Below are 52,095 nucleotides of genomic sequence, written 5' to 3' on the forward strand. Positions count from 1 at the left end.
AGCTACTGGAGGATGATTTATTGGCTGCATGTGCCACATTTTGTGTGGCGACTGAAGCTGAAGGAAATGGATTGCTCGTCTGAATCGATTCAGTTTCATGTCAGGAGTTTGACTGATGCTCTAATCAGTGTTTTTATTGCTGGCCTTCTCATGGTTCCCCTTCTACACGGAACTCAAAAGCCTCAACTTTTACTATATTGCTTCAGTCTGGCGAGCAGTACGGTTGATAAAGTACATAACCAAAGTCATCAAAATTTCTCCCCCCCATCATATCACTGCCTTTCTCTCCATAAAAATACATTGATTCAATTTCAATAAAACGACTTTCCTTGAAGCCAGAATATTATTAACACTGGACTCAGTGGGAAGTCGCCAGTTCGTATCAGGTCAAAAATAACTCCCACACCCGGGGAAATAAAAATGCTAGTTTCTTGATTTTAACTGTATACGGAGCCACATGATATGGAAGCCCAATTCTGCCAGAAAAAACAGACGGACAGTTGCGAAAGACAAAAATAAAAATACTCACGTTATGTCATAATTATGGGAAATTCATTTATAATTGTGACTTGGAGGACTTGGAGGAAGCGTGTGGTTACGTTTTGGCCAACCGGTTTTGTTTTAAAGTTAGATTAAACATGACTTGTCTTGTGCTTCAACTCACTGTTTACTTCAACATTTAGTGCTTTGAGTGCCTAAACATGACCATAAAAAGACATTAATCATACTTTAGTTACAACACACAGATATTGCATCGCAAGAGCCACAAGGGGAGAGAAACAAATTAAATATATTTTCACTAAAAGTTCTGCAGACATGTTCAGTATGAACGTTTGGCAACATGCAAGATATGTTAATAAAAACGTTTCCTCATTATGTTATGTTGATAAAACTGTAATGCGGACGGCATTTCATTTTTTTTTTTCTAATAATTAAATTATTATTAAGTCAAAACTCGTATAATTTGTTACTTAAAAAGTCATAGTTTTGACTTAGTATACATAAATGTGATCTATGTCTTTAATGCTTTTAATTAGTGAATCAAAATTTTCACCTATTATGACATAATTTTGACTCACTATTTTTTATTAATTTTACTGCGTACAATGTGCAGGACTTTAGTAGCATCATTACGATAAAAAGCGTTATGTTGTTTTAGTTGCTAGGAGCAGACATTTTACAGCAAACGTTTTGCAGATACGTTCTGTATTATGTTGATAACAAACTTTCAGGTAGTATTTATTTTTCTCAAAAAAGTAGTTTTTTAATGCAACCCAGCATTAATTTGACTTATATTGATGTAATTCATTCCTAACACTTCATCTTTTTCCTTTTTCCTGGTGGGTTTCCATAACATTACAGTATGAAGAATAACACTAATGTCCATAGATGGCAGCCGGACTACAGTTACAGTGTTGGAGCAGCACAATAGGTTTAGTCAGCCATGACCTTTGAGTAACCTCTCTGTAGGAGGGGAAAAGGAGGAGGATATATGGGCACAAGAGGGGAAAGAAAGAAGAAAAACAGATGGATTGAGAGAGCTTGGTTGGATACAGGAGAGAGAGAGAGAGAGAGAAAAGAGAGGTGTGAGAGAGTAAAGGAGCGCTTGGCACACAGACAGACAGAGAGAGAGAGAGAGAGAGAGAGAGTTTTCCCTCCTCTCCTCTCCCTCCAGCTTTAAAACAGTGAACTAGCCCTTTGAAGAGGAAGAGAAGGGGGGGCAGTCCTTCATCCCATCCAGCCTGGACTGTGAGCAGCATTCAGTGTGCCGAAGCTCACCCAGATAGCAGACACACAACCCAGAGAGCCAGCTGAGGAGCTGACAGAGCTCAGGCATGAACGACATCAAGCTGGCCCTGCTGGGAAGCCAGGGGGCTGGGAAGTCAGGTGAGAAAAATACCTGTTTTTATCATCTCTGCACTGTTTATACAGGGCATTTAAAAGCTTTATTTGTTGCTTTCTTTTCCTCAAATGATGATGATCTTTGGTGCATAATAAAACAGTGGTGTAATGTAAAGTACATGTACTCAAGTACTGTACTTAAGTACAATTTTGAGGTACTTGTATGTCACTTGAGTCAAGTATTTCCAGTTTTTGCTACTTTATACTTTTCTCTACTACATTTCAGAGGCAAATATTGTACTTTTTACTCCACTTTATTTGACAACGTTAGTTACTTTGCAGATTCAGATTATTAATACAACATATAAATCAACTGGTATATTATGATGTATTATTATACAGGTTGAACTACCCAGCAGTATATAAAATAGCTAAAATTAGCCCTGTCTGCAACATTAGTATTAGTTTTATTAATCCAGTGTTATAGATATTCTGATATGGGCTATTCTGCATAATGTGTACTTTTGCTTACTTTAAGTGCATTTTGATGCTAATACTTATGTACTTTTACTTAAGTAAGATTGCAGGACTTGAATCTTCCAGATTTTCAGGTTCTTCTAAAGTTATTTGGAAAGATCAACATCAAATGTAGTAAAATAAGGCTTCTTTTATAGTCTGCTTACTATACTTAAATACTACCTGTTTAGGTATTTTTACTCAAACAAAGGTAGATAAATCTGTAACTGTTGTATAGTGTCTCAATATACTGTATGAAGAAGCTTCCAAGCCTGAAACTGTGATTTATTCAGTGGTGGAAGAAGTACTCAGATCTTTTACTTAGCTTAAAGTAGAAATACTCTACGCTGTGATAGTCCTGCATTCAAAATTAGTTTGAGGCCGAAGTAAAAGTATAAAAGTAGGCCTATTAGCATCATAATAAAGTACTAATTATGGAAAATCACTCATCTCAGAATAATATTATATGATTGAATATGAGGCCGACTTGTAGCTACATAACTTTAATGTGTTTTTTTTTAACTTTATATAGCCTACTGCTAGCTTGTGAGTTTCACATTATCCATCATCATTTATTTGTTGATTATATATTTTTTATTATTAATCTCAATCTAAATAAATGTAGAGGATTAAAACCTGCAATATTTCCCTCTAAAATGTAGGCTAGAGTAGATATAAAGGAGCCTAAAATGGAAGTTAAGTAAGTGCAAGTACCTCAATACTGTACCAGTACTTGAGTAAATGTACTTACACCTACTACAAAGTCGTGATTTGTGGATTGATGTTTGGACTTAAGATGAGGCAGCGCTGTTTGGAACAAACGCTAACTAGCTAAAGCTGCCTTCACATGATATGAAATATGCTCTTCACTCACCACGAGGTAGCAAAGCGCAGCGCAACAAAGAATCATTTGTCATCAAAAAGAGAGCAAGAAAACTACTTCACTGTTTCTAGACAACAGCAACAGATGCAGCTGTTATCTCATTGATTGCGCTTTGAAAGGTCAGCGGCAACCGAGGTCACAGCTGAAATAATTTTAACTTTGAGCGTGGCTCTTGGCGGCAATTTTGAGCGGTGCGCCACGCCAAGGATAGCACTTTGCCTATAGTCGGGCGGCACCGCTCTCCACATAGGAAAACAATGGCTCAGCCAGAGCAGAGCGATTTCACCGCTGGTCATGTTTGCTCAACTGTAATTGTCTGGTCTAACTGCCAACTATTCAATCTCAAATCTGAAAACAGTAGTTTGACAAGAAGTGAAACAAGGTCCACTTACTACCATTTCTCCAGAGCGTTCAACCACCTCTTTGTGGTCTCTCTAAAATAAAGACTTCTGTTTGACATCTCGGTAGGCTAATTCAGTCGGCCGGATGCTAAGCTAGGCAAACTTTAACTGGTGCTGCTTCTTTTCAGGTTGTACCACACCAAAGCCTGAATTTACCACTGGGCTTTGGTTTCATGTTACATAACCAAAAAAAACAGTTTATTGGCTCCATTCGTTGAGATTTAAGTGAAATAATTGTATTATTTACGCCTCCAGAGAATCCCTGTTTTTTTTTTTAAAGGCCTCTGTTAGATTAAAACTCATCTGTCACAGAGCTGATTTCAAGGTTGGAAAAGAGAAAAAACGTTGAGGTTTGATCCATCAGAGTCAGTGCGCTCTACCTTTAGGGGAGCTAAAGTTCCCCACCGACGCCACTGGTTTTGTTTATGTTGTAATTACCTGAAGCCTTTTACTCTGGCTTTGCTGTACTGCTCTGACTGTTGGTGCCACTTACTCTTTGTTGACATAAGTAACATGTGAGAAAGAATCTGTATTTTGAACTCCATCAGCTTATTTTCCAAACCTTTCAACAGTTTATGTGTGACCTTAAATCTGCACGTCAAACTACAGTGAAGAAAATGCAGTTGAGGCAGAGGAGAGGAGTTATTGCTATTGGAGTTCTTGTTGCATATATATATATCAGTATTCAGCCTCTGTGGCGCTCTGCGTTGTGTTCAAGCTTCATAAAACAATGGGACGTCTCCATTCTCGCTGCCTGGCAGTGATGCAGAGCTGTTACTGTGGAGATGCTGTAGCCTCTGGAGACTGTATGTGTGCATGTGTGTGTCCATTTTAGTACCGCTTGTTGCTTCCAGTACACGTTTATCATTGTCTTGTTGTTTTGCTCTCTGAATATATCAGTGTTGATGTGAAGAAGGCCCCGAATGAATTGTGCCTTAAAGCCCTATGTGTTGAATTTCCTTTGCATTTTACAGGCTGCATGCATGAGTAACTTTTTGGGCCATATCCATATTTATGTCCCCGTAGCCTTAGCATAACCCCGTCAGAGGCCCATGACTGACCGCCATCCGCACTAGAAACTTCAGCCCTTCATTGAAACTGATTGTCTGTGGGACTAGTCAGTTTTATATGTAGCTCGCAGTCTGGAGGTGAAGCAGAGGGGGAAATATAACCATTCAGCTTGCCAAATATGCAAACTGGGCTTCCAGCAAAGCCATACAACCTCTTTCATGAGAGGCTATACAGTTTCACCGCTCCACTGTTGGCACTGCGCCGCGCCTGCGGGAGTGAATGAGGGTTCAATTAACCCTCCCTGCCGCCACCTGTGAGGGATGAGAGTGTAATGATGCCATGATTCATTTTTTGTTGTTTTTCATTTTGTCTCTTTCCTCCAGCTGTCCTTGTGCGGTTCCTGACCAGGCGCTTCATCGGAGAATATGCCTCCAACGCCAGTAAGTGTTTCCAGGTGATGAAGATGAGGTTGTGGTTTGATGGAGGTTTTGGTTTTGGAGAACAGAGTTTATTTCCAGACAACATGGATGTTGTTATTTAGTGGTGCATACATTTCACCTGAGCATTCATGAGATTAACAATCCAGGATACCTTCTGTATGCAGCATAATTCAAAATGATTACAGCTTTAAAAAGATTAAAATGGTAAATTCCAAACACCAAACTATTCTCGTGCACATCTACTGTATCTCTATTTCATGGTTTCTCACATTTTATCTAATTAAAGCCGTATTTATATATTTTGCCACTTGGGGCAGTGGAAGAGGCTGTAAATATAACATTAACATATTATCACCCAGAGGTGTGGACTCGATACAGCTTTAATACAGCATGATGTTCATTTAGTAAATTATGGTCCCGTTTAGAGTCAAATAGACCATAAAGCAGGGGATGCTTTAGGGGCGTGGCTACCTTGTGATTGACAGGTTGCTACTACGGTGTTGTCCGGTCTGGGAGTTGTCCGTGTTTTGGTCTTACAACTTTAACCCTTTCACGGTGTTTTTTCACTTCATGAAAGTTAATTATAACATTTTTGTCGCCTAAAAATGTCTTATTCAGCGTTGTTGTACTTAGCTCCAGCCTCTCGTGTCACTTCTGGTTGCATAAAACCAAGATGGCGACGGCCAAAATGCAGAACTCAAGGCTTCACAACCGCAGTCCACAAACCAATGAGTGACGTCACGGTGACTATGTTCACTTCTGATATACAATATATGCTTTAAATCCCAAAAAATAAACCAAGTCAAAAAGACAAGACAAACAAACGAAACATAACGGGTAAGGAAAAGCAATTAGTTCACATAAAACAAAGAATTTCGATTTTTATATCTTGAGTCAATATTTTAACCAATGAATTATGCTGTTATTTATTTTTGACTGTTTCTAATCCTTGTTACAGATTCCCTTTACCATAAGAGGCTGTCAATTGATGGCAGGCAGCTGAATCTGGAAGTTTTTGACCCTTGCTCTCAGGTACAACACATCACTAATATCGTTAACTGGATCCAAACCTTTGGATACTCAACTATGTGGATATTTTTTCAGCCCATTCACATGAAAAGGCGTATGAATTACACGATAATGCTCAAGGCATTTAGCCTGCAATAAGCGTGCAATAAGAACTTCTTTCTTGCTCTTGGCGTGTCATTTTGTACGCCATGTAGTCTGTACTGACTGCAATGTAAACGCATCTCTGTAAATATACGCTCAGAGTTAGCATAAAAAGTGTGAGGTGAGGTGGATGGGTCCAACAAACACAGGACTTTCAACCAGGAGACCGGTGTTCAAGACTGGTGTTTTGGTTTGTAAGTTAAGTTAGTGATGTTTGTCACATGTTTTCCGTATTTATGTTATGTTGTTTACATACGTATTTTATTTAGTTCACGTACTGACTTTAAGCCCAACCATGACGTTTTTCCTAAACCTAAGTGAGTGGTTATGTTGCCTAAACCCAACTGGGGACGTTACTGTAGTTTTGTTGTGTGGTGTACAAATGACACGTGAAAATGTGTCCTTATGATATTGATTGTTCTTGTAATATCGTGCTATTTATATACCTTCCCATGAGGTTTTTTTTTTTTTTAACTTTTTAAATAGAAAAATAGCAGAGCTGCAGTTGGACTCTAAACTTGTTTTGCGTTCTTTGGTTTCCTCCCTCATTTCAAGCCGTCCATTTGGAAGTCAGATTTCATTTTCCAGCATTTAGTTTGAGTCATGATCAGTCATCACTTACAGGTGTGGCAATATAACTGTTCCTAAAAATGTTGATAAATCATCAGTGTTGGAAGGAAAACCTGCTGTCTCCGTAATGTCAGGGGCCAAGAGAAGCTCTCCTATTTTTAGCATTATTTTTAAATGTATCCTCAGTGTTTGAGAGAGTTTTTAAAGCCCAAGTATGGTAAAAAAAAAAATCTGAGTCCTTCAGCTGAGGTGAAAAACATAATATTTTCCATTTTGGAGCTACAAGCGTTTCCCACAACAACAGTAAAAACTGTCCGGTTTCCAGTCTGCCCGTGACCTTGAATGAATCATGGTCAGGTATTTACCTTTGGGCCGGCACGTGAGCGATCCGTACAGCCCTTAAATCCAAAAGGTTTACGAGAGTATCCCGAGGCGATGTGTGCCAGTGGCTGTCTCTTTGAAGAAAAGAACCATATAACCTGCTTATGTCTCTTTCAGGAAGACCAAAAGAGCCAAGAGGCCTTTTTACTGCGGAGTTAGTATTTTATTGTAAAACCTCTTGGTTCAGCAGAACAAGAGACGTTCATTGTCTTAGTTGGTTAAACTCACTGTAAGGCCGCCCTTTCATAAGAAACACTGAGTGGATGTCCTGCCCTCCTGACCTGCACTGCATAAAGAAACTATGAGTCAATAAAGAGAAAGGGATAAGTGAGTTTTTACAGTGCTCAGACATGTCCGCCCCCGGGCCTCTTGTCCTTCCTACACTGTTTATTTCTCCTCAAGGTCGCTGAAACTTGTACAGAGTCTTATTCTCAGGGTGACAAGAACAGCAGTAAAAATAGCTCTGGAAGAAGTGGGACAACAGTCATGTATATGTTTATAGGCTATAAGGTGTAATGAGTAATTCCACACTGAATAGCTTTCTAATGTGTCCTTTATGAAAACTAAAGACACCTCTATGAGCAAAAATAACTAGGAGCTGTATAGGTCAGGCATGCAGGGCAGCAAGTTATAGAAGCAACACCACAAGTGTCCCTATATAAGAAAATGATGTACGAGACGGAGGTCAAGTCTGTTATTTTATACACCCGGACACCTTGCTGTGTATATTTACCACTGAAAAAAATATAGGTAGTGTTAAAATTGTGACGTAGGACTAGGCGATAATCTCACGATATAGGTAATTTCATATCCAGATAATAATATATATCACAATATAGCATGTTTTTTTCTGGTAATTCAATAAATAAATAGTCTGAAATAACCACATGGTAAAGCCTTTTTTTGTAAACTCCTGTGTGAATTAAATACATGTCAAATGAAAAGTATTTTCTCATTTTAAGAACTTGAGTGTAAAATGAACATTGAACGGTTTTACGTCAAATTATAAAGAAAAAATAAAGAAATATAGGCCTAGCCTATATCCCAATAGAAACAATATATATAGAAATATACAAAAGACATATTTATATCGTTTTGAAGATATATATCGTCATATTGCCCAGCCCTACTTCATAGTCAGTTTAATTCATGGTTAAGTCCGGTTTAGCCGTTTGAATTATCGGGTAACGTGGCCACAAGAAGAAGAAGCACTGTTGCTATGGTTACCTGCAGTTTAAAGTCACTGTGACATGGAAGTTAGAGGGTCTTTAGCTTCTGTAATGCATATAATGCCTCAAGAGTTTATCAAATTGAGTTTAATTTAATCAAATCAGTGGCTAGAAGATTTAATTCAACTAAAAAAAACGGAAAAAACAAGCCCTACAGGAAGATAAACATACTACCTGAATTTAATCTCAGCGTGGTACCAAAATAAAAGCGTGTGTGTTGTTGTTGGCAGAGCTCAGAGGCCAGGTGTATACTGGAGGAGCCGGTGGACTGGGCCGACGGCTTTGTGGTGGTGTACAACATCAGCGACCGCACTTCCTTCATCGACGCCAAGAACATCCTGCGGCAGATTCGGGAGGCGCGCATGGAGAACTGCAAAGGGTCAGAACTACAATGAGGTTATTTTATGATGAAGCGGACAGAGGCTGAGGCTGGCTCTGAGTGGCTCAGAAAGATGAGTCTTGTTGATCAGAGCTGTTCGCCTGTTATGTCAAACTATTTCCAGAAACGTTGAGGCGCTCCAATGCGGTTTGAGGCTTAATAGTTTTTGCAAATTTGTTTGTGACTTGGGGTCTTGCTACATTAAGATTTGGGTTAAAAAGTGTAAACAACATCAGGAATGTGTTTAAAATTCAACTGAGAATATTGACGGACGGTTATCTGACATTATCAGTTAAAACAAAACCTCATGTTAATTGAAAACAGTCTTGTTTTTAGCTTGGTATAAATGCCATTTTGAGTTTATCCAAAGGTTTATCCTTTTTATAGCATCAAATAATTAATCAAAACTAAATTTCTGAGAAAAATGAACAGTTGAACATACGTCAGCGTGATAAGAACTATCTGAAATGACAGAAACCATCTTTGGGAAAAATTTATTTAACTTTTTAGTTTGGCCAACCCGCTAACATGGAGGAGTTTTCGGACCTATACTGCAGCCAGCCACCAGGGGGTGATCCAGATGTTTTGGCTTCACTTTGGTGAAGCTGTCAGGTGGTCCATCTTTATATACAGTCTAGGATTTTAATGTGGTTACTTTAAGTGTTAATTGTCTACTATTCTCATCAATAAGTAATCATTCAGTTGCAGTTAAACTGAATGATTAACTGCAGATGTTCATCCATAGTTCAGAATTGCATCCATTGTCTTTTAAATCTTTGGATCTCGACTACAAAATAAAATAAAGTTTTGTGAGTTTGAACAATGCTTCTCCAGACAAAACGTTGCAATGATGGGTTGAAGAGGTTTAAAATTACAGTAATTTTCCAGGAAACTGATGCTTTTATTTGGCTCCACATCTGTCCACATTGAGTGACTGTGTGTGTTTCAGGGAGGTGGAGGTTCCCGTCTGTCTGGTGGGGAACAAGCAGGACCTGTGTCACGCCCGGCAGGTGCGTGAAGATGAGGGCCGCTGCCTGGCTCAGGAGAACCGCTGTCACTTCCAGGAGGTCTCGGCCGCCGAGAGCTACCAAGACATCGCCAACCTCTTCACCCAGCTCATCCGGCAGGTGATGGAGCACCTCAAGTACAGAGCTGACCGGCGGCGCTACAGCGGCTCCAAGTCCATGGCCAAGCTCATCAACAATGTGTTTGGCAAGAGGAGGAAGTCAGTGTGAAGGTCACAGTGGAGCCAGCTGGAGGGACTGGGACGGTGTGTGTGTGGACCCATGTTAAAGGGAACTGGTCAAGAAGTTATACATGCTGGAAACTGTTTTAATACAGCGGTTCAAACATTAACCTCATGTTCACAATGTGAGCAACATGTTGGTGAGAAGGCGTCAAAATGTAGAGACAAATATTATTCTTTTCCACATCCTTGTCAAGTTTTGTACCTTTTGTTGCTTTGGTTTTTCCTCCTATGTGTTTCTCTGCTTTGAACGAACAAAACTATTAGAAAGTCTAATTATGTTGTGATTAAAACAAAGCAGGATATTGTTGATGAGGTGGTTCCCAACCTGGGGGTCGGGACCCTATAAGAAGGGGTCACAACAGGACAGGAAAGCATACAAAAAAAACCACATTTTTACTACACAAAATTAGTTTTTATTAAAACTTTTCTCAAAAATATCACTCGTCACAACGTACATAATCACATATCAGCACTAGAACAATTTCAGTTTCTATGGTGGTGTATTAGGGCCATTGTAGGTAAAAAAAAAATATATTTTTTAGATTTGTTGCCGGGTGAGGGTGGTAATATTCTGAGAAAAAGACTTGTAAATTTACAGGAAAAAAACTCACAAATTTGCGAGATCATAAAGTCATAAATTTACAATGAAAAAACTTGAATATTCTCTGAAAATAAAGTGACACATTTATGAGAAAAAAAATCACAAATTTGTGAAATTATAAAAACTTAAATTATGAGAAAAAAAATCTGAAAAATATTGGAGTTGCAAAACCGTGGAAATGAAAAATATAAATTTTTTTGTTAAGTAACTACAATGGTCCTAAAACACCGTCATAAGTTTCAGTATCAATAACACATATACCTTTTTTGATACATAATTTTAGGTAATAATTACAAGATTTTATACTTATTCTGGCTCATAAGAGCTCTGCTCAGGTTGAAGTTGGATGGAGTGACGCTGGTAATTATGGGAAGTCATTATGTACCAATAAGAGAAGGAGAAAAGGGTAAATTGTCCCACCTATGTGCAACAAAGCTGTGAGGGGAGGCACAGGTGTACCTATGGCCTTTCATAAAACAAGTCAAATTTCTCAAATACAAGCAAAGCTATACATTAGTGTGTCCTAAAACATCAAAATGCTGTCTAAATATCTTCTCAAAGAGCACATAATCAATAAGAGTGCAACTAATCATGCAGTGCCAACGTTCATTATATACTTTCGATGCAAGACACTGTTTGTTCCAACAGATGCTCAGAAAACAGCAAACCTTATACTGTTTACATCAACAGCTACTTTTCCAAGCAGCATTATTTCTGGCTCGTTTATCGCTGCAGTTTTTCCACATGAAACCTCAGACTCCTATCAGACCGGGAAGCTTTGATTGGCTGTAATCAGCTTTCTCCTCCGTCTCTCTCACTCATCAAACTGTTCATCATTAAACGTAATCACAACACGGAGGAATGGAAGTCTGATGAGCTGCTGATTTGCTAGTGACGGTGAAATGTTTTTCTCCCCTGAAACTCCCTCATCAATGTGCTCACATTGTGAACTCACTGGTTACTAACCGTCTCTGCTGTTGGATGTTACGTTAAGCATCTCTGTCATTAGTTTAAGCAAAAGTACCATTACTGTTAAAACTGCCTTTCTGCATCGTAATGTGGGGATAACACTTCTTCAGTCCAGTGTTGTTGTGCAGCAGGTTTTATAATGTTTTAGGAGGGAAAAACAGCTTGATGCATTTTACATGTTATTATTTGTTCATATTAATGCTACTCTTTGGAAGCCATACTTTACAGTTTTTTGTTTACAGTTGATTATTATACTGTTGGTTGTAATATGTCATACTCTCTCTACTTATATTGACATATGGTATATCATTTAAATCCATCGCCTATACAATAATGTGTGTAACCATTTAATCTGATATATTGTGCATATTAATTTCTAAATTTAATCATAATTGTATTTATTTGGTCTGAAAAATATCTTGAAGATGAACTCACAACTTTCAAAGTTTAAACACTAACATGCCAACTATGAGGTCGTGAACTCATTCAATGCTGTGCTGTTGTTCTTCCTAAATCCAGTTATGTCACCACGATGCTGTAAAGAAAAAAATGTACCACCCATCATGAAAAATAAGTTCACGTGTGCAGCGTTTTTGTAGATGAAAGTTCCTTTTGTAAATACTGTAAAAACATCTGCTGCTCCGGAGGAAATTAAAGTTCAACATTGCTTAATAAGACGCCTGTTTTAGTTCTTCTGCTGTTTGACTTTGAGCTCAACTTTAATTAAATGACCGAGAGAGGAGGCGTTTCTCTGAAGCCTTCAGGAAGGAGGAATTTCCTGTGTGTAGCTGCTAAAAATATCTGGTTTGGAGGCATATGTACTGAATTCTGGCCTCCAAAACAAAGAAATGTTCCTGAAGTGCTCACTAGATGGCAGCACAAAACATCCTAATAATGTGCTTTCTTTCCCCCCTATATGTTTAATGATTTCCTGCTCATTTGATCTGACCTTTTACGCACTGAATCAATTCAGATTATAGAGAGGAATGACAGTGAGCAATAAAATGGAAAAAAAAGAGAAATTAACTTTTTTAACAGACATCATTTACATCACGTTAGTGACCTATATTGTGACCTCTATGGAGGCATTTCTATTTGATTTGTTCCACCACTCATGTATACAGGTTTTTCTTTTAATCACCCACTGTAAGAACCAGAGGTGGGACCAAGTCATTGTTTTGCAAGTCACAAGTAAGTCTCAAGTCCTGAGTCAAGCCCCAAGTCCTAAACTTTGAGTTACGAGTCCTAAACAACTCAGTAATGCCATTTCAACAACAGATAATACAATATTCAATTCACAAAAATCATAAATGCTTTTAAATTTTTTTTATTTATCTGTTAAAACAAGTGTGATTGAACTTCATCATAAAAAAACTGTTGACTTGCTGGGAATGAATAACATTAACATTAGTTGATTTAGGAAATAAATTGATTGGTGGCACACTTTTAAATAATGTACTTCAATATAATAACATACTTTATTAACCTCTGGGTTTGGGGGAAAATATCAAGTGTTTTCAAGTCAAAAGGCTCAAGTCCAAGTGAAGTCACGAGTCATTGGTGTTAAAGTCCAAGTCAAGTTGCATATCTCTTTTGAAGTCGAGTCTAACACCTCTGTTAAGTACTGTATGTGGGGGAAACAATGCTATTTATCTTATTCTATTTAACCTTTATTTAACCAGGGAAGTCCCATTGACGTTGGAAACCTTTTTGCTAAGGGAGACCTGAAGACAGCAGCATAAAAAGTCACAGACAAAATAATAAAACAATTATACAAGAGATAAAACAATATTAAAAACTGATAACACTAAAATAAGGCTAAAAGTAGCCTATGCTAAGAACAGACAGGTAAATTATACTATCCAGTATCTGTATCGGTATGTTATCTCTTAATTTATATAAATGCAACCTTAAAAAAAAAATCTTCTGATTCTCTCTCCCATTTCTGTTTGACGTCTATGGTTGAGACATTGTTTTGGAGTTTAGTATATCCTCTTGTATATCTTTGATATTAGATGTTTGTTGTCTTTAATCTTATATGCATCAATGAATGTAAGTAACTACTTCTGAGGTTGTGAATGAACCTTCAAGCTCCACTTTGGACACATTTCAAACAGGCTGCTTGTGCAAAAAATCAGCAGCATGTTAACCCAACACAGTTCACACAGATGACAACATGAAATCAATGATGAAATTGTCTCTTCTGATTGCTCTCTTTCAGACATCAAGTGGGGAATATTTAGCGAAGGGCAGACAGGAAGCTCTGCAGCCTCCTCGTGTTCATCATCATCATCATCATCATCATCATCATCATCGCATCACAGGCGGCAAATGAAAGCTGAATCTCAGCAGGAGTTTTTTTGGTGGCTGTTTGGAATCAGTGAATGAAGCAAACACTTTCATCTGTCACAGTTCACACATTTAAACATCCTTTTTTCTGTGCAGCTTATAATATTTTACACGCACTTTAGTTGTAAAGCTTTTAAACGAATGATCACTGACATTTTCAGAGAGATGCATCTCTACTCTCTATAAAGTTCATGAAAGACTTCTCATTTTCAATCCTTTGCCACACAGAGGAAGTCATACATTTTACATTTCTAGCGTCAGCAACGGCGGTTTGCAGGAGCAGCCGTAACCACCGTGGCTGAAGAAGAGAAAAAGAAAAGAGCTCCACCTACAGAGAGTGAACAGGAAGTCTGAGGGAAAAAGACATCACAGTGCCACCTGCTGAGTTTGACTGACAGGTAATTTCTGGAGAGAGCGCGCAGAAACACCGCTGGCATTAACACTAAGATGTCAGGAAAATACACATTATATAAAACAAGGAAAGTGCAAATCTGTAAAATGCTCCAAATCTGTTTCCATCTCTTCATCTTCCTCCCCCTCCTCTTCTTCTCTGCCTGTCTTGTTTTTGTCAGATGAGGATGAGGAGTGCAGACGGATGGAGACAGAACCTCCAAGCGTGGCCTCGTAGCTTCAGGTCAGTGATCTTATTTGGCCCCTGCGTGGAGGAAGAATTGCTTTTGGCTGGACCGAGGAAAACCATCTGAACCAAGGGGATTGGATGCTGCTGGGACACCGCGAGAGCCAATCAGAAAGGCCATCGATCAGTTCCCCTTAATCTCACAGCTGGTGAGCACATCCCCACTCCAATCTAAAACTCTGCAGCTTAGTCAGACTGACGGGGGATTGGACAGCTTCCAAAAGACCTGAACCTCCAAATGAAATGGATCCACGTCAGAGCAGGAGCAGGAACCGTTCGTCTACAACATCACATTCCCTTTTTATGGTTGCAAAAATAAATAGTAGTTTAAAGTTGCTTAGTCTAGTGCTGCCTGGAAATCTAATTTCGCTCCTTCCTTTCCATGTCAGTGTGGTTTCCAATTCAAATCAACTAAAAAAGCTGGATACAGATGAAATTATCCTACTGAAACATATGTTTTCCCCTTATAATCTCAAGGAAAAACTGAATTTGAACACTAGCCTGTATATGATTTGCTCAAGGGGACATTTTTATTTGCCCTGTACTGTGTGTCATGCTGCATGAGTGCACACAGTGATTGCTTGCCGGATGTATATGCCGCATCTGAGGAGTTTGTATCTAAAATGAGACATCCCCTCCCTGAAAAATGTGATGCATCCTCTGCTGCAAGAGCAAATTCATGCTTTATTTTTGTGGAGTTTGATGAGTTACATCTGGATCATCTGGTTTTATTAAACACTGATTGAATGTAAAGCAGCTTTTTTGAACCACATGTAATCCTTTTCATATGATGTATGAATTGCTCGTAGTCTCTATACTCTGTGTCCTGCAGTCTCCTGTTACGCTAAATGCGATGTCCTGCTGTCTGTGCACTGAATACTGCTTTGTAAGATGTTGGTATCTTCTTGCAGTGACGCTGCCAAAGCGCTGCAAATGATGTGAATCTGATAAAGAGATGAGATGCCCTCTAAAGCTCTTGTTGTCGGTTGCTGAATCAGAGCATCCCCTTGATGTCACAGCAGGAAAAGCACCGGTGTAAATAATGAAATCAATGATGGTTGAATTCCATTTAGCTGCTTCAGTTTCAGGGTCCTGGCTCACTGTCACATGACTTACAGGGACACTTTTATTAATGTTATTAGTCACACCTGTACTTTTTCCTACTATGGCAAGTGAAAATGTCTGCAGTGAAACAGGCCTACAGGGAGCCAAAGTGAAACCAGAAGTTCCAGGTTCTGTTCCAGGAGAAAGAAAACCTGAAATTCAAAATCTCATTGATGTTTGTAACAATGGCAGTATCTAAAAATCTAATCTCTATAAACATCATCATCAAAACAAACATCATCTGTAGGCAACAGGACAAGATTTTGGTATCTGAAGCGTTCTGGTTTCCGTTTGTAGTCCGAGAGGTATTGACCAATCACATTCGAGCAGGCTTTGTTTGCCTGCAGGTAAACAGCAGGTAAGTCTGTGTGAGCCCTCGCTCCAGCCCTCGGTCTGGGTCTCATTCACATGAACGGAGGAAGGGAAATAACTCTGGATTCAGCTATTAGTGCATTTTACAACTTTTCTGACCTAATGATTTAAATAAGGGCTATTCGAGTGTTCGTACGGGGAAGTTGATTCACCTTAAAAAAAGAGTTACAGACGTCTCGTTCCCAATAAAAGTCTATGGGAAAATGTCTTTTTGGGCCTAACGGCATCATGTGACGGACACGGACGTTGTAGTACCATCATTTGGCCATTACAAAAACTGGCATCAACGACCGACACTAGTACACATCGTCTCTCAACTCCAGCTCCAGTCTCGCATCTTAAGTTGCTAATCGGACTGTAAACAATGACAATCAAAACTGGCGGGAAAACACACAAAGGCAGGAAGTGAAGTGATTCTGAAACGATCACTAAAAACACAAATAAATGACATGAAACAAACAAAACATGTTTTTGTCCATCCACCTGTCCAATACCACCACAAAGAAACCCCACTGAGTATTACATGCCTTGCTCATAGGCACCACAGCAACATGTAAACAATTTGCTTTCTTCAGATTTTCCCAGCCAGCCGAGGATCAGAACAACTAATCTGCTCCCCAGTGGTCGAACCCCTGGGGAGGTTCGGGTTTCAGCTCTATCACAATCAGACAAACCTCAGCGGTGAAGCTCTTTCCTAATGAAGCTAATATGAAAATGTTCAAATGTTTAATTCCTCTGTGTTTTGCTCTTATTAACATTCTTCCTGATGATGTTAATCTCCATTTAGAGGGATCCGTTTGCTCCAGAATGAAAAAATAAATTCACAAACTCCAGTATTTGTGATGTTTTACAGTAATTTGTTTTGGTCTTCGATTAGATCCTTATCTATTTTTTGCAGTGCTTGCTTCCTGTCAGTTAACGGACAGGGCTTTACACTTCATTATTGACCTTTCTGAACACAGGGTCCACCTACTCGCTTGTTCTCATCAGTAGATAGAGTTTTGCTCAGTTGTCATGGAACAAAACTCCTACAGCCACAGCTCTGTGAGGGCTTTGGTGGTTTGGCCGATCGGATCACAATCTGTTCTCAATGCTTTTGGTGCATTTACACCTGTATTTTTGTCAAGCACTGTCCGATAGCAATCCGATGACCCAAAATGCATTTCAATGCCAGGTGTAAAGTTTTTTTTTACAGTGTTAGCATGATGGGGATTTCAATAGTTTTGCAGGTATTTGGTCATAAATCAAAGTGTTGGATAAACAGAAATCTTTACCTGATGATGGTACTAGAGGAAAAGATAAGGGATCACCTAAGGCAGTAGAATTCATCCTAATGTACAAAATTTCCTGGTAATTCATCCAATAGTTGTTGGGATATAGTTGAAATATTCTAATCTGGACCGACAGACGTTAGACCACCCATAGAGCCATGCTGCTAGCTGTATAGGGTGGCAAAAAAATTAGAAAAATATGAAGAAAATCCAGAAAATAATCACTAGACATTTTTTACAAACTTTATTCTCACATCCATGTCTTCTTATTTACATTTCATTAGCCAGGATTAAACTATATCTGTGTCTAAACATTGCATTTTGGAAAATGCTGGAGATGTAAAGTGAATATAGATGGAAGAAAATGGTCTAAATAACACTGGTTTTCTTTATCCAGTCTGACAAGAAACAGGAGGCTGTGGTTTCATATACTACCACAAACTGCGGTGGTTTCCTTGTATCCCCTCCTCTAAATTCAGCTGTTACTGTATGAAATGTGCCGCGTGGCCTCTCATGGCATTATATCTGACAAACAGCCCTTCCACACAAAACACCGCCTAAATTTGTCTCTGCCCTTTTCACACAGAGGACATGACGGCGAGGCGAGCCGCAGCAGATGGCACAAAAAAAAAAAAAAAAAAGCTTCCTATTTTCACAGACTGCTAATTAGAGCCCCAACCACAGCTCACCTTTAATGTCAGCCACAGACTGCTTTTAGCGCAATTAGCCTAATGGGGTCCGGGCCTGTGAATAGCCTGTAATGTTTAGTCCGGGGCCTGGCATTGCATTGGAGTTTAAGCATGTCAAAATAAAGGACAAGAGGGGTCTAATGCAGCGCGGATCCATTTATCACCGCGGCCGACTGAGGACGAGACTTCAACCATGATTACCCAGAGAAACTATTTAATTAGATGCATTAATAATTGAACTAATTAGCTCCCATGTGTCTCGCAAATGAAGAGGGAACCCGGAGCTTCACTTGCACCTCATCAACTGATTAATTAGTCGGTTGATCGTTAGCTGTCTTGACGGCCTATATGCGATCAGATGAGAGGGCGGATAATGAGGGAATTGTCGGTCGATGGTGCTGGTTAATTAGTGTGACCTGATCCAGGGGCCATGTTAGAACAGTTGTTTATGCCACAGCTTCTAATGAGGAGGATTTAGGCCCGGATGATCTATTTGGAAAGCAGGCTGCAGTGTTGTTTATGGACTGGCCTTGAAAACCCCACCAATGAAAATCACTATAATGTTCCAATAATCTATCCAGAGGGACTAATGATGTGTCCGTGTTGCTCAAGATTAACTTTAAATAATGACCTTAGCATACTTTGTGGTATTTTGATTCCTAAATCGTCAATATAGTGACTTACAGCAGGCCTGGGGGTTCCAAGGCTGTTTAGATTTCATGCTATTCCTAAAATATTCTAATAAATCTACAAGGACTTGGTAGTCTGTGGTAGGTCTATTAATAAGTATATAACTTTATAGCTGGTTTCATCTGCAATATTTCTGTTATATTCAGGACTTATAGCATCATAGTTCTACCAGTGCTGCAGGATGACGTATTTTTGTAGGCCAAGCAGGAAGTTAGCATCGCCCTGGTACCCTCGACAAAAAGCCAATGGGATTGTTCCATTGGGTTTTGGTTATTGCAGAAAATAAACTCTGTGGTGAACAAACGTTTATGATACTTACATGTTTTGTTCAGCAAGATAGCTAGAAGTAAAAAGCTAACGTTAATAAACAAACTACACCACGGTTGCATGACAACATCATAACCACTTAGCTAAAGGCGGACTAGTGTTCGGTGTGATGACGTTTTCATTTAGCCACTTGTTAGCAACCAAATTTTTTAAGACACGTAAAAGCTTCAAAATTCACGAGTGGATTATTTAATGATTTTATATCATAGAACAAAACGTTAAAATCTCTTCACCTTGCGTTAACCACAGACCTTATTTCAGGCATCTAACTAAGAAACCAATTCAAAACACCCATTGACTTTGAGACGAGGGAACCAAAAGTGCAAAAATGCCGTCTCATTTACAGGTTTTAGGACTCATTCCTGCAGCACTCTATATACAGTATAACCTTCATTGAACTAGGAAGTTGCATTGAGATTAAATCCTCTTGTACAAGTGAGAACTAGCCAAGACAGGCTCAAATAGCAAGACAATAACATTGAATCACGACAGCAACAATAGGTATGACAAAATACATACAGTACAGTGCATTAACAGGGCAGCATGCTGGACACGTGTTTGTTATTTAATTGAAGCAACTGCAGCTAGCAGTGACCACTTCCTTTATAAAGTCCATAGAGAGCACGCGGAGGCCGCAGTAATCTCCACACGGTGTATGTTTTATTTGAAGTTAACCAACAAGCAGTTCAGGCTGATTCTGGTAAGGTTGAGAAAAAAAAATACATACAAATATGGAAGAAAACAAAACAAAACAAACTTTTTAAAAAGAACAAAAGAAAATCCCTCAGTAGTCAACAAACAAAGACGTTGGCGATTGGTCAGCTACTGTAGGAACAAGCTTCCAGCAGGTCTGCACCTAAACTGAACTCTGAATGAATGAACTCCCCTGAGGAGCTTCTACTAGTGTTGTTACGTGTGTGCCGAGGCTTCGCAGCGTGTGTCGAGTAATCTAGGAAGTTTTCTGTGAAGCGCGTATCAAGGCTTGTATCATCTTAGACCAATGACGTCATTGAAGACGCCCAAAGCCGAAATTCCGTTGAGAACTTCCTGAATAAAAACAAATAATGTCTCCCATCTATCATTTTCCTTTAGTTACACAAGCACATTCACTGCCCTGTGCCCGGTTAAACCACATATCTGGAATATATGTACCTGTTCTACACTCTCTGACCAGTAGGTGGTTTCGTGTGTACATGAAGCCCAGATGAAGCATTGTGAAATGAACCCTTTTGCGAACCAATTTGCTGGAGAGCTTCAGTGCTTCATGAAGCTTCATCTCGCCATCACTATCAGTGTTGACAGATCTCGAACTTAAAAAACAAGCGACCCTACCTACCTACCACAATGTGAGGCAGAGAGGCAGCCACTTGATCACTTCATATGAATTTATTTAGGATTGCATGCATTGCTCTGACTGCTTGTTTTCCTCCGGTCTGTGAAATCTTGCAGATGCTGTTAGGAGCACCAGAGGACACCGGAGGACACCGAGGAACATGATTTTTTTCATGTACTACTGTCACGATATAGCGACCGTTTTTTAAAAATAACTTTTTTAAATCATATTTGCTCCAATTTCGCCTACTTCAGCTTTAAGTCCGTAACATAAATCATTTTGGTTAGACATTAATTGTTGATTTTTTTACCACAGAAGTGTGATAAAGGTTTCTCCAAATCCGAAATTTGATCTAAACTTTACACTATACAATAAATTCCTTCATATCAACACAGGGGTTTTTCATTGGCCCATATTATTACGCACATTTAGAGTGTATGGTTACACTCATTTAAAGCTGTAATTAGTTTTGTCACAAAGAAAAAAAAGGACACAAGTGCACAAATAAGGGATGAACACACACGTCACACACACACACACACACACACACACACACATACAATATGCTGCTGCATCTGGCCGCTGAAGAGCTGCTGCTTTGACTACAGGGCGCCCTGGAGATAATTGGTGTCCTTGGAGTTGAATAAGCTCATTCTAAAACACCTCAGGCCCGGAGCTGTCCTGGTGTGTGACTGCCTATTGAATAATTGATTCAGAGAGGGAGGAGGGCGGTTACTATCAGATCTGAGCATAATGACTTTATATAATTAGCACGCAGCGTTGAAAAAAAAAAAAAAGAAAACCCATTTGACTGTGGGAGTTTTTTTTGTAGAGAGAGAGAGGAGGAGGAGGAGGGAGCTGAGAGAGAGAGAGAGAGAGAGAGAGAGAGAGAGGAGGTTCAGTCTGAGCAGAGCAGCTCATCTGAGAGGAACAGCAGCAGTCTGCACAGACAGACATGCTTCAACACACTGACATCAGCTACAGACACACAACCTCTTGATTTGAGGACATTAGTCCTGCTGCAAGGTGATACCCGGAGACGCTGCTTTCATCCATCCGAGGAGCGTTTCTTTTTTATTATTTCTCTTTTTTTTTTTTTTTACGAGAAAGCGACTCCATGGCTGTTCCTGTCGTCTCTCTCTCTCTCTCTGGGTTTAATGAGGAGAGGAGCTGAAGTTTGAGCGTGTCACAGATCCTCTCTGTGTTTATTTGAGGGTGTTATTTTAAAGGGTCTCCTGTTGTTGGATTGTTGTTTTTCCAGAGAGGATGGTGCTGGACAAGGAGGAGAGTAAGTACAAGAGGACTGTTTCTGTTTGTGAAAGGTGTATTTCCTTTTTCTCTTGTATGCATGTAGGAAAAGGGCTGTGAAGGATTGTGTGCGACTGTGCATGAAAATAAAAGATTGCAGAAAACCGATTTTCATGTCAAACTTAGTCTGTGAAATACTTTTATTAAGATAAATCATGAAGCTGACTCCAGGAACTTGAAGTTTATGTACCCAATAATAACAACATTATATTCCTGTAGGGGATTACATTTGGCATGCATGGTGACCTAACTGGTTATCTTTTATTGCATATCATTATAATTTACTGACATTAACGATTAATCGATTAGTTGTCAACTATTTTGATAATCGATTAACTGGTAAGGATTGTGTGCATGAAAATAAAAGATTGCAGAAAACAGATTTTCATGTCAAACTTAGTCTGTGAAATACATTTATTAAGATGAATCATGAAGCTGACTCCTCCTTAACAGAAGACTATTTACAGGAACTTGAAGTTTAGACATTATAATGACAACATTATATTCTTATAGGGGATTACATTTGGCATACATGGTGCCCTAACTGGTTATCTTTTATTACATATCATTATAATTTACTGACATTAATCGATTAGTTGTCAACTATTAAATTAATCGCCAACTATTTTGATAATCGATTAACTGGTTTGAGTAATTTTTTAAGGAAAAAAAAGTAAAAATTCCCTGATTCCAGCTTCTTAAATGTGAATATTTTCTGGTTTCTTCACTCCCCTATGACAGTAAACTTAATATCTTTGAGTTGTGGACAAAACAAGACATTTGAGGACAACATCTCGGGCTTTGGGAAACACTGATCGCCAATTTTCACCATTTTATAGACCAAACAACTAATCAATTAATCAGGAAAATAATCAACAGATTAATCGACAATGAAAATAATTGTTAGTTGCAGGCCTAACTGGCATTCACTGTAGTGTCCTGTGATATCTCTATAAAACCGTCTGTATTATTGAAACCTTTGATTATTTCAATATTTGTATAACTACAGTTTGTTAATCAAGATCACCTTTCTAATGCAACCTCGTCTGTCTACCATGTTGTCTCCTGCCAGGTGTGTCCCTCGTGTCCCTCCAGTCCAGAGAGAAACCGAGGGGCTGTGCCGGCTGCAACGGGAAGATCCGGGACCGTTTCATGCTGCAGGCGTTGGACAGGTACTGGCACGAAGACTGTCTCAAGTGTGCCTGCTGTGACTGCCGCCTGGGCAGGGTGGGCTCCACCCTCTACACCCGGGCTAACCTCATCCTCTGTCGCAGGGACTACCTGAGGTGAGTCTGCTTCTTCTACAGGTGTATATCTGGACTGGGTATCTGGTATCTGACCGGGTGAATTATGCAGCTTCAGAACAAATCATCACAGCAAACACTACTGCTGCTGTTGCTGTCAAAGATGTCAAGTGCAGCGTTTGCAGTTTGTTAATAAAGTAGGAAAAGGGTGGAGGAAACTGTCAGGATAAAACTATAAACTGGGAACAGAGGTATTAACTTGAATCTGAGAGCCTCCCATTAAAAACCCAGCCCAAACTGAATAAGGAAAGTTACATGACCACAGATATAAACACGAGTGAGCAGTAAAATAAAGCATGTAGCTATCATTATAACACAAAGCAACGAAGCAGCAGTTCTCAGTTATCTTTCCAAAATGCATATGGCACTGTGACTGTGTAAACTATCTTGTCTCGACTGATTAAAACGTTGCCGAACCTTTAGGCTAATTTGGTAAAGCTTTCAGTCAAAACCTCACAGCAGGTGTGTCATGTTTCTTAGAAATACTGACAAGTCCAAGCATGTTTTTACTCAGGCTTGGATGAGCTACTTGAGGCTGTTTGTATAGTCATCATACTGGGACTCCTCACTGTATGTTAGAGTCTTCAGTGGACACATATGTTTCTGTCTTCTACCTGAAAAGGGTTTATCTCGTGTAAAGATGTGGGGTTGGCTGCAGGATTCATGTATTAAAAAGCTAAAATATTACATCCTTCTGCTCTGCTTTATCTAGTCACTGAACCTTTTTAATGAACTTTCCTGCCAATTTGACTTATTTTTTAGACAATTAACAGTGACAAAAGAAAGAAATTAAATGATTTTTATCTATTTATTTAACGTTTATATAACCAGGAAGTCCCTTGAGATTAAAATCTCTTTTTCGAGGGAGACCTGCCCAAGATAACAATTTGAATTGAGGATGAAGCTTGCACAGAGTAACTGAAAACGCACACATGAAGATTTAATAACGCAACAACACCATGCTCTTAAGGATGTTAAGGAAAGGTTCAACGTTTCATTCACTTTCTTGCCGAGGGTTAGATTATAAAAGATTGATACCACTCTCACGTTTGTACAGTAAACTGGAGCCAGCAGTCGGTTAACTTAGCTTAGCATAAAGACTGAAAACAGAGGGAAATGGCTAGCCTAGTCTTGTCTATATGTTCCAATACCCATATTACCATACTATTTAGTATGCCAGGACAAGATGTAGTATGTCCCAAAATGTCAAATGCAGTATGCAAAAAAAACAACAGGATGTCTTTACTACATCCGGTTACATTTTACAGTATGCAAGCCAGCATGCTTCTCTGGCTATTCTGACCCACAATCCTCTACACAGCGGATATATGAGCAAGAGGTTCAAGACGCAATGTTATGACGAAGCAGTATGTCCCAAATGTATGAATACTGCATGCAACAGTACGTACTTTGTAAGGGCAGCTGTACTAAAAGTAAAAAAGAAAAAGTATGTGATTTGGAACGCAGCCTGTGTTTTGGCCGGGATCAGTAACTTCCTGGAGTCTCTTAAATGAATTGTCATTTTTATGTCACATAACAGTTTAATTAGTGAGCATTAGAGGTGCTGCCAGGCAGATTTTGTTAGCTTTGGAGAGAGCCAAGCAAGCTATTTCCCTCTGTTTCCAGTCTTTTATGCTACACTAAGCTACACTAAGTTAAGCGAACAAGCGTTTTCTATTATATACTTTTTATATTATATACTATTGCTTTGAGTACATTACCACACGTCGAGGAAACACCATACTGAAGTGTCTACTTTGCTTGTCTGCCATGTAATGAGGCAGGAGGTTTATACCACTTAACACACTTCAAACACTCTTTATAAACTCTTCAGATAAAGAGAAATGTTTGAGGAATGTCTGAACCCGACCTCTCGAGTGCCTGTGAATCACAATGACTTTATGAATAAGTGTGTTTTAAATACACGTTGGATTGAAACCGTCTTTCGACCATGAATCACACAAATCTAAACCCCCCCCCGGCTCAAACGGCCCTTCTGAGAGTTATGTAGCCTTCATTTTTCTTGCCTGAAATAACGACGTCTGGTGTCAGGTCAGCAGGAGAACTCCTGATATCTCAGCCACATTGCTGAACTCATGTGTTAGTCTCATGTACAATCCAGCTGGATTTGGTTGGAGCTAAGTCTCTCATTAGCTGCGCTGCACTTAAGAGACCAAAACCCCTTTTGACAGTTAAATTGGCTAGATTGCCTCCTGTTTTCCTCATCATTGCGAGGGTGCAGACCAAAAGCCTTTGAAGAGCGGGATTAAAACCATGTGATTTCTTTTAATTGGACCATTAGTAGAGAATTAGCATTGAGCTGCGTAGCCTCGTTAAGGAGGAGGAAAAAACCCACCAGGTGCCTGCTCAGGACTCAGGCTCGTTAGATCAGAACATTCGCTTAATTAGGACTCGCTTTTGTTCCCGTGTTGGTCACTCGTTTGATGACGTTTTTTTTTCTTTCATTTGTCGTCTGAAGCTTTGGGAGACACATGCTCTCCCTCCTTTTCTGCGGATGTCGTTTTTCATAGCTGTTCCTCCCCAAACCTCCTTTTTTCTATCTGGCCTCTAATGGAATATGGAAATCAGCAGCCGGCAACTTATCTTCATGTGTGTCAGGCTCTTAGGGAGCCGTTTGTTCGCTCTTTTAGAGGTGAATGAGAGGTGAAGCAATCTGCAGCTGGTCAGCAGCACTGAGTCACACAGTATTTAAAAACAACACGGGGTTTGTTCTCAGGTAGTCTGAGGACACGAGTTCAAACGGTGTCGGATAAATCGTTAGTTTCAGGAAAAGTGTCTCAAGTTCTTGCCTGTAACGTCCTACGAGGCGAAAAACACCCATCTGGCTCGTAAAATATCTTGACATTTTCATGTGAATTTTGACATTTTCACATCAGTGAATCTCCATTTTCCTGCTCTTTATCAGCAGCTGGTATAATGCAACAGTGATCCAAGTTATATATCAGTTTATGAAAGCTTTTACGTTTGATGCTCAATGAAAAATCTCATGAAATCTGAAGCAACAGCGGAGGTTTGTTTGGAACAGATAAAAAACAAAAAAGTAGTAACCCTGCATTACGGAAGAACATTGATGGCGAACTGCATTTCTAGGCCTTTAATCACACTATATAAACCAATTACACCATTTGTTTAAAAAATGTTCTTACAGGTTTATCTATTCATTTATATATTTATTGTTTAAGCAGCTATTTTTTCCACATATATCTGGATGATTGTTAGGAGTTGAACCAGCTAGATATAAATACGTTTGTAATCCAACTTGACCAATCACGTTTGAGCGGGCTTTGGTTGCAAGCAGGTTAACAGTTCATGTGAAGAGCATAGACTGTATATAAGAAGAGGACGTAGTAACCGTGACGTCACCCATTGGTTTGTGGACTACGCTTTTGAAACCTCGAGTTCGGCATTTTGGCCGTCGCCATCTTGTTTTATTTTGCAACCAGAAGTGACACCAGAGGGTGGTGCTAAGCACAACCGAAAGCTGAATAGCAGTTTTAGGCGACAACACCGTGATTCGAACGCCTCGAAATGGGACCATAATTTACTAAATGAACATCATGCTGTATTGAAGAAGACTTGAAACTAGGGATTGAGACCATAAACTCATGTTTACAATGTTTACTGAGGTAATAAATCAAGTGAGAAGTAGGCTCATTTTCTCATGGACTTCTATACAATCAGACTTCTTTTTGCAACCAGAGGAGTCGCCCCCTGCTGGCTGTTAGAAAGAATGCAAGTTTAAGACACTTCAGCGTTGGCTTCACTTCTCAGACCCCGGAGGTTGCCCACTTGTGGAAAGCAAAAGAGGCAGAACGCATCGGCTGAAATGTAATCTCAGAATCCATCGGCTGATGATTTAGCTTGTTATTATGTGAATTCACATTCACATGCAGATAACCTGTTTATAGAGATTAGTCGTCTCTCAACTCCAACTCCATTCTTGGGTCTTAAGTAACTAATTGGACTGCAAAGAATGACCGCCCCACTGAAGAGGAAGTTTGGATATCCGTTATCCAGATATATATCCGCTGGCTAAACCAGAACCCCCAGAGGCTAAAACATCAGTGTTAATATTGGATTTTACTTTACTATACTTAAATTGAACTGCCAACGATTGCGGCTTTGCAGTTAGTTTGGCTCTAGCTTGTTGACACAGTTATCTATTATACTATGTGGCAGATATCATTGTTACAAATGTCTCTACTCCGGAATTACAACCGAGAGTCTGGTGGGAATGTTTCCTCCCGCTTGGTTGATCTTAACTATGTAAAAGAAATCCATACAATATGATGTAAGCGCTGCATCAGTAGCAGCAGCAATAATCTGTAGTTTACCACTTTAAAACAAGTGATTATTTGCAAAATGTGCATGAACAACATCTGTGACTCGGTGAACTACTTCTCAGGCTTGTCCTCCCTTTATTTCAGCGTTTTTTTTTTTCCTCTTCAGCTCTTGGCTGAAATGTATCTTAAGTGCGTCCAGACTACAGGTCTGCTTGTCGCCCTCTTTCCCTCTGCAGGCTCTTTGGGGTGACGGGGAACTGTGCAGCCTGCAGTAAGCTGATCCCTGCCTTTGAGATGGTGATGAGAGCCAGAGACAACGTCTACCATTTAGACTGCTTCGCCTGTCAGCTCTGCCGCCAGAGGTAAGATTAGGGGAGCAATTAGCCGGGGAGATCAAATTCAGTTGACTTATCTGAGAGGTGCACCAGTGAGCTCACTGGTCATTATGAGCATATCACCGATGCATTGTAATCAGAAAGGGATAAAACCTTGAGGGGGTTAAAAACTTTATATATCACTCGGATAGTTAATCAGCCGGCAATCATGCAAGATTAATGTTCTGATTATCATAGCGGTGCTCAAAATATGCCTGAAATGCTCCTCCGGGACCTCATGATTCACTTCAGCTCAAGCAAAGAACCAAAACCCACTTTCATATTTTGATATTCTCTCTGCAGATTTTGCGTGGGAGACAAGTTTTTCCTCAAGAACAACATGATCCTGTGCCAGCTGGACTACGAAGGAGGCCATCTTAATGGCAGCGCAGAGAGGCAGCCTCAATAAGAGGTAATATTGCGATGACGATGAATTACCGTCCCGGGCAGCTGCTCTGACAGTTTGAACTAAGACATGCGCTGAGATATCTGGAAGATATACAAGTGAGCTCACAAAGCTCATCCCGAATATGACCATATGTAGACATGAGGCTGCTGCTGCATTATCATCCCAAAGATATGTTGTAGCATATTATCTTTGAAAAAAGTCTTTCATTATTTATGTGACATTTAGTGCGGATGCATATGTTCAGTTTATGAAAATGGATTGATGTCTGATGACAACTTAATCAGACACATATATATATACTGTATATATAAAGTAGTCTGAGAACCAGATGTGTCTCATTCAATACTGCATTAAAGTTGAAATCCGTCTCAAAGGTCCCTTACAATCCTCTCAGTGAAATGGATAATGAGGTTCACCTTTTAAATCAGCAAAAAAGGTAAATGTCTACAGTTTAAACTGATAAAGAAGCTCTACTTAAACATGGTTTAAAGCAGGCTGTTCTCATACACTGTTCTATACCTACAAAAAGTAATGCACTGTAATTCGTATGTAATCCATGTAATCGTGCGGACAAGTGACGTACTATAAAGAGCGATAAAGTCTGCGTAGGAAAGAGATCGGGGTGGACGGGTGCACTGATCACTCCTGTTAACATTCGTAAGAAAAATAACAAACAAGAAATGGTCCAACATTGTCCCAAGATGTTAGAAGACAGAGAAAACACAACGAAAGACAAAGAAAACACAACGATTCGTTAAAAAAAGAGCTCGAAATATGCAGTTTCTTCTATGGAAATCACATTTTTCAAACAGTTGTCTCTCATTGGAAGCCACTGAGTTGTCTGCAGGTTTGAACACATCTAAAAGCTTTAAAAAGCAGACAAATAACTGCTGTGGGAGTCGGAGCTCTTCCGTTACTGAGCTCCTTGACGGGCGTGAGCAGAGAAGTTTGAAAGCAAGTGCAGCAGCAGACACCACAAAATCCACAATTATGAAGGTTTCAGGCTCTGCTTGGGTTCAGAAACATACCCAGCAGCCCAACCTATCATTATGATACTAACTACAACTACAGTTCATAAAATACACACCGCCGCAGTGCACACTTGATGCTCCCTGGAAGTGGAGACTTTTTACTTTTGGTTGGTTTTTTTAGGTCTTCCAGAGTTCATGTTGAAACCACTTTAGACTTTTGGGAGATCAATTTCCTTTTTCTACATAAAAATCTTGATGCATTTGAGGACGTGACCAAGGTTTCATTCACTTTTATTCTCTAAATGTCATTCGCTGTATATTTAGTTTGGAGTGCGTTAAAATGGGAGTCTACTTTATAAATGTGGCTAGTGAAGGTCTTCTGGCTTCCAGATGCTCTAACTCTTTCTAACTCTTCTCTCAAGACACAAATAATCTTTGTTGATGTTGGATTTTTTAATAGATTTATTTAAATTTATGTCAGACTTATAAATGTGACCACCACGGATTTTTACTTGTGTATTTTTCTTGGTTCTCGTCCTTCTTTAATCATATAGTAACTTGTCTGACATGATCTTCATACCACAGAGTTAAATGTGGATAAAAAAAGTTACATAAAAAAAGAAAAATCTGATTCTGCATCTATTTCTTTTTATCTTTTTATAAGAGTCACTATTTTGCGCCAACTACCCTGATTACACTTTTCATTTGTTGTTCATGTGGCATTAATTACATTTATACTTCATGAATAATGCACACAATGTTTGCATTATAGCACATCATTTAATATGTCAATATTTTAATTAATCAGTATTATTAATCATACTTTACATTCAAGATAGTAACTTGATTTAATCAGGCAGTCTCATTGAAATCAATGAAATAAACATTCATAGTCACCAGCAAACAAGAATATATATAGATCCAGACATCCAGCAATGAAGCAACAAATTAGAATTAATAAAAACAATCTTAAGAGTCAGATAGTAACATTTTAAAATCTCCAAGGGGAATGACTTGAATATATCTCGACGGCAGTAGTTCTTCTATTTAAAGGGCACATATCATGCTCATTTTCAGGTTCATACTTGTATTTTGGGTTTCTACTAGAACATGTTTACATGCTTTAATGTTCAAAAAACACATTATTTTTCTCATACTGTCTGTCTGAATATACCTGTATTCACCCTCTGTCTGAAACGCTCCGTTTCAGCGCCTGTCTCTTTAAAAAGCCCAGTCTGCTCTGATTGGCTGGTGAGAAAAATATGGTGCACCTTTGCAAAGGTAGTTCTCAAACTGTGGGTGATATATTCTACTGAGCCAAATCTGAATGGTTTGTTGAATCACATGTTTTCCGATCTCGGCAGCCACAAAAAACTGACTGGTTGTCTTATTTCACAGTTTGTTGGTTGGTAGGAACTCCAGATACCCAAATGTATGAGCACAAGCACTGAAAAAGTGAGTTTTTCATGATATGTCCCCTTTAAAAGGTATTCAGTGCTGTAGTTCTGCCAAGATTATTGCATACATATAAGCTAAATAGAGATTTTCCAAACACAGATACGGTTGTTAAATGCAGTTTACTTCACATGTCTTGGGTTACTATTAAAGTTACAACCTATCTAAGACCTTTGCATATAAAACTGTCATATTTTGAGCATTATATTGCCTTTATATTATAATTTAATAATAAAAAAGTATTTAGTTTGTCTTTCCAAAAGAGAAAATATGTTTTTCTATTGAAAGTGTCCTTGTAGCAAATTGCATATCCATTTATTCATAATGTAAACCACAATTTATTATACCTTTTCTGTTATTATACCACAATTAATGGACACATAAAACTGATCATATGTTTTTTATTGAACCTGGAGCTGTTTTATATTTTCTTTTTCTCTCTTTCTGCAGAAGAGAACAGGACGTCTGTGAGCCAGTTGGACTCTGAAACTCACAGCAGCCGAGTCGTCGTCTTCATCAGCTTCCTGTTTCAGACTGTGTGGAAACACTGATGGGACACGTTTCCCATGATTGAACTCTTTATTACAGAGCTGCTTGGAAACTATCCTGAAAACGAACATTTCTGATCAGATGGACCAGAGATCAACCAGGAAGTGAACATGGAAACTATCAGGAGGATATTTATGGTTCTGCCCTTTTTCTTTTTTTTCTCCGTTCAACAAATAATTTGAAGAGTCTGTTCACCAAACTAGAAATACTAGATGGATGTAGGGGAGCCAATCAGGCCACACATAGCATCAAGCTAGTCATCCATCACAGAAAATACTAAGTTGTCAAATTGTTCTGGCAGTCTCTGAACTGTCCTCTGTGGTGAACCCCGCCCCTCTGGCATGTAGGAAACCGCAAAACAAACTGAAACATATTCACTGTTTAAATACAGTTCAACGACGGAGGAGGATCGACTGCTGCGACCGAACTGAGAGGCGCTTCAAACCCTCCGTAGTTTTGTTTTCACTCTGATCTCAAGCTGATTTTTTTTTCTTGACTAATTAAACTGAATTTTAATTTCAGTTTGTGGGCTCATTATTTATGTACTGAGATGACTGAAAGAAAATCAGTGGGGGAACGCATCAGACACCAAGGAGAGGAAGTCATTTAAGGATCCCCTTCACACGTTTTAGAAGATATATAAAAATACTTTAAATAGTAATTTGTCTGATATGGTTTTTCAACAACAAAAACGCTGAATAAAGTACTTACAATGAAGAAAAAGTGCTGCACTGGGTCAAGAAACTTACTGTGCGTTCCAATACCCATACTACCATACTATTTAGTATGCCAGAAAATGCAGTATAGTAGTTAAAAATATACCAGGATGTCCTTCTACATCCCGTCAGTATGTAAACCAGCATGCTTTTCTGGCTATTTTGACCTATGTATGAGCAAAAGGGTCAAAGATCAAGGCTCAATGTATGTCCCAATTGTATGAATACTGCATGAAACAATATGTACTTTGTAAGGGCAGCTGCTGGACTAAAAGTGATAGGAAAAAGTGCGATTTGGAACGCAGCCCTGGTGTTGGTAATATTGGAGTAAAAAAATCTGGTGCTCTTTAAGGATGGGGCAAGTGGGCCGAGTAAGAATAAAATGAGAATAAAAAACGATGACTATCCAGCTTACTTTTAGTGGAAGTCAATGGTATTGGTTGGCAGTCTGAAAAGCTTTCTGATTATACGTTTAAAGTCCTTTATTGATACATGGGTAACCAACGCGTCTCGACTCAACAAGTCTTCATCATGCAGGGTAGAAAGTGCGATGAGGACAGGTGTTCAAATTAAAACTCATCAAGAAGTCATGTTAATGCTGCCCACTGAAAGAGACCACTTACAAGACATGACAAGGAAAATAACAAAGTAAATGCAAACATGTATTGTGACTAACTCAAACATAGACTGGTAAAACAACAAAACAAGATATTAAAACACAAATTAACAAATTTAAGTCAGAGACAGTTAAAATAACAAATGACAAAATATGTGCTAACATATAAAGTGTGGAATGTAACAAGTACATTTACTCAAGACCTGTACTTATTACAATAGTACAGATTTGAAGGACTTTATTTGAGTATTTCTATGCCACTTTCATCTTCTACTCCACCTCAGATGGAAATATTGTAGTTTTTACTCCAGTACATTTATCTGACAGCTTCAGTTACTTTGCAAATTGAGATTTTTGCACACACAACAAACAAAGAGCTAATACAATATGATGTTTTGTTATTAATTACCTGAAGGAATATACAAGTAACATCTAAAATGATGTACTATTAGTTGGACAAAACAAGCATTGTGAAGGTGTCACTTTGGGCTCTGGGTAATTGTGAAAAAATATTTCTCATTATTTTCCGAATTCTTAAAAAACAAACAATCGGTTAATGGAGAAAATAATAATAATATCTCTGAAACCATTAACACTTCTATCCACTGTATTTATCAAGTGTACCAAACTGAATGCACATTTACTACTTTACTTTGGTCTCTAAGTTACATTATTTTTCCAATTGCCTCTCCACATTGACACACGTGAAAACACTTTTAGATTATGAGTTCTCTTACTAATCAGATTTAGAGCACTAAAGGCCACAGGTAAACATTTGGTTCGGACAAAAAAGGAGGCCAATATCTGCTAGACTTTTGTTGTTTGAGGAGGATTTAAACATTTTGAGAAAACACAAACAAACATAACTTTTCTCCCTCATTTGTATTGATGGTGTGTTATGTTCGGAATACATATCCTTACTTTACATATTTCGATACCTGTGTGCGTCTATGTTTACTACATGTGGCCAAGACTTAGTTTTGCAATTGCCAAGACACAAAAACTGGTACAACGAAACCACTAACTCATGAAGCCTTTCAGGTACGCTAAACCATGAGCACGTTGTCTGCTTTACACTAAGTTTTTAAACATACTTTTTGCAAATAACTACACACGGTTATCTACATTAAACACATCATTCACAACTAAAAGCCTGCGTGTGTTGTTTGTTAAACACTGCTACTGAATGTGTGTTGTTTGTTAAACACTGCTACTGAAATACCTACACTCAATTATCATTCACCTGCACACAGAATGCACCTATGAAAACACCTGTAAGCAATTAGATCACCTAGTAATCAGAGCATGAACACTATAAATAGGATTCTCTTTGTGTGCACAACAATGGAGGCCAATTTTGGAGAGAGATTAATTGTGTCTGATTACTATTATGAGTAATAATGAGAATAAACAAATGGGTTTGTTTGTGCATTGCATTTGTGTTCATGGTCTATATTTACAGCACGTTTCCAATGAAAATGCCAAAGATAATAATGAAAGCACGTCAGTGTGCAGTTGGCATGTGGAAAGAGCAGTTTATTTGGTGTGTGTGTAAAGTGTGTGATGCAAAAATATACCATTTATAGAAGAGTTTACAATCAATCGGCACGATCTTGAGAAGGCAATTCACGCCTTTATTAGCTTGAGACTTGATTATTGTGATTCACTGTATGTTGGTCTCAACCAGTCTTCCCTCGCCCACCTCCAACTGGTGCAAAATGCTGCTGCTGGCCTTTTTAACTAACACTTCCAGACGAGAACACATTACCCACTATACTTTACTCACTCCATTGGCTTCCAGTTCGCTTTAGAATCAATTTTAAGCTCTTGATGTTTGTTTTTAAAGCCATCAACGGCCTCGCCCCACCTTATTTGTCCGAGATTTTAACTCTCCGCGAGCATAACAGGGCTTTGAGGTCATCGGGTCAACTTTTTTTTTAGAAGTCCCGAGGTCGAGGTATAAGCTGTGGGGTGATCGTGCTTTTGCTGTCGCTGATCCTAAACTATGGAACAAGTTACCCCCTGATATACACACTGCCACTGACCTAGTACTTTTTGAATCTAAACTCAAGACTTTTTTATTTAGATTGGTTTTTAATACCTAGTAGCGCTGTGACATTTTCTTTATCATTTTTATGATTTTATGATATGTTATGCTTTATCCCTCTTATTTATTGATGTTTATGTGAAGCACTTTGGATACCTTTTGGTTATTGTAAAGGGCTATACAAATAAATGTTGATGTTGATTGATTAACTGAATAAAATAAATCTTTATAGTCCACCAGGGTGGAAATTTGTCTTCAGCTCACCAAACACAGGAAACAACATTAAAGAACAGAGGGACTCTATAGCGCCTCCCGGAGGTCAAGAGCTCAAACTGGCTGAAGAGAGGATCGGAGCTATCTGTCAGGAAACTCATTGCTTTCTTCCTCGTCCTTTCTATAAGAAGTTGAGTCAAGGCCTTTTTTGGGTTTACCAACTATTTTTCTTGCCATTGACATAATCCTGAACAGTTTATTCCAGTGGCGTAGGCAGAAATCACAGTGTGGGTGGGCACAGAGAAAATCAGGTGGGCCGGTCCTGTCCAAGACCAAAACATCTACTTATAAGATTCTGAAAACAGGCCACGCACCAGTTTAATCCTACAAGCCTTCTACATCATCATCATCATCATCAGAGGGAATGTTACAGGAACCTGACATGTATATTTATCTTCTTTCCTCGCTCTTCTTCAGCTTTGTTGACCTTGTTTTTAGCTGCATTTCTATTTCCGTCGTACAATGAGAGCAAAATAACCAGAGTCAGATTCCTGGTAGCCTAAAGTATGTGTGGAGGTTTACTCATACCTGGACAATCAAGCTGATTCTGATCCAACAATACAAACATAAATAGCGCATAGAATAGCATAGCATAGCCTGGCATGGCGGCCACATATTCACACACACAGTCTAACCAAGTACGGATAGATCACCTGCATTAACGTTAAAACATACAATTTAACATTGCCTGGCACGGCGGCCAAATATTCACACACACACAGCTGGCAGCAACATCAGCATAAAATCCAACTAGTAGACCGAACATAAACTATACCCAATAAACAATAATAATGAAATAGGCCATTGGTCCATAATTGTAAATGATCTTACTTTTGATGATTCCAGCAGGAGACGTCGGGGCTTCTTGGTGTTGAACACTGAAATGACTTCATAGGGTCAAAGAGTTCAGTCTGATGTGATGCCCTGATGCCTGATGAGTCTTTCACCAGTAGGCCTTGTTATGGGTACAGTAGGGTGACGGGGGGCCTGTTACGCCCACGTCTAGGAGGGTAGGAGCGCAAAATAAAAGTATAAAAGGACGTTCCCTCCCCGGTCCCCAAACTACAGTCGCAGGACTACATTTTAAGTTTAGTAAACAAGCTTTATTACAAAAAATCAAGTTAACAAATAATAAAATTAAACAATATAACTCAGCGTGAATAAAGGCCAAAACAACAAACTAAATTATTTATCTGACTAACCCTGAACAAAACTAGAAGTGCACTCGGAGAGCGCAGACCTTCGCCAAGGCAGGTTTCATGTGCCACCAAAATCTAATGGATTGTTCATTGTGCCACACCCCTGCGCTCCAAAAGATTTCATTCAAATCCATTACAGACTTTTGGAGTAATCGTCCAAACGGACAAACCAACAAACAAACCAACGCCGGTGAAAACATAACCTCCTTCCTAGGCCTTCAGCCTTGGGGGAGGTAATAAACAAGCAAACAGAATGACAGTTCCTAAATGTGTCTCCCGAGGATACAGCAGAAACAGGAGAAAAGATGGCCGTTCACCCGGACCAGTGAAGTGCTATCTTTAGCAACAAAGAAAACCTACAACAAGTTACACAAGGACGAAGCCAACTAGGGCTCTAAGGCTACTAATTCAACTGTAGATCACAGCTTTAACTAAAAGGTTTGGAGGCCGAGGACAGAACAAGGCTGCTGTCAGACTACCTGAGCATTTTAAACTGCAGAGATGATGGTTGGACCAATCAGCAGACCGTCCCACACCTCCAGCCAATCAGAGAGAGAGCATCTACATGGAGATACAGAGATCCTCACCAGACAAAGACACTCACTCTCACTACAAACACATTTCAATATACGGTTGAGAATGATGGCTGAATTTCTTCCTCCTGCTCCCCAGGCTTCTGTTCCTCAATGTACAGGTGTTTCCGTTTAAAGGTCCCATATTGTAAAAAGTGACATTTTCAGGTCTTTTATATTATAAAGCAGCTTTAAGTTCTATATAAATACTGTGAAAGTATTGAAACGCTTAATCCACAGAGAAATACACACAGCCCGTATTCAGAAACTGAGCTTTTGAAACAAGCCGTGAGGATTTCTGTCCATTTCAAAGTTTTAAACGTAAACATTCTAAATGGGTCCCAGTTTATTTCCTGTTGCAGTGCATGTGAATGACATCAGCTGACAGGAAGTATACATGGACCCAAGCTGTTGCCTAGCAATGCAGTTCTGTTGCAATTCCGTTGAAATGCGCTAAAATGGAGCGTTTCAGACAGAGGGTAAATACAGGTATATTCAAGCAAACAGTATGAGGAAAATAAAGAGTTTTTTGAACATTAAAGCATGTAAACATGTTCTAGTAGAAACACAAAATACAAGTAAGAACCTGAAAATTAGCATAATAAGGGACCTTTAAGCAACACAATACATGTGAGTCTCACAAGAAACGTGCAGATCAAAAAGAGATGTGCCGATCTATGGATGGATTTGGGCAAGGCATAGTTACAAGATACGGGGCAAAATAGAAATGTTTATTATTTAAGTTAGATAGACATTATATTATAATTGTAGACTACCTCTCATCCTTGCTAACGTGTCCCACATTGTCCCACACAAACATACTCTTTGTCCCACATTTGGTTTGTTGGGATCTCTGCATCTAACTGCACTACCTGCAAACACCTCTTCTAACCACTGGTGCACTTTAAACTTTAAACTTACTTTACAGTACATCCCATATACCATTTTATAGACTGCACATATTACATCTATTTATTGTACACTACATTTTGTATTGATGGACGGTACACACTATGTTCATTCTCTATGTTCATTCACTATGTATATTCTATATCTCTATTTATTGTTTTTATAATTTTTGTACACCTGTACCTCTGTATCTGCACTTTGCTGCTTTGACACCTGAATTTATATTAATAAAGGTTCATCTTATCTTATTTTATCTGGTCACACTAATCTGAATTCTTCCTCTACCACTAGGCTATAAAAATAAATGAAAATTATTTGATCAGGATCTCATAAATTGAGCTTCAGTCTATGTGGGATTAATTGTTTATAAAACATGTTTACACACTAAATAATATATATATATTTTAAATAATTAAATCATCAGTGTACTGCTTTAAAATGACAAGTCTTTTGGCGCCACCCAGTGGTGAAACACATCTGTTACAGCTGTAGCTTCATTTCCGGTCCTCACGTCAACAAGGAAGTTCACCCCGATGGATGAGAAGCGACATCAACCAGCGAGCATCACCTCTTCCTCACCGTGAACCCCTCAGATCATCATCGTTTCTTTCCTCCTACAGCCAGGTGACCGTTTACCTGTCCGCATGGCGATGTCAACGTTCCAGAAGGTGACGCTCGCGACGTGTCTCGTGCTGTGCGTCGCGCTGCTGCTTCCTAAGATGCTGCTGTCTCGCTCCGGGAGGAATGATGCTGCTGAGCGGCCGGAGGGTGCGTCATCTTTAACACCGTCTCTCTCGATGTGTGGGGGTTTCACCTAGAGGGTTTAATCTCATCATTTAGTAGATTATAGGGATGTGATATAAACTGTATTTATTTAGTGATTTAAACCACAGTGTGTAATGAACATCACCGGTGCATCATCGGGCTTGTAGTTACACTTTCCTCCCTGAAGGGGGCGTAAAAATATAAAATACACTCAGTTGCCAGTTTATTAGGTTAAATTAATGCAGTTTAATACAGTCCTGCAATACATCATACATAAGATAAGATAAGATATTCCTTTATTAGTCCCGCAGTGGGGAAATTTGCAGTGTACAGCAGCAAAGGGGATAGTGCAAAAAACAAGAAGCATCAGCTAACAGTAAAAAAGAGCTCAACAAAGTGTAACAAAATTGAGATGTTACTGTTGTTCTTATATAAACATAAAGAAATGTAAGATAAACAAAGAAATATAAGTAAAACACAAACAAAGGTAAGAAAAACTAAGAAATGTAAGAAAAACATAACGAAATGTAAGAAAACAAAACAAAATGTAAAAAAAAACATAATGAAATGTAAGAAAAACATAAAGAAATGTATGAAAAACATAACGAAATGTGAGAAAAACAAAAAGAAATGTAAGAAAAACATAATTAAATGTAAGAAAAACTAAAAGAAATGTAAGAAAAACAAAAATAAATGTAAGAAAAACATAACAAAAGGTAAGAAAAACAAAAAGAAATGTAAGAAAAACATAAAGAAATGTAAGAAAAACATAACAAAATGGACATTAATTGTACATCTAGTTCAGATTGTACTGTACTCTGCTGTCATTCATGTTTTCCCCGGTTGACTTCTCCTCACATGTCATCCCTCCCGTCCCTGCAGGCTCCGGTCGCTTCCCTCCGATGATGCACCGCCAGGCAGCCCCGGAGGGTCGAAGCCAGAGGGCTGCAGCCTCCGGCTTCAACAGAGCCCAAAACTCCGAGGCCGTAGTCAGGACCAAGGGAGCAGGAACGGGAGCCGGAACGGGGGGCAAGTCCAACCTGGCAGGACAGATCATCCCCGTATACGGCTTCGGGATCTTACTCTACATCCTCTACATACTGTTTAAGGTGAAACACTGATACTGTATAGACAAGAGTTGATGTAGAAAGTACTCAAAGCATTTACCTGAACGTTTTTATAATGTGAATGATAATATATAGTTTGACATTTGGGTTAAATGTCTGGAGTCTCCACTGGTTGCCTGTCAAACGTTCCTTAAAAATACAGATGCACTGACAGTAAGGCTGCTATTGAACTTCAATACTGTTTTGGTACTGACTGAAATGTGTCTGTGTCTTGATTAATTATTTGATCAGACATTTAATTATTTAAATAAATAAAAAATAAAAATTGTAGACAATTCATATTTTAAGGCAATGTTTGTGTACGTCTACTTGTGTTAAGACAATATTTAACATGTGAGATGTTTGTCTTATTTTGTTAGATTACAGAGTTTTGTCAAAAGCCATGTTTATATAAGTTATATATAAAGTTATCGCTAGTATGAACAAATTTCAAATGACACCCAGCCCTGAATCACAGTAAAAATGTAAAAATCAAAGTATTTTAAATTGGAGTAAAATGAAACCATGAAGGAAAATAGAGAACCTTTTTCTTTATTTAAAAGACTTTTAAATACAGACAGACAGCTGTGGGGTTTGTTGTGATGTGATTTAATCTCGATATTGTCTGTCTGTTGTCTCCCTGTCAGATCACATCGAAGGGGAACAACAAGCCAACAGAGAGCCGCTTTCCTTCGGTTCGATCAGAGAACATGAAGAGAAAGATCAGTGAGTATCATTCAGCGTCAATTATACTAACTTTTTTAGCATTTAGCTTCTCATTTCTTTAAAAAAACAGTGTTACACTAAAGCTCTTGTTTGTTTAATGTTTGAATGCACTTATTTTCCTTGATTTTTGGACAAAAGCATGTAATGTAATTTTCTGAGGACATACTGCAACGCTTCGATGTTGTGTGGTGATACTGATTCCTCAGATTTAAGCTGATCGGGAAGAAGCCTGAGAATCGGTTCCCAACCACATAATACAGAAATATTTACTTAGAGGGACAACAAGGGCCTTCACCATGAAAAAATGCCTCTTCAATTATAATAAAATGTCTCTTCAATAATAAAGAAATGTGTATAAAGGGGGTTTTAATGACAATAAACAAAATAAAACCTGCATGCGTTGCAGCACAAACTGTATGACTAGCATTAAGGTCTACCCTGGTGCAGGTAACCTCGTGGAAAGGTGTTCTTTAATAGCTGACGTTCATCTTTACACTGCATTAACGTCATGAGAAGTAAATTAATGTTTTCTGGCATATTGAGTCCAACGAAGCATCATAACAGTAAGATGAATTGCAGGCTGCGAAAACATCATTTTCCAAATGATTGAAACCACCTGAACTTTTGTGCGGTGGTGGATTATTGTCTGTGTTGTAGTTTGTTTGAGCTCAAATGGTGTATTAACGCATTTCCTTCATTTATTTTCTCCCTCTGTCGCCGTCCAGCTGACTTTGAGTTGTCTCAGCTGCAGGACAAACTGAGGGCAACAGAGTTGGTGATGGAGAACATTGTTTCCAACGCCCACCACAGTCCTGACAGGTGGGTGTGTGCCTTTACTGAGGAATCGTTTAACAGGAATTAATAGTTTGATGGAGCTCATTTGTTTATTTGTTAATTTCATTACATGTGTGCAATGAGACAAACATGACACTCCCATAAAGTATGAAAGCAGAGATCATTTCCTTTCTGCAATTTGTTCTCTCCCTTTTATATAATCAATAATAATATAATTATTTCATGTGTTATCTGCAATGACTGCGCAAAATCTTGTTGGTTAAAAGTTTTAAAAGTTTATTACTTGTTATTATTAGTTACTCCGGTAGGCTGTAATTAGGATGTGTGAAAGTATTTATTGTTTTTAGAAAGAAATATACAGCTAATGTGGTTTAAATGTGTAAATTTAAGGTAGAAACAATGAGATCTGCTTGACTTCACACACTCACAACATGAGTTATTCACATTTAGGAGTGAAAGATGTTCAGATGGTCGTTTGGTTTTCTGTCCGTGTTGCAGGGTGAAGGGGGTGACGGCGGACCAGGAGGAGAGTCTCCTGCAGCAGCTGACGGAGATAACTCGGGTGATGCAGGAGGGCCAGCTGGTGGAGAACATGGAGCCAGAGAAGAAGGACCCGGAGGAGGACTGGGAAGGTACATGAACACTGCACGCTCACGGTGGCTGTTTTATAACGTAGCAGTTAGATTTTACCCCAAAGGAACATATTCTATTTTTACATATTATTAACATTAAACTTAAAACTCCTGTAAGTTCTTACCAGCCAGTGTTCCCCTCCATCTTATTACAGTAGGAAACAAAACTTTAAGGGAGTGGTAATCTTTTGTTTGGTGACGTAGCTGTGAGCAGAAACAGTTTTTTAGCACTTTAACGCATCAAAAAGGAATGGTGCATTCAAGTGCTTGTGGTTAATTCCTTCATATAATAGTAACGATCAAATTCAGGTCATCGTTTTCACATTGTGTGTCTGCTTTATGTTTCAATGCAGCAAACAGTCAAATATTTATAAATAAAATAAAAATAATAAATAAAACGACCAGACCTATATTTTATACATTTAGTTGAGTTGTGTACTTACATCATCCCAACTGTTTCCAACAATTTTCAAAACTAGAGAACTCTGTTTCGTTTGGTCGCCTGTCAATGGCGTCATATCCCCTTTGTGCATGCGTCAGTGTTGTGGTTGTCTGCCAGAAGCTGTCATTAATTGACTTTTAACCAGTTTTAAGCCACCTCTTGATCATATTTAACTATATATTTTAACAGGATGAAAAATTTTAGTCTGGATCTGAAGTTATCAGAGAAACAAGCTGAGCAAACGTTAGAGGCAGCTCAGCTCGCATCCCCTCTGGGACGTTCTGTATTTGCCGAGCAGCATCAGAGAAACACTGATTTTTAACGTGAAACTGCTTTATTCAGCATTTTTACCGGTTTTAACCATTTTCAACTAGGAAGAGATCTCAAAAATAATTTTAATTGCGCTACCATGCAATAACATAATGACACTTTCTACAAAAAAGAAAAACAACGCTATGCTCTTTATAATGATTTACCTTCCTTAAAGGGACTATTTGTAACTTTGTACGCGCATAAATGTAGCGGGTCGTTACACATGCGCGCTCGCATATGCGCGTTCGCGTGTAGCCGCTGTACACTCCTCCTCTGCCTGCTCTCCTTCACTCAGACAGCTCAGCTCGCTCCACCTCCAGACGTGAACGCGCACTCACTCCACACTGCAGAAGAGTTAGTTTAGCTCTGAGAATATCTAGTGAATGCACAGGGGACGTTTGCGCAGAAATAACTGCTGCAGCTCCTCCAGACCAACAGAGGCTTTCCGTGTCTTGTGAAGTGACCGAGTTCTGCAGAGAGTTACGTTGTTTTCTCGTTACCGACCGGGTGCCGGTGTCTCCTCTGCTCTCTCCGGCTGCGGGCGGAGAGAGCAGAGGAGACATGCTGCAGAGTTCCGCTGCCTCAGCCTGCACTTAGGCAGGAAAAGCCAACACTAGGATCAGATCTAAATCATGTTCATGGAGAGACCTTCGTCTGGTCAGCTAACATTACTGCCAAGCAGCTGAAATATAGAGTGATATTGTGGTTTTAGCTGACGTGTGTCGCCTCACTGTTTTGAGCGATGCTCGTTCAGGTATATTGAGAGCGAGCAAGCGCGAGCCCGACGCTGACTTTCGTTGATTTCACGGCCACAGGTGACGCTGTTAAGAAGCATTTCTGAAAGTTACAAATAGTCCCTTTAAGCTTCTCTCAGAGTTTCTGCAAGTTAATTTTGGTTCTGTATTTGCATGAACTGAAACCAGAGGACTTCCTGGATGGCAGGAAATCAGTCTGAAATCATATGTTCCACATGCAAAGCAATACAGAGAAGTAGCCGAACCATGGTTTGATTTTCTATAGATTATGTCCAAATTAAAAATTTGCTTTTGGTATTACAAGTTTTAATGTCAGGACTATTGACAAATAGTGATTATGCTGTGCTAATCAGCTGTAATTGCAAGTTCCTAGATTGAATGAGGCGATGGGTTTTTCACATACAGGTAGATCAAGGAAAACTGATCAATTAATGACTTATTCAATGTCTCTAAAGGTTCTGCAGATTATCCTGAGGAGCCGCAGCAGCAGTGGGAACATTCCCGCTGCTCCTGTCACCACGGTCAGCAGACGGAGACGGAGACGGAGGCTGAGAGGTCACAAGCTGATGGAGCCGACCTGGACAACCTTCCTGAGGACGTTGCAGGTGGAGGAGAGGCTGCTGAGGATCCGAATAAAGAGAGAGAACCTGATTTGACAGCAGCAGGTGAAGAGGATGTAGAGCCAGAGAGCGATGCAGGTGTGAACGAGAGGGCGGACGACGTGTGTGAACGCAAAGAGCCAGCGGGTAAAATCGACCTGGGTGTCCCAGCGGAGGACCTGGCCGGAGTCCTGGAGGACCTGGAGCTCACGCTGAAGTTGACGTCCGTGATGGAGCATGAGAAGATGGAGGATCTCACCATGACGACGGAGACGGACACTTCCTGCGGCACCGTGAGACGGAGGAACAAGAGGAGGAGAGCGAAGAAAGCCTCGCACTAACTCCCAACATGACTGCATATGAACTTCAGCCTGGACGGCTGCTTCTTTTAAATCTGCTCTCATCAGATGGGTTGTGTTGTCAGCCTCGTTTATCTACTATACTTGAAGTGAATAACTTAGAAAATGTGTTTTATATGACCGTTAATATCAGCTTTATCCACAGGCTAGAAAAGGCACAAGTATAGTTTATGGTCTTAAAACTGTTCTGTTTCCCCAAGAGAAAACAGGGGCCTCATTTATAAAACGCTCACAATCAAATACAATAATATCAGTCTGTATAATGTATAAATTCATGTTTTTTAATTTAACATTAAGTTGCTTCCAGGTCAAGATTTGACTGTGAAAAAAATCCAGTATTTATTTCTGTTGGTGGAGTTATTTATCATATTTCATTTGTCTTTTTTTGCATGATTAGCAGCCTCTTTTCCTGTAAAATGTTTTTACGTTATTTACATCAAGTGCTTGTATTAGAGGTGGTTTTAAAATGTATAAATGACCTGCAAACATGACCGAATCAGGCCACTTCAAAACATGTTCTACAAATTAATACATTTCGAAACTGCCAGAAAGAAGTAATTTATAAAGAAAGGAAACACTGATATTTTATGACATTACTGTCTTTTACTGGGCTGATAGTGCCTTTTCTCACCTGTTACAATACATGTTTAACAACTTCCTGCAATCTTTATGTCCAAGATGAACATTTTTTAGAGGAATCTTAAATTCTATTCAACAGCCTCAGTCTGAGGAGACACAATAGATGCACTGTACTAAATTAAAGAAATGGGGACATAAATAAATCCCCTTCTGTCTTCCCATCAGTGTCTGTGATGGAAAAATCTTTGTCTTCTGTACCGATAAACATTTTAAGCTTTTAACAAACCTGCTTTCTTGTGTCCTAAATTATTTAAAGATTTTTAATTTTATAAACTGAATTTATTTATTGTTCAGTAAAGCACCTGGTTATGGCACAGATTGGTGATTAAAGTACTGTGGATAACTTAAATAAAGTGTTCTGGGTTCTCAACTTACTCTTCAAGGCTGTTTGATTTTTACTATAAAAACGCTGTGGCTCAGACTCTTGAAACTCCCACTGTTTGTTGCCTGCAATGTTGCTCATCTAGATATTTTAAGTATTTTTGTGTATTAAATAGGCAACTAATGTAATAAAGAGCCATAGCACAATTCAAAAAAAGAGTTTATTACTTGTATAATGTTACACTTTACTCATACAAAAGCAACATCACATTGGTTGTTGATGTTAGCAGAATATTTTGGATTGACGGTTGAGCGAGTGGCACATCACAACAACAACTTCTCCTCCTCTAAGATTTACTCTGGTGAGTTGCAGTTCGGTCTGGCTTTGTGCCCCGCCCCCCTCTGATAACAGGAAGTTAACTGACAGGAGACGCCTCAGTGCTCCATTGGCTCATCAGGTACCTCTGGTGCAGCTACGGCGGCGGGTTCATCTGCAGGCTGGGCGACCTGACACAAAAACAGAATCAGACATCAAGGTCTGTCTAACACTGAAATAAATATAACCCCAACGTGTGAGAATATTTCAACATTATGCCACTGGTTCATTACTAAGGGGAGGACTAAAGAGCTGTCTAACCTGGCCCCAATGCAATATAACCAACAGAGGATACAGAGCTTGTTAGTTTGGACTAATCATGTAGAAGTGTGCAGAAGACAATAAATAAAATAGAACATTTGTTGTGGACTTGATAAATCGTTGCAGTACCTTTCTCTGTGGCCTCTCCTCCAGTCCCTCCAGGAACGGGGCGACATCATCATCGTCATAAATGACAAACTCCATGTCCTTACCCACAATGCCGATGGAAACATTCTGAAAGAATGAGAAGTATAAGTAAGAAATGGCCTGCGTACTATTACATTTAAAAGATGATCACAGCATCCTCAATACCTACTAGGGTTGGGCTTTTATAACACTTCCCGTCATTTTCCTTTGAAACCATTTAGGTTTGCTTTCATCAATTGTAATTAAGTTATCGATAACATTCAAAGTACAAAAACTAAAAGACATATTTTCCCTATTAGATGACATTTTGGATTCATATTTATGTTCTGACGCTTTTACATAGCTCTGTAAAACACACAGATCTGATCACAGGCAGGACAAGTGCTTGGCTGTGTCCCAAGTCACACATTATGCATTACTTACCCAATATGTGTACTATTGTTCAACATATTTTTGTGTGAATAAATAGTAGTATGTATCTTTTCGGACGCACTGAGCAGTAATTTACGTCGTCGCCTCCTGAGAGCCTTCTTGTCGGTTTGAGACGTGTAACCATGGCAACCCGTGCCAACCTCATAATACGAAATGATTTGTGAGAATCAAAGTCTGAACTAATTAAAAAATATATATTACATCTATAGCAAAGTGGAATCTTATACTTACACTTAAATTGAAGCGTTATTGGTGTTACAGAGCTGTCCGTCAATGTCTGTTAGGAACGTTGTCGCCAATATTGCATTGCATTGTGGGATATTTATGCTGCTGTAGTGTCCAGCGTTTGTATACTGTAATATTTCACTGGACATAGTATGCAATTCGCGTACTACTAAGATTCATACTCGGGTTTCGGACATACAAAAAAATCTCACATACTGTTTAAGTGTGGAATTTTGGACGCGACCCATGTCTTAATTAAGACACAGATGAAGACAAAGATGATTGATCTCTTGTGTAGCTGAGCGTCACATCAGACAAGAGTGGAGAGAGTTGGCGTACCTTGGTAGTGAGGTCCTGCTCGGCGGGGAGGGTTTCTCTGAGAGCACGGAGGCCGTGCTGGACCAGATCATTCAGATTACCTGAGAACAAAACAATACTTTCTTCACTCAAGTATTTCCGCTGGTCAATCAGCAAGTGGAACACACTGTTTGGTACTGTGACTGTTATCCATGTTTGATTTGTGAAGTTGCTAAATGAGATCTGTGAGAACACTGATGAGTAAATACTTAAATAACTCATCATCTCACATATACAGTAATCACACTGTAATTAGGACGTGAGAAATCCATGACAACCTGGCTAATAAAGATGCAAACACATTCATATGAGGGAACAAGGCTAGTGAAATTAATTTCATCTTACAGTCGGAGAATTTCTCCATGCATCTCTCCAGGTAGGTACGTGCAGACTGAGAGCGCGCTCCGATGGACATGGCTTTGCAGTCAAAGTAGTTGGCTGACGGGCAGGTCTGGAAGATGTGAGGTCCCATGTCCTGGTAGACGCACGACAAAACAACAAGAGCTATGGTCAAATTTGAATTACGACCTTTATTCTTTCACGGGGAAAAAATACTATAGATGAGTAAAATAAAGGAAGATGTTTGAGTGAGCAAACTTACATCAAAGCCAGCAATGAGGAGTCCAACACCATAGGGCCTCCTTCCATACCTCTGTGTTGGGATTTGAGTTTCTGAAGGTTCAGTTAAGGTTCACTGTTGCCATTCACAATTATTTGACTTCATAGAGTATTCACACAAAGAAAACGGACCAATATAACCACTAAGATAGCGATACATAAAAAATAACACCACATTTTTTTCACTACAGAAATTCAAGTTAACAATGGTTAGGATACTGCTGCCAATAAGAGAGACAAGCCGTGATGCTGGAAGGGGCCTGTCGAAGACAAATCTTGAGTCCAAGCACTCCTGACGCATGAAGTTACTGCGGAAGAGAGGGTGCAATCAGATTTATTGATTCACAGGTTCACTGAAAAGCTCTATTCGGACCATGAAGGCAGCTGTGACCTACCAGAGCAGTCTGGCATCAGCAGTCAGTCCAGCAATGGAAATGCCGATGTGGTTGTCGACATGGAGGATCTTCTTCTGGTGGGCAGCCAGTTCAGACTGGGCTCTCTGGAGGGACATGAAAACATCAGGCATGATCTCATACTTGTCCTTCAACTGTCACTAATAATCCGTTACATGTTTTGTTGTGTCTTTATGGGTTATGAATGAATGAATGAATGAATGAATGAATGAATGACTATTTCGAACAAAAAAATAAGTAAAAACAGATACAAAATAATAACAAACAAAACAAGAGTAATAGTGTCCGAAAAGGAGTATAGGTAGAAGTAAAACTTCTATTTCCCTACCCCTTTCTCACTTCCCCTCTATTAACTCATATATCATAGAATTATAATATAATATAATATATAAACTATCCCAGATTTATTTACATCCCAAATTAAATATATGAACAGCATCCCAAATTTATTTACAACGCACATATCCATCCGGAGTTAAAAAGTAGATATAAACTAACCCTTAACGCAACCCTTATCACAACTCTTCCTCAACCATATATAATACATTTAAATGGTCCATTAAATATCAAACATTGCTTCCACGGTTTGCGGTGTTTCCAAATAAAAAAGGGAAACACTTGACACTTGGATGAATTTTGGCTCAAAACATTATTTAAATGTAATAAAGTACGTTTTTGGGAAGCAGAAATATCAACAGACAAGACATTGAAGGACCGTACCTTTAGTGCAACCAGGACTGCATGGGTTTTGGATTTGAGTCCTACAGTTGCAGAGCCTTGCTTCACTGCCTCCATGGCATACTCGATCTGATGGATACGGCCCTGCACCAACATGAATAATAGTATTAACATATTATACTATGGCATGTCAGTGAGACATAGACAGAAGTCAGAGGTTAAAGCAAACAGCGACTCACCTGCGGGCTCCATACTGTCACGTCGTTGTCGTACTGGTTGCGGAACTAAAAGATAAAAACAAGACATAATTAGAAATTGACATTTAAAAAAAACATTATAGAAACACACAAGAGCAGAGCTTACATAGTCTGCAATGTCTTGCATTATGCGCTTTTCTTCAGTTACAGACTGTTTGTCACGGACTCCAAGTTACGACTACACGAGGCTCTGTGTCTGTCTTCAGACCGGACCTTTTTTTTTTAGACTCAGGTTTTAAATTACTACCACGACTGAATAATGTATTAACCCAGCTGTGTGTGCAGCCATTTACCAAATAGAATCATGCAACCAAATACATCAACAATGGATGACTACAAACACATGTCAGCACTAAACTCTTTTTGCTGTATATATGCAGGACAGATAATAACGCACTATACTCACTTTTAACGGTCTCTTCTGCACTATATTCACTTTTTTAATAGTCGTGTATCACAGCTGTTACTCTGCACTATATTCACTTTTAACAGTTTTCTTCATCTCCTTGTATTTTTATATCTGGTATATTTGTTTTGTACTTTGCACTACTAACTTTTGTACTGCCTTTTTACTAACATGTTTTGCACTCTGGAACTGTGATGCTGGAAACTTGAATTTCCCTTGGGATCAATAAAGTTACTATCTATCTATCTATCTATCTATCTATCTATCTATCTATCTATCTATCTATCTATCTATCTAAAGCATGTCCTGCTTGTTTGCAATGTGGTTTTCTATGTAACACTATTGCTTTTGGTTCTGATGCATTGTATGAAGCCTCTCATAACACATTGGCCAGGATGTACAGGTGTGTATTTATTAATTTGCAATGACCCTTAAAAGGTCCCATTGTTGTTAACGGTGCTGGGCACCACCTAAACTTGGTTACTGCACAAAGCTAACTGACATTAGATGAATAAAATACAGACTGTACGAAGGTTTAGCTAAATTACAGTGAATTACAGGTGCATTTACCTTTGTTTACATTACATCTATTTTTATATTTAATACTTCTAGTGTAACACTTCTGTTTAGATTTATTTATTACATCTACTTTAGCTGTTTTATTTGCTTTATAACTGTGTGTATGTTTTACCTGTTGTATGTTTTATCTGCCTCGTTTAGTCTTGTCTAGTATTTGTTTTAAAGCACTGATCAGAAGTGGCAACTCTGAATCTCGTTGTATTTAATACAACGACAATAAAACTTTCTATTCTATTCTATTCCAACAACTGGAGTTAAATGTGTTAGCTTCACAAAATAGGTTATTAGTGTGAAGACGAAGGCCTGGTGAGCTGAAGGAAAACGAAAGTAAAAGACATGATACTTCAATTTTGATGCTAACTCTTAGCCTAACGCCTGTCAAGGCCTATAGAAGGAGGCTGGGACACGGATCTTGTTGTAAGGGGTACAGCGCATGCGCAGTGTGATTTGTTGCGACAACGATTTGTAATTGAAACCAATAACTGTATATTTTGTGATGATACTGAAACTACTGATCATTTATTTTTTCATTGTATATATTCTGGAGCTTTATAGCTTCTGATATACATGACTAGCTTTTCCCAAAAGTTTCTCATCTGGGAAACTTCTCTCAAAAGGACATTGTTTATGGACTTAATAATAACAAAGATGACTTTCTGGTGAATAACATTCTCATTCTTGGAAAATGTTATTTGCATAAATCCAATTCTTTCTTACATAAAAGCCCTTAAAGTCATGAAAAACAAAAATGCATTGAAACTTCTTAGTATAATAGAAGAATATGAATTACAGGTACAGCCCTAGCCCTAAATTTAATTTATTATTATTTACATGTATAATTTTACATATTTTATTTGTTCTTGTTCAGTATGCACCTTGTCCTTTTACTCTTATGCAATAATCTATGAGCCATGTTGTTTGTATTTTGAATTTGTTGTGTAACTCAAGCTGCCGTCGTGTGGATTGGCTCCAGTTCGATGAGTGCAGAGCAGATTCTACTGCGCATGTGCAATACCACCCGGAGATATGAACGTTGATGACGCGTGACCCAGCCTCCTTTTTATAGTCCTCGTTAGCATGCTAACCACATAAGCAGCTAACTAACTAATCAGCAACGCAACAGTGATATTAGAGTAATAATGTTGAATGTAAATAGTTCGGGTTACTTATGGGCATTGTTTAATGTAATGTGATCCGACAGATATTAGTCATGAAGCGTTTCTTTGGGCAGACGTCATGTAGCCGGTATCAGCTAGCATGCTAACGGTTAGCTAGCAGCTAGCGGTGTTTTGCTTACTCACAGTGCAGCCAGGAGTTAGCATGCTAACGTTAGCATGGTGGGATTAAGATAACCCTGTTTTTAAAGGTTTCCTGTTAAATCAAACTACATGAACACGCTGCAGGATATATTTACAGTGTCTGTATAATATCTAATGTTAAATTGATTAATCTCATTGATACTGACCATCTCTGCTTTAGAAAGAGTCTCCTCCGCCTGTGATGTGCTGCTCTGATCCGAACTTGATTTGTTTTCCTGGACGCGACGTCAGGGGAAAACAGCAGAGCACCGATTTAAAATCAGTGATCGATTGAGTAAAGTTGCGAGCTGGAGAGAAAAACAAACAAACTGCTTATTATCACTATATTTGGTTATTTCATCCTGGTTCTTTTAATCTATTTCCGTTTGAATCTATCAATAAAGAAGAAAAATAAACTAAACTTTTAAATATATATGTATATATTTGTATATATATATATATAAAAAAAGGTTTAGTTTATTAGAAAAATAAACTAAACTAATAAACTAAACCTTTATATATTTATATATATATATATATATATATATATATATATATATATATATATATAGGCATAGGCATAAACAAAACACATGTTTTTTTTAATCAAGGCCTTTCTTTTCAGATAAAAGCAATCATCACCCACAACAATGGTTTTACATGGTCAACATTTTTGTATATTTTGTTATTTCATCCTGATCCTTTTAATCTATTTCCGATTAAATCTATCAATAAAGAAGAAAAATAAACTAAACCTTTATATATATATATATATATATATATATATATATATATGTATATATTTGTATATATATATATATAGGCATATACAACACAAATACATTTTTTAATCTAGGCCTACTTTCTTTTCAGATAAAAGCAATCAGTTTATAGTAATTTTCTCCCTGATTCTTGCTTCTTTTTTCGTTTCTGCACTGACCGCACAGGTGCAGTGTTTGTGCACGAACACTAGGCGGCAGCAATAAATTAGAAGAAGACACTGTGGGTTGGGTTGTGGACATCATGGACAGTGACAAGGAGCACACATTTCTATTGCAGAAACACATAAAGAGACATTAGATTGTCCCGTAGACAACAATAGAGGCTATTTTATGCTTGCTTGTAGATGTCTTTCCATGTCTGTCAATATAAATTATGGAGAAGTCAACTTAAATAAT

General features: G+C 38.8%; 4 protein-coding genes across 5 annotated transcripts; 3 read left to right on the forward strand and 1 right to left on the reverse strand.

Moving 5' to 3' along the window:
• Positions 1-1,554: 1,554 nt before the first annotated feature.
• On the forward strand, positions 1,555-10,384 carry rerglb (RERG/RAS-like b). Its single transcript, XM_074633754.1, has 5 exons — positions 1,555-1,887; positions 5,037-5,093; positions 6,052-6,125; positions 8,674-8,822; positions 9,772-10,384. The coding sequence occupies exons 1-5, from the start codon at positions 1,836-1,838 to the stop codon at positions 10,055-10,057; spliced, it is 618 nt and encodes a 205-aa protein (XP_074489855.1). The 5' UTR covers positions 1,555-1,835; the 3' UTR covers positions 10,058-10,384.
• Positions 10,385-21,338: 10,954 nt separating this feature from the next.
• On the forward strand, positions 21,339-31,608 carry LOC141766701 (rhombotin-1-like). Of its 2 annotated transcripts, XR_012593673.1 has the most exons (6): positions 21,339-21,701; positions 22,794-23,007; positions 27,566-27,691; positions 28,007-28,115; positions 30,482-30,538; positions 30,989-31,608. XR_012593673.1 is itself a non-coding variant. In XM_074633755.1 (5 exons), exons 1-4 carry the CDS (start codon positions 21,680-21,682, stop codon positions 28,110-28,112), a joined length of 468 nt encoding a protein of 155 aa, XP_074489856.1. In that variant the 5' UTR covers positions 21,553-21,679; the 3' UTR covers positions 28,113-28,115; positions 30,989-31,128. The 2 variants fall into 2 exon arrangements, 1 of the variants encoding a protein (XP_074489856.1); XM_074633755.1 differs by lacking the exon at positions 30,482-30,538 and having other exon boundaries at positions 21,553-21,701; positions 30,989-31,128.
• Positions 31,609-37,816: 6,208 nt separating this feature from the next.
• On the forward strand, positions 37,817-44,774 carry ric3b (RIC3 acetylcholine receptor chaperone b). Its single transcript, XM_074633756.1, has 6 exons — positions 37,817-38,187; positions 39,067-39,293; positions 39,938-40,016; positions 40,742-40,835; positions 41,310-41,443; positions 43,408-44,774. Exons 1-6 carry the CDS (start codon positions 38,064-38,066, stop codon positions 43,890-43,892), a joined length of 1,143 nt encoding a protein of 380 aa, XP_074489857.1. The 5' UTR covers positions 37,817-38,063; the 3' UTR covers positions 43,893-44,774.
• Positions 44,775-45,072: 298 nt separating this feature from the next.
• On the reverse strand, positions 45,073-51,201 carry psma1 (proteasome 20S subunit alpha 1). The gene is made up of 10 exons (XM_074633758.1): positions 51,085-51,201; positions 48,617-48,661; positions 48,420-48,521; positions 47,682-47,785; positions 47,506-47,594; positions 47,270-47,340; positions 47,014-47,143; positions 46,651-46,730; positions 45,637-45,741; positions 45,073-45,377 (listed from the first exon to the last, which is right to left on the reverse strand). The coding sequence occupies exons 1-10, from the start codon at positions 51,085-51,087 to the stop codon at positions 45,306-45,308; spliced, it is 801 nt and encodes a 266-aa protein (XP_074489859.1). The 5' UTR covers positions 51,088-51,201; the 3' UTR covers positions 45,073-45,305.
• Between the last annotated feature and the right edge of the window lie 894 nt (positions 51,202-52,095).

The sequence above is a fragment of the Sebastes fasciatus genome, chromosome 4 (genome assembly GCF_043250625.1).
Source record: "Sebastes fasciatus isolate fSebFas1 chromosome 4, fSebFas1.pri, whole genome shotgun sequence".
Taxonomy (NCBI): domain Eukaryota; kingdom Metazoa; phylum Chordata; class Actinopteri; order Perciformes; family Sebastidae; genus Sebastes; species Sebastes fasciatus.

Coding starts and splice junctions, on each gene's coding strand:
- LOC141766701 (XM_074633755.1), top strand. CDS start 21,680: ATGGTGCTGGACAAGGAGGAGA. Junction 21,702..22,793: donor GGTGCTGGACAAGGAGGAGA/GTAAGTACAAGA, acceptor GTCTCCTGCCAG/GTGTGTCCCTCGTGTCCCTC. Junction 23,008..27,565: donor TGTCGCAGGGACTACCTGAG/GTGAGTCTGCTT, acceptor TTCCCTCTGCAG/GCTCTTTGGGGTGACGGGGA.
- psma1 (XM_074633758.1), bottom strand. Junction 48,522..48,616: donor TGACAGTATGGAGCCCGCAG/GTGAGTCGCTGT, acceptor ATGTTGGTGCAG/GGCCGTATCCATCAGATCGA. Junction 47,786..48,419: donor CAGTCCTGGTTGCACTAAAG/GTACGGTCCTTC, acceptor ATGTCCCTCCAG/AGAGCCCAGTCTGAACTGGC.
- rerglb (XM_074633754.1), top strand. CDS start 1,836: ATGAACGACATCAAGCTGGCCCTGCTGGGAAGCCAGGGGGCTGGGAAG. Junction 5,094..6,051: donor AGAATATGCCTCCAACGCCA/GTAAGTGTTTCC, acceptor TCCTTGTTACAG/ATTCCCTTTACCATAAGAGG. Junction 6,126..8,673: donor TTTTTGACCCTTGCTCTCAG/GTACAACACATC, acceptor TGTTGTTGGCAG/AGCTCAGAGGCCAGGTGTAT.
- ric3b (XM_074633756.1), top strand. CDS start 38,064: ATGGCGATGTCAACGTTCCAGAAGGTGACGCTCGCGACGTGTCTCGTG. Junction 38,188..39,066: donor TGCTGCTGAGCGGCCGGAGG/GTGCGTCATCTT, acceptor CCGTCCCTGCAG/GCTCCGGTCGCTTCCCTCCG. Junction 40,836..41,309: donor GCCCACCACAGTCCTGACAG/GTGGGTGTGTGC, acceptor TCCGTGTTGCAG/GGTGAAGGGGGTGACGGCGG.